This window comes from Oncorhynchus clarkii, unplaced genomic scaffold, assembly GCF_045791955.1.
Source record: "Oncorhynchus clarkii lewisi isolate Uvic-CL-2024 unplaced genomic scaffold, UVic_Ocla_1.0 unplaced_contig_3708_pilon_pilon, whole genome shotgun sequence".
Lineage (NCBI taxonomy): Eukaryota > Metazoa > Chordata > Actinopteri > Salmoniformes > Salmonidae > Oncorhynchus > Oncorhynchus clarkii.
This window is the reverse complement of record NW_027261032.1, coordinates 61,623-132,646: the sequence shown is the minus strand read 5'-3', so window position 1 is coordinate 132,646 and position 71,024 is coordinate 61,623. Positions and strand designations below refer to the sequence as shown.

The 71,024-nt window shown below is 41.4% G+C and overlaps 3 protein-coding genes and 1 long non-coding RNA gene across 5 annotated transcripts in view; 2 read left to right on the top strand and 2 right to left on the bottom strand.

Moving 5' to 3' along the window:
• The window catches only part of LOC139403872 (fibrillin-1-like), a 128,668-nt gene extending 114,431 nt beyond the window's left edge, over nt 1-14,237 (top strand). Inside the window, exons 60-66 of the mRNA XM_071147050.1 lie at nt 2,705-2,827; nt 3,961-4,077; nt 8,422-8,550; nt 8,798-8,917; nt 10,356-10,584; nt 11,223-11,490; nt 12,076-14,237. Of these exons, the coding sequence (XP_071003151.1) occupies nt 2,705-2,827; nt 3,961-4,077; nt 8,422-8,550; nt 8,798-8,917; nt 10,356-10,584; nt 11,223-11,490; nt 12,076-12,456 (1,367 nt within the window). The 3' untranslated portion in view covers nt 12,457-14,237. The remainder of the gene's footprint in view (nt 1-2,704; nt 2,828-3,960; nt 4,078-8,421; nt 8,551-8,797; nt 8,918-10,355; nt 10,585-11,222; nt 11,491-12,075) is intronic.
• A 1,138-nt stretch (nt 14,238-15,375) lies between these two features.
• LOC139403869 (deoxyuridine 5'-triphosphate nucleotidohydrolase-like) lies at nt 15,376-19,789 on the bottom strand. Of its 2 annotated transcripts, none has more exons than XM_071147049.1 (7): nt 19,530-19,789; nt 17,869-18,025; nt 17,363-17,454; nt 16,637-16,681; nt 16,344-16,418; nt 15,942-16,012; nt 15,376-15,530 (listed from the first exon to the last, which is right to left on the bottom strand). In XM_071147049.1, exons 1-7 carry the CDS (start codon nt 19,588-19,590, stop codon nt 15,474-15,476), a joined length of 558 nt encoding a protein of 185 aa, XP_071003150.1. In that variant the 5' UTR covers nt 19,591-19,789; the 3' UTR covers nt 15,376-15,473. The 2 variants fall into 2 exon arrangements, with proteins under 2 accessions (XP_071003150.1, XP_071003149.1); XM_071147048.1 differs by lacking the exon at nt 19,530-19,789 and adding an exon at nt 18,508-18,706.
• LOC139403871 (uncharacterized) lies at nt 17,929-23,094 on the top strand. Its single transcript, XR_011633799.1, has 3 exons — nt 17,929-18,054; nt 20,926-21,098; nt 22,956-23,094. It is a non-coding gene; the product is annotated as an uncharacterized lncRNA (long non-coding RNA).
• An 8,050-nt stretch (nt 23,095-31,144) lies between these two features.
• On the bottom strand, nt 31,145-67,807 carry LOC139403863 (solute carrier family 12 member 1-like). The gene is made up of 26 exons (XM_071147029.1): nt 67,538-67,807; nt 63,157-63,294; nt 60,659-60,734; nt 58,931-59,026; nt 57,714-57,853; nt 57,440-57,550; nt 49,186-49,297; nt 48,801-48,928; nt 47,864-47,948; nt 47,613-47,776; nt 47,368-47,475; nt 46,949-47,072; nt 46,673-46,774; nt 46,158-46,313; nt 45,827-45,926; nt 45,510-45,621; nt 45,261-45,401; nt 42,779-42,885; nt 38,113-38,195; nt 35,660-35,785; nt 35,255-35,383; nt 34,027-34,138; nt 33,670-33,756; nt 33,019-33,154; nt 32,503-32,570; nt 31,145-32,138 (listed from the first exon to the last, which is right to left on the bottom strand). Exons 1-26 carry the CDS (start codon nt 67,796-67,798, stop codon nt 32,003-32,005), a joined length of 3,138 nt encoding a protein of 1,045 aa, XP_071003130.1. The 5' UTR covers nt 67,799-67,807; the 3' UTR covers nt 31,145-32,002.
• Nucleotides 67,808-71,024: the final 3,217 nt, after the last annotated feature.

Below are 71,024 nucleotides of genomic sequence, written 5' to 3'. Positions count from 1 at the left end.
TGCTTTTACGCCAAACATAACATTTTGCATTGTTGCCAAAAAGTTCAATTTTGGTTTCATCTGACCAGAGCACCTTCTTCCACATGTTTGGTGTGTCTCCCAGGTGGCTTGTGGCAATCTTTAAACGACACTTTTTATGGATATCTTTAAGAAATGGCTTTCTTCTTGCCACTCTTCCATAAAGGCCAGATTTGTGCAATATACGACTGATTGTTGTCCTATGGACAGAGTCTCCCACCTCAGCTGTAGATCTCTGCAGTTCATCCAGAGTGATCATGGGCCTCTTGGCTGCATCTCTGATCAGTCTTCTCCTTGTATGAGCTGAAAGTTTAGAGGGACGGCCAGGTCTTGGTAGATTTGCAGTGGTCTGATACTCCTCCCATTTCAATATTATCGCTTGCACAGTGCTCCTTGGGATGTTTAAAGCTTGGGAAATCTTTTTGTATCCAAATCCAGCTTTAACCTTCTTCACAACAGTATCTCGGACCTGCCTGGTGTGTTCCTTGTTCTTCATGATGCTCTCTGCGCTTTTAACGGACCTCTGAGACTATCACAGTGCAGGTGCATTTATACGGAGACTTGATTACACACAGGTGGATTGTATTTATCATCATTAGTCATTTAGGGCAACATTGGATCATTCAGAGATCCTCACTGAACTTCTGGAGAGAGTTTGCTGCACTGAAAGTAAAGGGGCTGAATAATTTTGCACGCCCAATTTTTCAGTTTTTGATTTGTTAAAAAAGTTTGAAATATCCAATAAATGTCGTTCCACTTCATGATTGTGTCCCACTTGTTGTTGATTCTTCACAAAAAAATACATCTTTATTTTTGAAGCCTGAAATGTGGCAAAAGGTCGCAAAGTTCAAGGGGGCCGAATACTTTCGCAAGGCACTGTAACTTCTCTCTCCTGTGTAGATATGGATGAGTGTAACTTCTCTCTCTCCTGTGTAGATATGAATGAGTGTAACTTCTCTCTCTCCTCTCTAGATATGGATGAGTGTAACTTTTCTCTCCTCTCTAGATATGGATGAGTGTAACTTCTCTCTCTCCTGTGTAGATATGAATGAGTGTAACTTCTCTCTCTCCTCTCTAGATATGGATGAGTGTAACTTGTCTCTCTCCTCTGTAGATATGGATGAGTGTAACCTCTCTCTCTCCTCTCTAGATATGGATGAGTGTAACTTGTCTCTCTCCTGTGTAGATATGGATGAGTGTAACTTGTCTTTCTCCTGTGTAGATATGATTGAGTGTAACTTGTCTCTCTCCTGTGTAGATATGGATGAGTGTAACTTGTCTCTCCTGTGTAGATATGGATGAGTGTAACTTGTCTCTCTCCTCTCTAGATATGGATGAGTGTAACTTCTCTCTCTCCTGTGTAGATATGGATGAGTGTAACTTCTCTCTCTCCTCTCTAGATATGGATGAGTGTAAATTGTCTCTCTCCTGTGTAGATATGGATGAGTGTAACTTGTCTTTCTCCTGTGTAGATATGATTGAGTGTAACTTGTCTCTCTCCTGTGTAGATATGGATGAGTGTAACTGGTCTCTCATGTGTAGATATGGATGAGTGTAACTTGTCTCTCCTGTGTAGATATGGATGAGTGTAACTTGTCTCTCTCCTGTGTAGATATGGATGAGCGTAACTTCTCTCTCCTCTAGATGTGGATAAGTGTAGCTTCTATCTCTCCTCTCTAGATATGGATGAGTGTAACTTCTCTCTCCTCTGTAGATATGGATGAGTGTAACTTCTCTCTCTCCTGTGTAGATGTGGATGAGTGTAACTTCTCTCTCGCTTGTGTAGATGTGGATGAATGTGACTTCTCTCTCTCCTGTGTAGATATGGATGAGTGTAACTTGCCTCTCTCCTGTGTAGATGTGGATGAGTGTAACTTCTCTCTCCTCTAGATGTGGATGAGTGTAACTTCTCTCTCTCCTGTCTAGATATGGATGAGTGTAACTTCTCTCTCCTGTGTAGATATGGATGAGTGTAGCTTCTCTCTCCTCTCTAGATGTGGATGAGTGTAAAGTCTCTCTCCTCTAGATGTGGATGAGTGTAACTTCTCTCTCGCTTGTGTAGATGTGGATGAATGTGACTTCTCTCTCTCCTGTGTAGATGTGGATGAATGTGACTTTTCTCTCTCCTGTGTAGATGTGGATGAATGTGACTTCTCTCTCTCCTGTGTAGATATGGATGAGTGTAACTTGCCTCTCTCCTGTGTAGATGTGGATGAGTGTAACTTCTCTCTCCTCTAGATGTGGATGAGTGTGACTTGTCTCTCGCTTGTGTAGATATGGATGAATGTGACTTCTCTCTCTCCTGTCTAGATATGGATGAGTGTAACTTCTCTCTCCTGTGTAGATATGGATGAGTGTAGCTTCTCTCTCTCCTCTCTAGATGTGGATGAGTGTAACTTGTCTCTCTCCTGTGTAGATGTGGATGAGTGTAACTTCTCTCTCTCCTGTGTAGATATGGATGAGTGTAACTTGTCTCTCCTGTGTAGATATGGATGAGGGTAACTTGTCTCTCCTGTGTAGATATGGATGAGTAACGTGTCTCTCCTGTGTAGATATGGATGAGTGTAACTTGTCTCTCCTGTGTAGATATGGATGAGTGTAACTTGTCTCTCCTGTGTAGATATGGATGAGTAACGTGTCTCTCCTGTGTAGATATGGATGAGTGTAACTTGTCTCTCCTGTGTAGATATGGATGAGTGTGTGCAGGCTCCTAAGCCGTGTAACTTCCTCTGTAAGAACACAGAGGGAAGCTACCTCTGCTCCTGTCCCAGAGGATACATCCTGCAGGAGGACGGCAAGAGCTGCCGAGGTGAGACATGCACAGACACACACACAACAACACACACACACACACAGTCACAGTGCCAGCCTCACACACACAGTGTGTTCATTTCCGTGTATGTGGTGAGCAGAGATTGTGATCTGTTGCGTCTGGTAGGTCATGTGTTTATCAGTGTGTATGGTCAGTTTGGGGAGTTTATACAAACATAATTGGTCCATATTGCTCATTACCACTCTTGGCGACAGCTATGTTTACCCTAGGGCAGTATCTACACATGCTCACGCACACAGACATGCACAGACACACACACACTCACACACTCAGACACACATACACACTCACTCACTCACTCACACAGACACATACACACAAACACACTCAGACACACACATTCAGACACACGCACAAACTTTCCGCCTGGTTTCCACCATGTTTCCGGGGTCTGGTTCTGTGGCAGTTCATCAACAGGTCACTGACAGGAGAAGGACTGGAAACTAACTCTATACAGTTGTGGAGCTGGAATCTATCCTTTACTCTCTCTCTCTATCCCCCTCTCTCTCTATCCCCCTCTCTCTATCCCCCTCTCTCTCTATCCCTCTCTCTCTATCCCCCTCTCTCTATCCCCCTCTCTCTATCCCCCTCTCTCTCTATCCCCTCTCTCTCTCTATCCCCTCTCTCTCTATCCCCCTCTCTCTCTATCCCTCTCTCTCTCTATCCCCCTCTCTCTCTATCCCCTCTCTCTCTCTATCCCCCTCTCTCTCTATCCCCCTCTCTCTCTATCCCTCTCTCTCTCTATCCCCCTCTCTCTCTATCCCCATCTCTCTCTATCCCCATCTCTCTCTATCCCCTCTCTCTCTACCCCCCCCCCTCTCTCTATCCCTCTCTCTCTCTATCCCCCTCTCTCTCTATCCCCCTCTCTCTCTATCCCCCTCTCTCTATCCCCCTCTTTCTCTATCCCCCTCTCTCTCTATCCCCCGCTCTCTTTATCCCCCTCTCTCTCTCTCTATCCCCCTCTCTCTCTCTCTACCCCCCCTCTCTCTATCTCCCTCTCTCTCTATCCCCTCTCTCCCTGTCCCCCTCTCTCTATCCCCTCTCTCCCTGTCCCCCTCTCTCTATCCCCCTCTCTCTCCCTCTCTCTCTCTCTCTCCCCCTCCTCTCAGATCTGGATGAGTGTCAGAGCAAACAGCACAACTGTCAGTTCCTGTGTGTGAACACCATTGGAGGATTCACCTGCAAATGTCCTCCAGGCTTCACCCAGCACCATACTGCCTGCATAGGTAACACACACACACACACACACACAAACTCCTCCCTCCTCCACTCGACTAGGCTTTACAAACATAACCAAATGTAGCCACTTATCTTCCATCTCTCCCCATAAAAAGTCTCTTTAATGTTCTCCGTCTGCTATCACACATCAGATTGGGCTCAACTGAACTGTCGCCATGACAACTTAACAATGACTTGTTGTGGAATTTTGCAGTCTGTTGCCATGGTTACAACAGGGGTTTTCCATTCCGCACTTCAGCTCCCATGACTTTGTGGCTAGACAGCCTCCCTCCGTTCATTGGTCAATCAGCCAGTCAGTCTGTGGTGAATTATTTTTACCTAGCCCGAGTAACAAGGTTGGTGAAGGTTGCATATTTGAGACCATTCCATTGGTCCTGCACTGGCCAAGGTCAAACAGATGCACCCAGTCAGTCAGTCAGTCAGTCAGTAAATCAGTCGGTAAGTCACTCAGACAGTCTGTTGTTGACCAATGGTCTTTCTCTCTCTACCTCTCGCTCACCCCCCACTCTCCCCTCTCTCCTCCTCTCTTCTCCCGCTCTCCTTCCAGATAGTAATGTCTCTCTCTCTCTGTAGATAGTAATGAATGTCTCTCTCTCTGTAGATAGTAATGAGTGTCTCTCTCTCTGTAGATAGTAATGAATGTCTCTCTCTCTGTAGATAGGAATGAATGTCTCTCTCTCTCTGTAGATAGTAATGTCTCTCTCTCTCCGTAGATAGTAATGTCTCTCTCTCTCCGTAGATAGTAATGTCTCTCTCTCTCTCTGTAGATAGTAATGTCTCTCTCTCTCTGTAGATAGTAATGTCTCTCTCTCTCCGTAGATAGTAATGTCTCTCTCTCTCCGTAGATAGTAATGTCTCTCTCTCTCTCTGTAGATAGTAATGTCTCTCTCTCTCTGTAGATAGGAATGAATGTCTCTCTCTGTAGATAGTAATGTCTCTCTCTCTCTCTGTAGATAGTAATGAGTCTCTCTCTGTAGATAGTAATGAATGTCTCTCTCTCTGTAGATAGTAATGTCTCTCTCTCTGTAGATAGTAATGAGTGTCTCTCTCTCTCTGTAGATAGTAATGAGTGTCTCTCTCTCTCTGTAGATAGTAATGAATGTCTCTCTCTCTGTAGATAGTAGTGACTGTCTCTCTCTCTGTAGATATAAATTAGTGTATCTCTCTCTGTAGATAGTAATGAGTCTCTTTCTCTCTCTGTAGATAGTAATGAGTGTCTCTCTCTGTGTAGATAGTAATGTCTCTCTCTCTGTAAATAGTAATGAGTGTCTCTCTCTGTAGATAGTAACGAGTCTCTCTCTGTAGATAGTAATGTCTCTCTCTCTGTAGATAGTAATGAGTGTCTCTCTCTGTAGATAGTAATGAGTCTCTCTCTGTAGATAGTAATGAGTCTCTCTCTGTAGATAGTAATGAGTGTCTCTCTTTGTAGATAGTAATGAGTGTCTCTCTCTCTGTAGATAGTAATGAGTGTCTCTCTCTCTCTGTAGATAGTAATGAGTGTCTCTCTCTCTGTATATAGTAATGAGTGTCTCTCTCTCTCTGTAGATAGTAAAGAGTGTCTCTCTCTCTGTAGATAGTAATGAGTATCTCTCTCTGTAGATAATAATGTATCTCTCTCTGTGTAGATAGTAATGAATGTCTCTCTCTCTCTGTAGATCAGGGGTGTCAAAGTCAAATGGACGGAGGGCCAAATAAAAAAATCAGCTACAAGACGAGGGCCGGACTGTTCGAATGTTCATTGAAACATTTTTAAATTACGCATATAGTCTAGTGAACCTAATTGAACCTACTGAAAACCTAACAAATATATTACAATATGATCAGATAAATAAAGCAATATTTTCTTATGGCTCTGTCAGTAATCTTTAATTTTCAACAGACACAAAAGACAAATTTCCTTTATATAAATATCCCCATAACATGAACATTAAATGAAAGAAACCGGTATTCAAGGCACCATCAGTAGACTATATTTTCTATTTTAGCAAAAGTGGGCTAAATTTACTTCAAAGAAAAAACAATAATAGCAATTTTCTATCATCCACTCAACTGAAATATTTTTAAAATATAATTGGATTGAAATACAAAAAAATAAAGTGCAAAAATCTATTAATCAAAAACAACACTTTGTTTAAGGAGAAGTAACATGCAGTGAAAACAAATATTAAATTTTAACTTTTAAACTTGAACTGAGTAAAAACTCTAAATATGTGATTGCACAGTAATGTTCACTTGTTTGAGGTTGAGGGTGATACTTGGTGGTGTCCCATCTTTTCCACAAGTTCATCAATGTTCGGGGTAAGGCTCTGAGCTGAAGAAATCCTCAGAATTGAGTGGAGGTGTTCAGCAGTAAGTCGACTTCTGTGTGATGTTTTGTTCAGGTTCATCAAAGAAAACAGTTGTTCACACAGGTATGTGCTGCCAAACATAGACAACGTTTGAGCAGCCTGGATGCGCAGCTGGGGCATTGTGCCGGGGAGGAAACGGGCGAACTCCGCAGCACCCACTGCCGCATATTTTGCCCTCAGTGCATCATTGCATTGGAGGTCAATCAACTCCATTTGGAGGTTTGGTGGTGAGCTTTCCACGTCAACAGCAAATGGGTTACCGAGCAGTTCCAACCTGCTTTTTTGTGCTTCAAAGTCAGCAAATCGGCGTCGAAAGTCAGCGGCAAGCATACCTATTTTATCAGCCAACTGTGTGCTCGGGAACGCACTGGTAGAGAGCTTCTCTTTCATGGTCTGGCAGCTGGGAAAGTGGCTCAAATTTTCTTTCCGCATCTGCGTCTCCCACAGAGTCAGTTTGGTTTTAAATGCCTTCACTGTACTGTACATATCAGAGATGACACGATCCCGACCCTGCAGCTGCAAGTTTATTGCATTCAGATGACTCGTAATGTCACACAGAAAAGCCATTTCACACAGAAACATTTCGTCTCGGAGTTGTGTTGTGTCTTTCCCTTTGCTGTCCAAGAACAGACAAATCTCCTCACGAAGCTCGAAACATCTTTGAAGCACCTTTCCCTGGCTTAGCCATCGCACCTCTGTGTGATAAGGCAAATCACCATGCTCCGTTTCTAACTCCGTCAGAAATGCCTTGAACTGGCGGTGATTCAAACCTTTGGCTCTGATAAAGTTAACTGTGCGCGTGATGATGCTCATTACATGCTCCATTTTCAAGGCTTTACCGCACAACGCTTCCTGGTGTATGATACAATGATAAGCTGTCAGCTCACCTGTCGCGTTTTCCTCTTGCATCTTTTCCCGTATCTTCGCCACCAGTCCGCTCCTGTGTCCACACATCGCAGGTGCTCCGTCGGTTGTCAAACCCACGAGTTTTTCCCAAGGCAGCTCCATCTCATTTACACATCTTGACACCTCTTCATACAAATCATGCCCCGTAGTTGTGCCATGCATAGGACGTAAAGCCAAAAACTCCTCTGTCACGCTTAGGTTGGAGTCCACTCCGCGGATGAAAATTGACAACTGGGCAATGTCAGAAATGTCGGTGCTCTCATCCACAGCCAAGGAATATGCAATAAAATCTTTTCCCTTTTTCACAAGCTGCTCTTTTAGATTGATGGACAACTGGTCTACTCTCTCGGCAATGGTGTTTCTGCTCAGACTCACATTTAAAAAGAGTTGCCTTTTTTCTGGGCAAACTTCGTCACAAACTTTAATCATGCAGTTTTTGATGAAATCCCCCTCCGTAAATGGCCGGGCTGATTTAGCGATCTCTTCTGCCAAAATAAAACTGGCCTTGACAGTTGCGTCCGCGTGTGTGTCCGCGTGTTTCGTTTCATAATGTCGTCTCAGATTATACTCTTTCAGTACCGCCACACTTTCTCCACACAGAAGACACACAGGTTTTCCAGCTACCTTCGTGAACATATACTCCGACTCCCACCTTGTTTGAAACCCCCGGTTCTCAGTATCCACCTTCCGTTTTGCCATTTTTGATGGGTATCTGAAAGTTAATTTTACTGTGATGCTGACGACTGCTGTGCCAATAAATATTGAAATGAAGCAGCCTACTGCTCGGTGCGTCACCTTTGCATTGTGGGAAATGTAGTATTGGTGCGTGTAAAAGATCTGCGGGCTGCCGGCTTGCTGCGGGCCGGTTCTAATAATAAATCAAGATCATCCCAGGGGCCGTAAAAAACCTTCTTGCGGGCCGGATGTGGCCCGCGGGCCTTGACTCTGACATATGTGCTGTAGATAGTAATGAGTGTCTCTCTCTCTGTAGATAGTAATGAGTCTCTCTCGCTGTAGATAGTAATGAGTGTCTCTCTCTCTGTAGATAGTAATGAATGTCTCTCTCTCTCTCTGTAGATAATAATGAATGTGGGTCGGACCCTGCTCTGTGTGGCTCTAATGGTGTGTGTCAGAACAGCCCAGGCAGCTTCAACTGCGAGTGTACTAGAGGATTCTCAATGGACCCCAATGGACAGAGCTGTGAAGGTCAGCCAATCACTGCCTCTCTCGGGATCAGCTGACTCCATACCCCTAGGCACTTTATATGGATCTGAAATGATCACATAGGTATAGGCAATATGGCAATAACTCCACTATAAACAGGGATTTGGTAGAAACTTCACCGTTTTGCTTGTACCTATCCAGTACAGTTAGATAACTGGATGGCCACATAACTATTGTAATGCTGTGTGTGTGGGTGTTTGTTTGTGTGTGTATGTGGTTTCCCTGACAGATATGGATGAGTGTGATGGTAACCACCGTTGTCAACATGGCTGTCAGAACCTGGTGGGAGGGTACCGGTGTAGCTGTCCTCAGGGATACCTACAACATTATCAATGGAACCAGTGTGTCGGTGAGTGGTACAGACTCTCTCTCTCTTTCTCTCAATCCTTCTCCCCCCCTGTCTGTCTGTCTGTCTTCTGTCTTTCTCTCCCCCTGTCTGTCTGTCTCCTGTCTTTCTCTCCCCCCCTGTCTGTCTGTCTTCTGTCTCCCCCCCCTGTCTGTCTGTCTTCTGTCTTTCTGCCCCTCTGTATGTCTGTCTTCTGTCTTTCTCTCCCCATGCCTGTCTGTCTGTCTTCTGTCTTTCTCTCCCTTGTCTGTCTGTCTTCTGTCTTTCTCTCCCCTGTCTGTCTGTCTTCTGTCTTTCTCTCCCCCCCTGTCTGTCTGTCTTCTGTCTTCCCCCCCCCTGTCTGTCTTCTGTCTTTCTCCCCCTCTGTATGTCTGTCTTCTGTCTTTCTCCCCCCCCCTGTCTGTCTGTCTTCTGTCTTTCTCTCCCCCTGTCTGTCTGTCTTCTGTCTTTCTGCCCCTCTGTATGTCTGTCTTCTGTCTTTCTCTCCCCATGCCTGTCTGTCTGTCTTCTGTCTTTCTCTCCCCTGTCTGTCTGTCTTCTGTCTTTCTCTCCCCCCCTGTCTGTCTGTCTTCTGTCTTTCTCTCCCCGCCCTGTCTGTCTGTCTTCTGTCTTTCTCTCCCCCTGTCTGTCTGTCTTCTGTCTTTCTCTCCCCCTGTCTGTCTGTCTTTCTCTCCCCCCCTGTCTGTCTGTCTTCTGTCTTTCTCTCCCCCTGTCTGTCTGTCTTTCTCTCCCCCCCTGTCTGTCTGTCTTCTGTCTTTCTCTCCCCCCTTGTCTGTCTGTCTTCTGTCTTTCTCCCCCCCTGTCTGTCTGTCTTCTGTCTTTCTCTCTCCCCTTGTCTGTCTGTCTTCTGTCTTTCTCTCCCCATGTCTGTCTGTCTTCTGTCTTTCTCTCCCCCCTTGTCTGTCTGTCTTCTGTCTTTCTCCCCCCCTGTCTGTCTGTCTTCTGTCTTTCTCCCCCCCTGTCTGTCTGTCTGTCTTCTGTCTTTCTCTCCCCCCTTGTCTGTCTGTCTTCTGTCTTTCTCTCCCCATGTCTGTCTGTCTTCTGTCTTTCTCTCCCCCCTTGTCTGTCTGTCTTCTGTCTTTCTCTCTCCCTCAACATCAAATCTACATCCCTTTCCTGGAAGTTGAACTTGTTCCTCTCTAGATTACTGGAAGCGCTCCCTCCCTGAGTCACTGTCCTACATGAACACTGTTGTTATAACTGAGTCGCTGGCACTTTAACTTGACTCTACTGATGGGAATTACAGCATTGATATTCAGTGGCCTTTCCCAAAAAGAACACGGCCAATGTTTATCAGCTGAACCGGTACTACAGATGGTTTCCTCATTCCCTTCAAGAGTTTCTCAGTATTGTTTGTGTTCTCTGGCCGAGGTTTGACCCATATTTGACATCTGTTTGTTTTGTTGACTTCCTGTCTGTGTTGTTTGTTTCCTGTGGTCAGATGAGAACGAGTGCCAGAACACTCAGATCTGTGGGGGAGCGTCGTGCCATAACACCCTGGGGAGCTTCCGTTGCCTCTGTCCCACTGGGTTCAACTATGGAGACCAGGGGGGGTGCAGTGACATCAACGAGTGCTCCTCCTCCTCTAATCCATGTAACTACGGCTGTTCCAACACAGACGGAGGGTATCTCTGTGGCTGTCCACCTGGATACTACCGTGCTGGACAGGGGTGAGTGATTGAGACTGTGTGTGTGTGTGCGTGTGTGTGTGTGTGTGTGTGTGTGTGTGTGTGTGTGTGTGTGTGTGTGTGTGTGTGTGTGTGTGTGTGTGTGTGTGTGTGTGTGTGTGTGTGTGTGTGTGTGTGTGTGTGTGTGTGTGTGTGTGTGTGTTTGGAGCAATATCATTATCAATTTTGATGGATAGACAGGTTTGTTGTTTAGCAACAAAACCAACACGTGCGTAGCTATGGGACAAAACAGACAGGGTTGGCTTAGATTGTTGACAACATGTAAACTACATTTTGTCTCCGATATTTATTGAAAACATATATAAATGTGCACAATGTCTCTCAAATACATCGTTACAGTTGTTGGTTAGCTAGCTAGCGAATTTTAGCCATATTAGCATTGTAATAAAATCAGTCAAAACCCCTAAAAAAGACATGGTATCAAGAACAAGATGAAACTAGCTGAAACGAGTCACTTTATTGTCATTGTTGGTAGCTATCTGGCCATCCACAATCACAACATTGAAGTGTGCACATTGTTTTGGTGATGTTGTCAGCTAGCCCATGTATAGGCAAGATGGTGTTTGGGTATGATTTTATGCCCTGTGTGTGTGTGATTGACTCCTTTCTGTGTGTTCCAGGCACTGTGTGTCAGGCGTGGGCTTTGGTAGTGGTGTGAGTCTGGGCCAGGGAGGAGGAGGAGGAGGAGGAGGAGGAGGAGGAGGAGGAGGAGGAGGAGGAGGAGGAGGAGGAGGAGGAGGAGGAGGAGGAGGAGGGGCAGCAGAGGTGGGTGACAACGATCTGTCTCCTGAGGCCTGCTACGAGTGTAAGATCAACGGTTACCCCAAGAAGGGGCGCAAACGCCGCGACACCAACTCAACGCTGGAGCAACCTCTGGACAATGCACAGGTAATGTCTGTCTTGGTCTGGTGGCCCCTAGAATGGTCATGCTATCATGTCTTGCCTGCTCTTCACTGAATCCGTAGTACATATTAACTGTGTGGTCCTGTGTTGTGTCATCAGGATCCGGAGTGTTGAGTGTTGTCAGTGTTTACATAATCCACCTACTACATGGTCCTGTGTCCTCAGCATCAGGAGACAGTGAACCTGGACAGTGTTACACATCATATATCTGTATAATACTGTATGTAACCTGTCCTGTGTCCTCAGCATCAGGAGACAGTGAACCTGGACAGTGTTACACATCATATATCTGTATAATACTGTATGTAACCTGTCCTGTGTCCTCAGCATCAGGAGACAGTGAGTCTGGACAGTGTTACACATCATATATCTGTATAATACTGTATGTAACCTGTCCTGTGTCCTCAGCATCAGGAGACAGTGAGCCTGGACAGTGTTACACATCATATATCTGTATAATACTGTATGTAACCTGTCCTGTGTCCTCAGCATCAGGAGACAGTGAGCCTGGACAGTGTTACACATCATATATCTGTATAATACTGTATGTAACCTGTCTTGTGTCCTCAGCATCAGGAGACAGTGAGTCTGGAGAGTGTGGACATTGAGGACACCCTGCTGTTCAACCTGAACATGTCTGGCCTGTCCAGCCGAGACCACATCCTGGAGTTCACCCCGGCCCTGTCCACGCTCAACAACCACGTGCGCTACTCCATCGACTACGGCAACGAACTGGGCTACTTCAAGATCAGCCAGAGGGAGGGGCTTAGCTACCTGCACCTGTCCAAGAGGAAGTCCCTCCCCCCTGGAGCCTACTTCCTGCAGATCAGTAGCGTGGCCGTGTACAGGAAGAAGGAGCTGGCAGCGCTGGAGGACAGCAACGATAAAGACTACCTCACAGGCCAGCTGGGAGACACACTCACCATGAGGGTGCAGATAGTCCTGCATTAACCTACACTACAGGACTGACTGGGGTGGCTGGTCTGGGCTGGGTGGGGAGTGTATGCCTGTAAACACTGGTCTAGGAACAGATTCATTTACCCTTGATCCATATCTCAACCATTAGGATGGGGAGAGAAGATCTGACCCTGGGTCAGTGGTTATGGGCAACTTCTACCTACTCTGAGAGAGAGCTTGGGACAATCTCAACGCCAAAGAGACTAATGGGTGGGTGGGGGGAGGGGGGATTGCGATGTTTGATTCCCAAAGATGATTCTACATATCATAGATACAACCTTTAGTGCTACAGTGTAGGCCTAACCCACTGGCTACAGTATGGCTGGCTGTCTGAAGAAAGGCTTAGAGAATGAGAATGACATGGAGGGAAGACATGACAATGACACAACAATAACCACTCTAAACTGCTCTGTGCAGGAAGCTCTGGTTGGAATGTTTTTTTTTATGAAAAAGGTTTATATGAAATAGGTTTTGTATGATGATATGTGGAATCTGCCACCCTTTTGTGGGACATGTAAGGCAAATGCCATATCCACCCATAGCCCCTACCCCCAAGACCATGAGGGTAGCTAGGGAGTATGGGGTAGGAGGTAGGGGCTAGCGGTGGATTTGGACTGAGTAGCAGAGTGCAGAAGCCACTGATGCTGAGTGTTCACAGCTTGGCAGAGGTGGAAGTGAAAGGCAGCGTTCAGATTCTCCACCCTTCTCCCTGAAGTGTGCACTTGCTCACTCCCCCTTCATGGTTCACAAAGCATTGGCTGCTAAGGAGAGTTTCCACCATATTAGGTAAACCAGTCCATGCCTTTCAAATCCCTGAGGGGAGAAGGGTAGGGAATCGAAGCGTAGCTAAAGTCTTTAGCTAGAAGGACCCCTCTTCCTCATCATAACTATGCTTCTTCATCTTCCCCACTGACTAGACTTCAGCATTACACATATTTACTGGTGCTAGTAACAAATCCACATAGACTTATGAATGCACTGTAATACTCAACACACAGTAGCTGTCTGTCTACTGTCCTTTTAATAAGATGTCAGACGTCTTCTCTTCAACCAAAACCAAAGTAACAGCCTGTCTGCTCTCTATACCACATGTAAATGAAGTGTGTTTATACTGTAATCAATGCCATGTTTAGAATGTTAATCTATGAAGCCTTTTGTAAACTAGAGAACGCCCCTGAGAGGAGGGGGTGTAATGGTGCTTATAATGACCTACTACTTCCTTTGATAAACTGTATACACACACACATTAAAAACACACACACTCGCACACACAACACAAATACACACACACGCCCTCAAACACACTCAAAACATACACCGTTCTGATGATGCCAAACCTGTGCCTTCATGATTATGCACTGAGGTCGACGCGGCCACACACTTTTTGCTCGTACAATCAGTGCTCCGTAGCGAAGTCAATCAGACCAGCCGCAGACTCATCCGTCTGTCGCTCTGTCACATCAGTGCTCGGTAGCGAAGTCAATCAGACCAGCCGCAGACTCATCCGTCTGTCGCTCTGTCACATCAGTGCTCAGTAGCGAAGTCAATCAGACCAGCCGCAGACTCATCCGTCTGTCGCTCTGTCACATCAGTGCTCCGTAGCGAAGTCAATCAGACCAGCCGCAGACTCATCCGTCTGTCGCTCTGTCACATCAGTGCTCCGTAGCGAAGTCAATCAGACCAGCCGCAGACTCATCCGTCTGTCGCTCTGTCACATCAGTGAGGGTTTAGTTGTAAAGTCACAATAAAAACTTGTTTTTTTGTTTAAAAGGTTTCATTGTTGTCCCTGTCTCCCTACTTCACTTCCTCTCTTTGCAGATTATGCTATTTATGGGATGTATTTTAACCACTTTAAGGGCCAAAATCCCAGACACAGATTAAGCCTAATCCTGGACTAAAAAGCACTTTTAATGCACATTCATTGACCAATATTTTTAGTGTATGCTTAAATTACATTTCTCATTTAGCAGATGCAATCACCTTGCTCTAGGATACAGACATGGTTGAATTTATTTTTTCACCTAGTCCACTCAGAGATTTGAACCATTGATTAACCTTTCGTTTACTGGCCCAATGCTCTTAACCGCTAGGCTACCTGCTGCCCTAAGAGTCTACCTTTCCTTGGTTCCTTTCATTACTGACAGCTGAAAGGACTGGTGAATTCTCCTCTCCACAATGCTTCCTGCTTCTAGCTAGCATCATCTCTGCCTAATGAAAGGATGAGGGAAGGAAGCTATTGTAATTCCAGAGACGATATAAAACGAAGACTACTGAACCACAGCCACCATATCCAGTTCAACACAACCCAATGACTGCATCTAGAAGGCAAGGGTCCCGTTCCCCTTCTCAGACATTGCATGCATCAACCAATGGTTGCGTGCCACGTCACCGACAGTGCTATAACGTGGTTAGCTGAGACATAAAATACCTATCCAGGCATTGTAAGATCTGGCATGCATCTGCAAGTTAGTCAGCCTGGAACTCTACCCATTTCTCAGTGAAACTCCTCCCTGGTGTGGTTCACATTAGCCTTCTGATTCTACAGTTAACAGATCTAACATGTAACAAACAGTACAGTGGAATGTTTTGGTTGCCGACATGCTGCCCAAATATGAGCCTATGTGAAGGGTTTGGTCCCTAAGACAGGGAAACTCCCTCGAACTATGAAAATAAATGGTTTAACAGCATCACTTAGTGGTCATTCAGGGTACAGACTTACATAGAATTCTATCCAAAGCCGATATACATAAGTGGGCATAGCCGACATTTTCATATAGGTTTCCCCAATTGGAATTGAACCTGCAACACTGGCATCTCTAGAACCATGCTCTTGCAAACCGAGCCACACAGACAAGAAAATCAGTGATGTTTCATTGCCATAAATGGCCAAATAAGCAGGCATAGACAGTGAAGCAAAGGGATAATAACAATCTTTAATGTAATTATTGTACAACCTCATAACATGTAACAGAACTAAACTAATAAGCTGGTTTATTTACAACGTTGATGTATCAGTTGCTGCCTGTGGAGCCAAATCCTCCAGCCCCACGCTCGGTCTCATCCAGAGTCTGAAACACAGAGGGAAGACACGGTTAATACTACAACACTGGAGCGAAGGGTATTTTAGTGACTTTCTATGCGAATGAGCCCAGTTTTCCCAAACACAGATTTAGCCTAGTCCAGGACAAAAAGTATGTTCAATGGAAATTGTTAAAGTGAAGAGGTTAAGTCCAGGACGATCAGAGTCGAGAAAAACAGCCCTAAGGGCTGAAGGCTCATTCTCACAGAAATAAGATGCACTTAAAATCAACATTTCAGTCTCAAGTTTAAATGAAATGAGACTGCTTGACAAGGTGTGTCCATTTAAGGTTTGTGTGAAATGGATCGTAAAGCTGTGATCAGCAATTCACTACTAGGTCTGCGCTTGTATGGTAATACTATAAATGGTCATATTCAGTCTATAGAGAAGCGTGAAGTACCTTTAGCTCCTGTAGGTCTGGGTAGCAGATCCTCTCGCACACCAGCTGAGCCACACGGTCCCCTTTTTTCACTGGGACACAGAAAGAAACACCATCACTCCACAGGTCACCCAGTTTCCCAACACTACAATGTTTCACTGGAAAACAGATCTCAATGTGAAATGCATTTGGATTGAGCAATCAGTAAAACAAGTTATTTCAGTTTCTGATGAGGCATTTAAGTTATTTTTTTCAAAGAGCAAAGGGTATATAATTAACGTAAAAGTAAAAAAAATAATAATAATGGATGTACCAATTGCAGATGGTCCCTTTAAACATGGATACAAAGTGCTTTCAATGCTTTGAGTTTGGAAAGGTGGTATGTGAATATGTGAATGATTAATTATTATTTTTAAAGCTCACCGTCAAAGGTTTCCTTGCTGAAGTTGAACAGCACCACCCCCACATTACCTCTATAGTCCTCATCCACTACTCCAGCTGGGGGGAGACAGGCACTCCAGTTAGCCTAGCTGTCATGAATGTACCCTGTCAGTTCTATGTTCTAGACTCTGGTTAGAACAGCCAAAGAGTGACTTGGGTTCATGAAATCTCCATCAGAATTATGGTTACCACTTTCCTGCCATTTTTATAACCCTATAACCCATCTCTTAGGAAAAATGTTACATTCATATCTGAAGGTCAAAAAGTAAACTCACCCCCAACATCGATGAAGTGTTTTGCAGCCAGGCCAGACCGTGGTGCTGTGAAAAAAGAGAAATACATCAAATATGACTAAACTCCTTAACTTTTTATGCTGGAGAAAAGTGAAGGGGAGATGAGAAAGAGGGGTTGAACGAGATGAGTCTGAAAGCAGTCTCCATTGACCGTGTTGGAGCATCACATATGTGATGCATTGTGGGTAAATTGTGACTGACTGATCTACCAATAACAATGAGAAGTTATTTATGTTGCAAGGTGATTTGTCAGTAGACAGTCAGTCGCCTGCACTTTCAGTTGCAATGAGGGGGTTTGATTAATCTTGCCCGGATGCCTGTGTAGGCATGTATTGCACCAGCTGAAAGTTGATTGCATTAGATTTGGAACTGGGCTGCCTCCCAGGCGTCCCGCTCTGGCTGACTGCAATGTTTGCTCAAAACAAAAGTGACATAATTAAGCATGTAGTAATTAGTAGGATTCTGTGTTGCCATGCAAAAGTGATCGCTTTCTGCCTTCCCAATGAAAAGTAGTTTGAATTTTTTAACATATATTTTATGTAAAAGAGATGTAAGTTTCTGGTTCAACCCAGGTCAAAGTAAAATAACTCCCTCACTGTCAAGTCAAACAATACCCAGAGAGACCTACCCCCACATACCCGTAGGCCAGGGTGCAATTAAATGTTTTCTTTAAAAACATTTAAGTTTGTGTCCTGGTACCCTACTCACCCACTCTGCCATAGCAGCCTGAAGGAACTGCTATCTGGATGTCAGTCTTCACGATAGCCTTGTCCATAGGACCAATACTGTAGTCATAGGCACTGTTAGAAAAAACATCAACAGGTGGCTTACAGTCACTAACTTACAAAGGCAGTGACCTACATCTAACTCCCCTTCCATCCAATCGTTAGTAGGAGGAGCAGGCTAGCACTACCGTTAGCCAACTTTTCTCCTGTTAAAGTTGGTCGTATAAACATGAAGCAAGACTAGGCTACCTAGTTAGGTAGCTTGATATGAAGACAACATTATGCATGGTCGTTTGCTAACTACAGTTTTACTTTTGATTGATAGCAGAAAAATAAAAGCCACATGCAGGGTACACTCACTGCAACGTTTTGAATTCAAGTAACGTTATCTTGCTTATGTGAATATCAAGCTAGCTAAGTAAATACAAGCCAGTAAAATGTACAGCGTTCAAATCACTTCCAGTGACCATGTCCCGGACTCTGACCCACCTGAACAGGTCGTAGCCTGCAGCTTTAGCAGAGCCCCGGGTAGGAGCAGTGGCATGTTCAGACAACTTGGAGAACTTCAGCACCGATATCACATTCTCTGCCACTGCATGTGGCTTTGTCCTCTTCAGTGGAGAAACTTCTGCGGCGTCTATCACTTCTGAGCAAGGCATGTTTACAAAGTTTGTGGTAAGAAAGTTGAGTTAATTCCAAAATAATAAGATGGCTATGGTTAGTTTAACGTTAGCTAACTAGTTAAAATATGGCTTGAGTTGTTGCTACTTCTCTGAATCGTATTAGGAAGCACACATTCCCGCCAATTTCAATTGAATCTGCCTCGCCGTCGTTGAAAAAAATTTGAAAATCTCGCGAGAGTTCTGACAATTTGACGAGCTGTGAGCTGAATGACAGGAAAGCTTTAGTTTACTAATCCTTGAATGATGCATCTTGATTTCGGTAAAATACTCGACTACAAATCTGACAACAGTACAATTACCGGTACCTACAAATGTATTGACTACACATCATGTTAATACTAAAGTTGATAATACAACAACCAGTTAGCATAGCAAAGTAGCTAGCTGCTAGTGCTAGCAAACATGAGCTATTACTGAAAAGCAATGTAGCTAGCCAACGAGCTACCTGCATTCTCGCATCCTTTTCTCCTGGCCAGAGTGGGAGAATGCAGATAAAATGTTCTGTGTGAGAGTACTGAAGACTGGGCAGCGATAATCGAAGAACAACACCGCCAGTAGAGCCTCTGCTTTGCAACGAAGTGCTCCATCTTGTTAAAGATACAGTCCTCCCCGGCTGCGGCATCAGCTACAGCGCCTTCAGAAAGTATTCATACCCCTTGACTTATTCCACATGTTGTGTTACAGACCGAATTAGAAATTGATTTTAAAAAAAATCTCACCCATCTATACACTATCCCATAACTACAAAGTGAAAATGTTTTTATACATTTTTGCTAATGTATTGACAATTAAATACAGGCCGAGTGAGTATTGGTTGCTGTTAACATACAATACATATATTTGATTATAAACTGGATTAAACACACAGTCCTAATGAGAGGTGTGTGGGTGTTTGAAGTTTTCAACAAGCATGTCTATTCTGGGTTACATTTTTGACAGTGCAACCCTGAGGTCATGCTCAGCATTGAGTCTGTATCTGTACTTGTTTTTTAAGTATGCCAGGGTTGAGAACCCTGACTCGCATAGGTATGTGGTGCCAAACTAGCTTAGAACATCTACTGCTTTCAGTCTAGACAGGAGACTGCTTCCTGCTGTAGATGAGCAACCCAGAACTGAATGTTTGCCTCAAAAAGCATCTTGCTTCAATTAGTTTATTCCAGAATACAAATTTTGTATTTTACTAGCAACAGTTCCAACCTAAACTCAATTAACAATATTTCTAGAGTAATATGTACAGTATAGTAGGCCTGATAATGTTTAATCTTCACCTGTACTGTTTCTTAGGGTTGCACTATCAGTAGCTAGCTAGCTTGCTTTGGCTAATGTTAGCTAGCTATTAGCTGAAAACAAGGGGATTGTTTGAAAGAGAAACTCACATCTACTACTATGAGAGATAGCACTCCCTTATTTCTGCTTATCATCATCACCTGTTATAAAATGACAACAATGCCGTGCTAATTGACTTACTTTTCCACTGTCGAAGCACTGTTTCCTGACGCATTCTGCCCTGTTCTGGGTTTACCGTCATGCTGTGGGTGTTTGGTCAAGACCTGTCGTTTTAATTAGTTCGTTTTGAACATTACTAAGCACTTCCCTGCACAAAACACATTTTGGGCGCTCCTCGTTATTTATCAAAGTTTGTATTAAACCAAGCTAGAGAAACGCATCGCTGTATTTTCGTTTCATGACGATTGAGTTCGTCAGAATTTGTGGCTAGTTTGAGTCCATTTGATGATGGCGAGTGGGAATGACATGTTGACAGGCTGTCAGGTTAGAAAGGCTACGAGTTTCAAAACACTTGCAAGTGAAAATTTCAAGTGTCAAATGTCATTTTTTGTACACATGATTTTTTCACATGTCCAGTGTGTGGTTTGATTTGATCGCCTGTTATGGGCATTTTTACACGCGTTCTTCACATCTGTCCAGAGGGCATTTACAGGTGATTAGAACGTTTGAATATTGTAATTTCAGACGCGTGAAATTGTGCCACGGCTTTGGAACGAACGAAGCCAGGCCAAGAGAACGCTAGGCGGAAATGGAGTCCCTAGAGAAAGAACGAGATGGGTGTCAGGAGTGGGGCAGCAGTATTATCATAAGGAGACGTATACTTGGAAACGGGAGGATGAATGGAGGGAAGAAGGGTGTAAGCTTGAGTCGGATAAAAATGGTGGAAAAAAGGGAGATGGTTTGTTAAAGTAGAATGGTAGAAAGTGTAAGCAGATGGAGCTGGAGAAATTGAAGTGAATGAGGGTGAAGTTATCCAGAGACCGAGGTATGCTCCCAGAATCAGGAAAAACACACGTCTGTGAGACAGTGTTGCCAACTCCTCAGTAAGGAAAGTAGCTATTGGCTGTCCTAAAGTAGCTAGAAGTCGCTAAATGACGTCATCACCAAATTTGCATAATTGGTCATGTAATTGTGAAGGAGAGAGGAATAATGTGTGGGAGAGACAAAAAGTGAGTAAAAAAACTAAATATGTTTAGAACTACAAATTAACTTTCTTCTGTCGATTCTTGTTTTTTGTAATGTCCCAATTCCAACCCTCCTCCTTTATCTGGGCTTGGGACCGGCAAAAGCGACCTAAAAGATACACTCTGGCAGAGTTACTTAGTTTTTTATTTTTCTTAATTTGGTTTGGTTTTTAACCGTATGGTCCACTTAGGAGCCTACAACAAGTCACAGTAAAACATGAACATCTTTAACCATTCCATAAAAATTTAAAAAAGTTTTGTATACAATCAACATTAACAATCTAAATGGACCAAAAAGAGACAATAGAAAAAACTGTTAATGGCAATGTGAGAAAATGATGGTAACTAGTCTGGCCCTAATTCAGGTTTTTAATTTTTTTAATGTAACCCAGTGCGGGATCAGTCAGCGGCAGCTTCCAGCATGCGCGATTCATTTGCAGTCTGGATGCAGAGGGGTGAACAGCTCCTGCTCTGACTGCATCTGGGAGGAACCGCTGCGCGAGGACTGTGGGTGCTTTGGGACGGGGGTGGGGCCCACGGCAGCACCCGCTCCTCGTTGAGAAGAGTAAGAACGATAAGTGGCTTTCATGTCAGAGTCTCAAATAACACCAGAAAAAGTCGCTAGATTTGTTGCTAGTCGCTTTTTTGAAAAATGTGACGCTAGAGGGGTCTGAATACTCGCTAAATATAGCTACAAAGTCGCTAAGTTGGCAACACTGCTGTGACAGTAGGAGTGAAGTTTATTGAAAAAGTGGACTCTTGCCCTTTGGCTGATCCATTTGTGGTTGCGCGGTGTGAAAAAAAGAGTTGGGTCATGTGGAATCAGTGAGGGTAACCAGAAGTGGTCTAGTGATAAGTGTGTTTCTGTTGGGTAGAGGGAGAATGCGCTCGGACTAAAACGAATGGTGGCAAGAAAAGTTCATTTTTTGTTCTCAAGAAAAGGGCACCAATGTGATAAACTGGGGTAGCATTAAATATAACAGTTGACCAGCTGGGGGATAAGATTTCCAGTGTATCTGATGTTAGTCGTTTGATGCGGAAAGAGTGGGGAAACAGAAGATACATTGTGTCTGTTCTTTTGAGTTTTGATGTTGAATCTTTGCCCGACAAAGTGAAGTTAGGATTTGTTATCCTGTATGTGCCGAAAACATTACGATGTTACGGGTGTCAAGCTTATGGGCATGTGGCAGCAGTGTGTAGGAGGGAGGGTTCAAGGTGTGAGAAATGTTCAGAAGGGCATGAGACAAAGGAATGCGTACTATTGGGGAATGTGTTAATTGTAGGGGTACCCATGGAGCTGGGGATCAGAAATGTCCCGAGCGAGAGAGGCAGGTTGAGGTTTCCAGGTTCAAGTAGAGCCATACCAGTACAGAGTAAGATTGGATTTTTAGCATTTATAAAAATGGTTACCAATTGTACTGCAGGGATGGATCGGAAGTCACGTTTGTGGTGGCAGCTGCAGAGAGGTATTTGGGTGTGCGACACTTGACATCAGAAGAGTTACAAGATGTGTTAGGTGGCGATGTCCCATTCTTTCAGGATAATGGCATGAGGTAGGAATAAATACATTTAATTAGTGGAGTAGGGTAGTGTTCATTTTTATTTTATATAATTTTGAAATTAGTGAGTAGTGTTAGATGGTAGGGTATTTATTTAGTACATTTTTCAAGCAAAGAATAAGGGTGTTGTACTACAGTCTAGTGGGTGGCGGTAATGCAACAAATTGGATGCAAACCGCCGTTAAACCTCAGAAGAAGAAGAAATTGTGCCTTTGCACACGTTCTGAACGTCTGTGTAGTAACAGGTACATTTCATGTGTCTGAAAGTAGCACATTGAGTTTGACTTCCGGCATGTTGCGATGAATCGCTTTCCCAGGTAGGGAGGAGATGTTTCTAAATATGGATCAAATTGTTACAATTAGTAATTTACAGAATGCAAGGCGTTGGTGAGAAACATTTAGGGAGAAATTAAAACTACTTTTTCCACATAGCATTACAACTACAAAGCTGACGCTGGCTAGCTAGCTTATTTTCATTGAAATAGCATGGCTAGTTAGCTAGCTAGCAATAGTATTTTGTCTAGCCTGGAATATGGACAATATACCACGGATAAGGGCTGTTATGCTCAATGCGGAGTGCCTGGATACAGCCCTTAGCCGTGGTATATTGGCCATATACCACAAACCCCCAAGGTGCCTTATTGCTATATAACTGGTTACCAACGTAATTACAACAGTAAACAAGTAATATTGACTCACCCGTAGTATACGGTCTGATATACCATGGCTTGCTATCTGTCTCATGTTGTACCGATCATCAACATGAACAAGATTGAATTCTGTTGAATTGGCAACTGACTAAATTCTTGTTAAGAAGATGTTGCTGTTCAGAATGACATGTTTATGACTGTTGATGTTCACAGGAATCTCCAAATACTATGTTGAATGAGCACCGCGGATGAAAGAGGGGGAGGAAAATATACAACTTCCTTCTACCACACCTTCACCAAGTCATACAATGTTTGCTTCATGAACAATTGTTACATCAGAAATAAATACAAAATTATTTTAGTTTATTCTGTTTCTGTTTTTTATGCTGGATGTGAGTAATTTAGCAAGTCCATAGTATAATGTATTGTTTTGAAACTTTTATTTAAATATATATTCAGTCAAAACTCACTTTTTGCTAAAGTAATGTGTTTTCTACTGTTACTTTTTACATACTGATACAGTCTCATTAGTTTTGAGCTAGACTATGATTGGGTAATGTCTACTGTAAATGTCTACTACCCTTTTTTTAAATGTTTATGATTGAAATTAGCACAGTTTTTTAATAGTTTGTTTCTACTGTCTGGTGAGGAAGTGGGCAATATGGATACATTGGAGGAGGAAGGGAGAGTTAATGACAAATCAGAACTTGGACAATGTCAGGGAATAAATAGGTAAATGTCCAGCCTATCAATGACAAAATAAACAGGTTCAGAGGTAGCTGTCATGTCTTTGGCATCATTAAAGTTAACTGTTATTTTATCAAATCAATTTTCTGTAATTATTATTACGTGATTAAACCAATCATGTAAATGTAATTAACTAGGAAGTCGGGACACCAAGGAAAATCTTCAGATTACAAAGTTATAATTTTCCTAATTTAACTCTTCAGATATTATTAAATCTGATCAATTAGTCTTCTAATGAATTATTCTTTGCCTCACGTTAGTCTCATTCCAAACGTCGTAAATTGTTGGTTATCTGCACAAACCCAGATTTTACTATGAATCATCCATACACCAATTGTCTTAATAATTTATTTACTAACTAACTAAATAATCACAGAAATACATAAACAAACAAGTAGATATGGTTACAAGGAAATGATAGGGGAGGTTCCCTTGTGGGCTAAGCCGATATGATAGCTTGGTGGACAAAGGGAAGTGGGTGTGGACTGAGAAGGGGGCGAAAGACAAAAGAGACACTACGCAGTTGATAATTGAAATGCTAATCCTTTGCACATGAACGCTCACTCATTCGGGAATAATTGGGATCAATTATATATTTACGCCTAGTGTGTTGTCGTGATCTCTGTTGGAATCGTCAGTCCTTCTGTTGGAATGTTCATCAGAGGATCTCCGCTTCCCTGAAGTATTTTGCGGTTAGAATGGATACTTCAGAGTACCATTCAGAAATGTTCTTATAGAATAGCTGTTTCGGCGGTTGTCGGTCTCCGCATCTCAGGTTGACATAATTTCTAGCTGCAGACTAATAATTTGTATCTAAGATTTGCTGTTATTCTGTCGTGATCGATAGACTCAGAGTTTAACCATTTCCTGTCGTGTAGCCAATGCTCTACGTGGTATGGTTAGGAATTCAACAACCATTACAACCTTAGCTTAGACTGAGGTTTCTGTGGTCTCTACTCAAACCTTTGCCCCCTCAACTGACCGAGGTATGCATGGTCTGAAGAGGATTTCTTCAGGTGTTTTTTTTATTCATAACAGTAGAAAAGGGCTGTTCCATGATGCCAGATCATGTCTGTGCTCATGGGGGCGGGCCAATGACTTGGTTAAACTTTAAAGGGAATACAATTCTCTTTCATTAAAAGGTTTAACATCACCTTACATAATTTCAGATATAGTTTCATCTTTACTCATTCATTTTATACAATAATTAGATGCAAACCTCATAATGGAGGCTCCTGTATAAACAGAGTTATGTAATGTGGCTGTATTGTCTTTCATGAGGTCACAACCTGAAACAAAACGGACCGGGTCGTAGCTGGCTTCTCCACCGACCGTTTACACATTCTCCAAAACATGGATATTGTTCAGTTCTCAAGTTCTGTGATGTAGAAGAAGTTCCTTTGTTCTACTGTGAAACTCTCTCTCTCTATACTGCATGGCCAGGAGGAGAGAGTCTCCTCCAGGAATTTACGACCTGAGATCACAGAACCTGGGTGTAGGAGAGGGGGATGCCACGATCTATACCCAGAAAGGGCCACGCCATGACATAGCCTTAACATGCAAATATCTAATGTTATCTTATGTACTGGACAGAGGCTAGCCAGCTATTCTCAAAACATTGGATTACCAACTTGAGCAGTGACATATCAGTTTGCAGCACATTTTCACATGGACATATATACACGGAAAAAAAATATAAATGCATCATGTAAAGTGATTGGTTTCATGAGCTGAAATAAACGATGCCAGACAGTTTCCATATGCACAAAAAGCTTATTTCTCTCAAATGTTGCACCCTGGTCCTTCCTCCACTGCCTCCATAACAGTTCATCAATTCCTTTTTAGAAAACATTTTAATTCGGTCTTTGTGGTTTGGAAAGCATAGTGACTATTATTGCTTTCATTTATTTATCAAACAAATGGAGTTTTGGAAAAGTAGGTACTTTTCACCAGACAATCCCATCTGGTGGATGGAAAGTGTTGTATAAAGTGTTGTATATAGTGTTGTATATATTTTTTTCACATGGACTTAGAGCTTGATACCTCAGATGATGAAAAATGATGGATAGCTAATTCAAATAAATACCTTTATGAATTATGAAGCCTTTATGTGCTTTTTTCAATACATCAATGCTTTAAAAAATCACAAAATGTGACGTTATCTACCAAATAAGTTGTTTTCTGAAATTATTAAAAAGCTACTACTATTAAAAAGCTAACTACAAAAACACAATTCCTTACCCAATAGGCTAAACAGGTGTAATGAACACGTGTAAATATGTGCCCATAACAAGCGTTCTAATCACCTGTAAATGCACACTGGACAGGTGTAAGGCACAATGACAGTAAAACAGTCATTGAAATTGTTGAGGGGTGATGTCTTTCTGGTTTCATTCTACAAAATGTTCTTTAGGGTCGAGTCTGAAGCTGCTGTACAAACCCAAAAGTAGAAGATGCAAAAACAAAACTTAAGAACGGGAAGCATAGAAATAGCATACATAGAATGGATCTACCACTTCTTAGACTTGCTTTCAAGTCGAAGGATAGAAAAGTGAGTTAAAGATCTATGTTAATTTGGTCAGGTTGCCCAAAAAGTTACATAATGCCACTTTAATGTTCCACAAAAGTATCATAAAAATATTGAAATTATGCATATACTCTCTAATTTATCCTTCTTTACAATAAAGTAGTAAGTGTTCCACTTTGCCAATCAAGGTGTCCCAATTTGCCAGTATCGACTGAAAAAATGTGGTCTCAGGACAATGTGTTTGAAAAAGTCATCCATCCTGTATTTAATATTGATTTATTTTGTATAAGTTAATAATGGAGTTCTTAAGCTATTTAGAATGGTATCATGTTGGGGGTTAAGACATTGGGATGATTCTGTAAAGTGTTCGGAAAAGCAAATTACAGAAAGTGTCCCACTTTACCAATACTCACCCTATATTATTTACAGTTGAAGTCGGAAGTTTACATACACTTAGGTTGGAGTCATTAAAACTCGTTTTTCAACTACTCCACAAATTTCTTGTTAACAAACTATAGTTTTGGCAAGTTGGTTAGAACATCTAATTTGTGGTTGACACAAGTCATTTTTCCAACAAATGTTTACAGACAGATTATTTCACTTATAATTCACTGTATCACAATTCCAGTGGGTCAGAAATGTACATACACTATGTTGACTGTGCCTTTAAACAGCTTGGAAAATTCCAGAAAATTATGTCATGGTTTTAGAAGCTTCTGATAGGCCAATTGACATTATTTGAGTGTGACCTGTGGATATATTTCAAGGCCTACCTTCAAACTCAGTGCCACTTTGCTTGACATCATGGGAAAATCAAAAGAAATCAGCCAAGACCTCAGAAAAAAAATTGGTTGGTTCAAAATTGGTTGGTCTGGATCATCCTTGGGAGCAATTTCCAAATGCCTGAAGGTACCACGTTCATCTGTACAAACAATAGTACGCAAGTATAAATACCATGGGAACACGCAGCCGTCATACCACTCAGGAAGGACACATTCTATCTTCTAGAGATGAACGTACTTTGGTGCGAAAAGTGCAAATCAATCCCAGAACAACAGCAAAGGACCTTGTTGCTGGAGGAAATGGGTACAAAGAATATCTCTATCCACAGTAAAACGAGTCCTATATCTACATAACCTGAAAGGCCGCTCAGCAAGAAAGAAGCCACTGCTCCAAAACCGCCATAAAAAGCCAGACTACGGTTTGCAACTGCACATGAGGACAAAGACCATACTTTATGGAAAAATGTCCTCTGGTCTGATGAAACAAAAGTAGAACTGTTTGGCCATAATGACCATCGTTTTGTTTCGAGGAAAAAGGGGGAGGCTTGCAAGCATAATAACACCATCCCAACTGTGAAGCATGGGAGTGGCAGCATCATGTTGTGGGGGTACTTTGCTGCAGGAGGGACTGGTGCACTTCACAAAATAGATGGCATCATGAGGGTGGAAAATTATGTGGATATATTGAAGCAACATCTCAAGACATCACTCAGGATGTTAAAGCTTGGTCACAAATGGGTCTTCCAAATGGACAATGACCCCAAGCTTACTTCCAAAGTTGTGGCAAAATGGCTTAAGGACAACAAAGTCAAGGTATTGGAGTGGCCATCACAAAGCACTGACCTCAATCCTATAGAAAATTTGTGGGCAAAACTGAAAAAGCGTGTGCGAGCAGGAAGGCCTACAAACCTGACTCAGTTACACCAGTTCTGTCAGGAGGATTGGGCCAAAATTCACCCAACTTATTGTGGGAAACTTGTGGAAGGCTACTCAAAATGTTTGACCCAAGTTAAGCAATTTAAAGGCAATGCTACCAAATACTAATTGAGTATGTAAACTTCTGATCCACTGGGAATGTGATGAAAGAAATAAAAGCTGAAATAAATCATTCTCTCTACCATTAATTTCAGACATTTCACATTCTTTAAATAAAGTGTTGATCCTAACTGACCTAAGACAGGGAATTTTTACTAGGATTAAATGTCAGGAATTGTGAAAAACGGAGTTTAAATGTATTTGGCTAAGGTGTAAACGTGTAAACTTCAGACTTCAACTGCACAATTAAATGTGGAGAGTGGAGGCTGTTATAGCAGCAAAGGGGGGACCAACTCCATATTCATTCCCATGATTTTGGTAGTGTATTTCATTTAAGACATTTTCAAAAAATTCTAAAAACATGTTTTCACTTTGTAATTATGGGGTATTGTGATGGGTGAGAATTAGTTTTATTTAATCTATTTTGAATTCAGGCTGTAACACAACAAAATGGAATAAGTCACGGGTATGATTACTTTCTGAAGGCACAGGATAACCCACTAACAGACCTTATAACCAGAGAGGAAGAGGCGATAGATCATCTTTTTTGCCAAATAGCTAGATGCTACTTTATCACGTCATGCATGGTTTGTTTGTGGCCCTGGTAACAATAACTAATGGTAGCTAGCTGGAGTGATGTGTGCATCATTCTCCTCCTAAAATGCATTGCATGGTCAATCTGATGTCTGCATTGGCCTGTAGCATTTACGGTGATATGATCTCTGCCATATGCGCTTCATGGAGCAGCGCAGAGCTGTTGTGAAGGAAGTTGTCAAGGAAGTGAGTGTGTGTTTATACAGGACCTCCCGCCCTCACCTACCGTCAACCAATCATGTCAATGCAGAGCTATACAGAGCCCTCTGCATTGTTACATCATTTGGGAGGCACAATGCAATGCAGAGCTCAATTTGGCCTCTGCATGCCTCTGGAGGCTCCGCAATTGCATCACACCCTACATATGGAGCCTCTGACCACATTTTCGGATGAAGCATAAATTGTCTTTTACCCCCCATGTGTGTCCGTCCCAGGCCAGGTAGCTCCCTCATGCTCCTCTGTTGTGTAATGGAAGACTTGTAGCTTGGGGCTAATAACCAATGATATATATAAACTCTGGATTGCTGATGCTATGAATTGGCCATTAAGAGGCTTTGAAGCCACTGGTCGGCCATATTGTCATTACCCAGTAGGCGCAGTCCTCCCTCCATAGCAGTGTTTCTCAACTCTGGTCCTCGTGCACCGCCAACAGCACACATTTCTGTTGTAGCCCTGGACAAAAGCATCTGATTCAGTGTGTCAAGGTCTTGATGATTAGTTGAGTGGTAGAATCAGGTGTACTTGTCCAGGTGGCCATAACAAAAATATGTACTGTTGGGGGGTACTGGAGGACTGAAACACTGCTCCATAGGAATTCATGGATTTCTGCAGTATTTCAATTGAATGTTTCAAGGACAAAATGACATGTATTTAAGTATGATTTTTTGTAATGGGGACACTATCGTTAGTAATCTCAAACATATACTATAAGGAAAATATTTGTATATATTTTTTTATGTTTGGCTCACATAATGTAATTTAAAAGTATGCATTAAGGTGTCTATAATATTCTAAATGTGGCAAAAATAAATGTAGACATTAATAAATCCCAAATATTTTTTACCACCGTGTTGGTGTGCCAAGATGGAGGTTCAGTGGCTTCAACACAGCGCCCCCTATCTGTCATCAAGTGTATATATAAATAATTGCCAATAACCAAGGACTGAACACAAGAAAGGTTGGCGTACCCAACTATTGTATTATTCTGCATTATGTTCTACATTTCTACATTTGAGAATAATGTAACTAACCTATTGACTTCTAATGTAATGTGTCTGACCGTCTTGATGGACACAAATTATGAGGAAAAATAAGAGTAACTCAACATTTTATTCCTTCTTCATAATACATTAATTAAAATATGACAGTTAAATATGATAAGGACTGAGTCTTATAAAAGACAATGGTTAAAACACAGAAATAAATCAAGCATTTCTATATTGAAAATATACAGCACATAAGTTGATTTACATTTTCCTGTTCTGTTTGATAGATTTTCATCACTGTGTGTGTGTGTGTGTGTGTGTGTGTGTGTGTGTGTGTGTGTGTGTGTGTGTGTGTGTGTGTGTGTGTGTGTGTGTGTGTGTGTGTGTGTGTGTGTGTGTGTGCGTGCGTGTGCATTAAGGTAGTAAGTGATCCCTTCATTATTTCTCGAGACACTCAACTAGTAGCTACTTGTGTGGAATATACACATCTATACAAAGTAATATACAGTATTTTTCAATGGATATCAAACTAATCTTATTTTTTTTAAATCAAGTTATCAACGCCACTAGTAGCATTTGAATATAATTTTTTTATTTATATATTGATCACTTTTTGCATAGGTCATTTGTTTGCTATAATGTTCATTTCCTAGAACACCATCATATTTGTGCATACTAGCCTACATACACAGTGTACAAAACATTAAGGACACCTTGAGTTGCTCGCAGAACAGCCTCAATTAGCATTCCACAGGAATGCTGGCCCATGTTGACTCCAATGTTTTCCACAGTTGTGTCAAGTTGGCTGGATGTCCTTTGGGTGGTGGACCTTTCTTGATACACATGGGAAACTGTTGAGTGTGAAAAACCCAACAGCATTACAGTTCTTGACACAAACTGGTGCACCTGACACCTACTACCATACCCCGTTCAAAGGCACTTAAATATTTTGTCTTGGCCATTCACCCTCTCTGAATGGCACTCATACACAATACATGTCTCAATTGTCACAAGGCTTAAAAATCCTTCTTTAACCTGTCTCCTCCCGTTCATCTATACTGATTGAAGTGGATTTAACAAGTGACATCAATAAGGGATCATAGCTTTCACCTGGTCAGTCTATGTCATGGAAAGAGCAGGTGTTCTTAATGTTTTGTGTACAGTGTGTATCATCTGTTGTTCCCCCAAAAGAAGAATTATACATATAGGCTAGCTGCAAGCAGCAATGACCTGGGCCCAAGCCTTTTGACACTTCCTCAAATATTTTGCCCTTATTTAAGTCATCAAATGTAGCCACAACACCAACTCAGTGTTTAGGGATGTCTATCTGAAAGCAGCAGTGGTGGGATTTGAACCTGGGCCGTCATGGGTTGGCATGTACATACCTAGGTACAAGACGAAGGGACTAGCCCATGCCGGCCTCAGGGTTGAGAACTATGGAGGAGTCTGTATGTATGAACTACAGGTTCTGGTCTTGACTCAATCTTTTGCTCTTAGACTAATCTCATAATATAATTTATGCCATTTATCAGACACTTATATCTAAAGAAACTTACTGTCATGCGTGCCAAAAATGTTTTACATATGAATGGTCCCAGATATCGAACCCACTATCCTGGCATTGCAAGCACCATGCTCTACCAACTGTGCTACAGAGGACCACTATGTGGGTAGTGGACAAGTGTACATTTAAGGAAAAAGTATACCGTATTGAGATGCATAGCCAGCAGGGGGCTCCAACTAGCCTGGGACCAGTCTGTTATCTAACATCCCAGTCCCACTCTGTGTCAAATACCAAAGATTTACCAGATGTATTGGGTCACCAATTTACACCATCCCTCCAAGTTTGGTCTCTGTAGGTCGAACTATTTAAGCACTATAGCTCTCTTAAAATTGGAATAATAATAATAATATGTCAGAATAATAATATCCTTAACAAGAACACTAACTGTAAGTTGCTCTGGATAAGAGCATCTGTTACATGACTAATATATATAATAATACGAGTTTTCCGGCCCGATTCAGGGTTTGGACCCCTAATTATGCACCACATGTACAATTCCAACGGGGGGCAGCATAGGCACTGGCAGTGTAATTGACCCATCCCAGGCAGTGTAATTGACCCATCCCAGGCAGTGTCCGGTCCTTGTGCCCATATATCCCTGAGTCCATATGTCTGTGTTGTGTCATCACTATTTGGTCATGCTAGACAAGACGGAAGAGCCTCACTTTCTAACCTTTAACCTTTCCCATAACCTTATCTCTAACCATCACCTTTTCATTTAAACTGATAGCAACTAACTCCTGGATATTGATGAAAGTGCCTTGGTTGTCCCTTGTGGCTATCTAGTGACTGCTGAGAGGGTCGGTCTATGAGTAGAAGGTGAGGACGCTCTTGTGGTTGCCTCTGATCAACATGGTGGGAGGGAGGTTCTTGGTGAGGATGTCCAACCAGGCCATGTAGAGGTGGTCAGAGACTGAGCCTAGACGGGCGATGGGCATACTCCTGCAAAGAGGGAAGTACAGTATTAAACCTAAGTTATCTAAACAGTTGGCTATTAGCAGCAGGGTCACCACTATATGGCCGTGGGTGTCTCAGGGGGATTTCACACATGCGTCTAATACATAGTTGAAACAGGACAGATATAAGCACCAACCAAATGATTATTATTGTTGTTATTATTGTTATATACCTCAGTTAGCTTCATAGTTTTGTGACGCATTGGACTATCATATTTACGTCTTTTTTACAGAGAGATTGATAGATGATGATATGGCTCTTGTTGGTGTCTCTTATAATTAGGGCCTAGAGTCTTTCCTGAACACATGGTGACCTGATCAGGAAAAACTCTACAGTATATTGTACTTACACTATGATGAGGTTGGCAGCTCGGGAGTTCTCCTGCAGTAGTTCATTCAGCCTGACCTGTAGGTTGGTCTGGAGGAGAGAGGACACAAAGTGGTGGTGGGCCACATGGTTGGTATGACAACCATATAAGGCTTCAGTGAAAACACAGCTGTCTACTTCTGTTGCTACTGCATCATGGGACTGTTGGATTCTATTGTCCAGATTAATACATTACATTCTACTACAAGAAGATAGAGTTTATATTTAGGTGCAGGAGTTCCACAATACTTTGGAGCTAATATTCTATAAGAGGAAAAGGAGCTCAAGCAATGGAACATTTGAGGTGCTGGTACTCAGCCCCGGTGAGCTGCCCAACTCAAGCACTGGTTGAGCATGTTCATTCATGTTGTACTGCAATGAGCACAGTATGTGGTTGTTAATCAGTAGAGGTTATTGGTCTCTGTGGTGAGCACTGTGCAGTGCTCTGGCTCTACAAGTCTCTATGGTGAGCAGTCACTGGTCTGTCTCTAGACTCCACCTTTTCCTCGAAGGTGTCCAGCTCAGCGTCAGAGATCTTCCAGGGGTTGTCTTTCCTCAGAGCCTCGGCCAGAGTGGTGCTCTTTGACCCCTCGTGAAGACGGAACGGCTCAATCATGTCCTCAAACATCTTCCAGCTGGGGGACGAACACAGACAGCAGTTAGCTGGGTTAATCAGGTATTAATCACTGATCCTATGACTTTATATTTTACCTGTGCATGTTATCATTCATCTTGGCACAGAATGAAATCGACTACTCTGACACCAGAGATGGAGCAGTTTGAAGCTGAGTTGTCTTTTCTTGTGTAAATACTGAATGAGACAAAGTTCTGCGTCTGTTTTATATAGTCATTAACTATCTCACTATAATAGAGCCTTTATCCATTTCCTGACTGGTGTTGCTTTCGGCTGACTGCTGATCACATCCCTGACGTGTGGTTGGTCAGCTGAGAGTGACCTCACGGCTACAGTACAGAATGTCTGGAATCTCTCCCACCACAGCATGTGAGCGACAGTGTGTGTGTGTGAGCAGTCACATCTCCCCAAGGTTGTGTGTGTGTGTGTGTGTGTGTGTGTGTGTGTGTGTGTGTGTGTGTGTGTGTGTGTGTGTGTGTGTGTGTGTGTGTGTGTGTGTGTGTGTGTTTATATTACCTGTTAGAGTTGGGGTTTTGGGTGATGTCGTCGATGACGTGGATGTCTGCATATTTGATCCTGAACTTCTCCAGCAGAGACTTCATCCTATAAACACAGACACACACAGAGGCACACACTGATCACCACTGCTATGAGCTGCGATATAACAGGTCTTATTTCCAAAGATGTGCTTGTTTAGCCAGTCTGTTTCTGCTCTCTTGCCAACTCCTTATGGAATTGTAATGTGTGGAATGACCATGGCAGAAATGGATTAGTGACAAGTACAAACAGATCTGGGACCAGGCTAGTGGTTGTTGATGATTAGACTGTATTATCTTCCTCTATTCATAAATGATTGAAATTGATTATACGTACTCATGCCTGTCCTGCTCGACACGTCCCGGCTGGCCAGCGATGAAGATCCTCATCTTACAGTCCTTGAACTTCTTACGGGTTGTCAGGATGTAGGGCAGCAGTAGGGTTAGACCTGACACACAGACAGAGAGAGAGAGACAGTGAGAGAGAGAGACCATGAGTGAGAGAGACAGAGTGTGTGTGTGTGAGAGAGAGAGACAGTGAGAGAGCTAGAGACAGACAGACAAAGTGCGAGAGAGATACACAGACAGAGAGAGAGAGACAGTGAGAGAGAGAGACAATGAGCGAGAGAGAGACAGTGAGTGTGTGTGTGAGAGAGAGAGAGAGTGAGAGAGACAGTGAGAGAGCTAGAGACAGACAGACAAAGTGAGAGAGAGATACACAGATACACAGACAGAGATACAGGCAGAGAAAGAGAGAGCGTGAGAGAGGAAGGTAGGTAGCTATTTCAATCTATAAGCCTATTATGTGAAGATGTTGTGGTCTATAATGAAGAGAGTGATATAGACATGCTGTGGTCTACAATGAAGAGAGTGATATAGACATGCTGTGGTCTATAATGAAGAGGGTGATATTGACATGCTGTGGTCTATAATGTTGGAGAGTGATATAGATATGCTGTGGTCTATAATGAAGAGAGTGATATAGACATGCTGTGGTCTATAATGAAGAGAGACTTATAGACATGCTGTGGTCTATAATGAAGAGAGGGATATAGCCATGCTGTGGTCTATAGTGAAGAGTATGATATAGACATGCTGTGGTCTATAATGAAGAGATACTTATAGACATGCTGTGGTCTATAATGAAGAGAGTGATATAGACATGCTGTGGTCTATAATGAAGAGAGTGATATAGACATGCTGTGGTCTATAATGAAGAGAGTGACATAGACATGCTGTGGTCTATAATGAAGAGAGTGATATAGACATGCTGTGGTCTATAGTGAAGAGAGTGACATAGACATGCTGTGGTCTATAATGAATAGTGATATAGACATGCTGTGGTCTATAATGAAGAGTGATATAGACATGCTGTGGTCTATAATGAATAGAGTGATATAGACATGCTGTGGCCTATAATGTTGGAGAGTGATATAGACATGCTGTGGTCTATAATGAAGAGAGTGATATAGACATGCTGTGGTCTATAATGAAGAGAGTGATATAGACATGCTGGTGTCTATAATGTGTCACCGTTGTGTGATGTGTAAAGAGAGGTCGCCTACCTCCGTCATCAAACATCCACCAGACATCGATGGTTCCTTTGCCCTGTTTCCTCTGGAACTGAGTGCTGTTGGACACCAGCCTTTCATTCACTACCACTACCTGGGGAGACTGGGGGGTCGTCACTGATGCTGGGGGAGAGAAAAGAAAAGAGAACACATTAGTAATGTGTTTAATAATACAGTAATAGGCATTTACGACCAAGTATGCTCAGTTCCTATGATCATTCATCTCTCTCTGTGCCTCTCTCTATCTCTCTCTGTCTGTTTCTCTCTCTCCCTATCTCTGATCTCTTCCCCTCTCTTTTTCCCCAAGGTTGGTTGGTTGGGGGGGGGGGGGGGTTGTGTGTGTGTGTGTGAGTGAGTGAGTGAGTGAGTGAGTGAGTGAGTGAGTGAGTGATCTGGTACCTCTGGAAGTGAGGCCTTGTGTAGATAAGTTCCGTGACTTCCTGAAGATGGATTTCCCCTTATTCTCCTCAGCCAGCTCTTCTTTCTCCAGATCCTTCTGCTCCTGGGCTTCTCTCTCCATCTCCTCTGGGGGGGCGGTAGAGAGACACGTTACAACAGGGTTCTACTCATCATTACATCATTAGTGTACATCGTAGCCATAGCAAAACGTTTTGCGATGGAAAACCAAAATGAAGTTTAGCTCGTCCCTCCCTGTTTCAGTCCATTTCCCCTGGGTTGTCCCTAGTGAATACAACCCATCACATTAGACCACTGTGTCTCAAACCTCTCCTGGGTTGTCCCTAGTGAATACAACCCATCACATTAGACCACTGTGTCTCAAACCTCTCCTGGGTTGTCGCTAGTGAATACGACCAATCACATTAGACCACTGTGTCTCAAACCTCTCCTGGGTTGTCCCTAGTGAATATGACCAATCACATTAGACCACTGTGTCTCAAACCTCTCCTGGGTTGTCCCTAGTGAATACGACCCATCACATTAGACCACTGTGTCTCAAACCTCTCCTGGGATGTCCCTAGTGAATACGACCCATCACATTAGAGCACTGTTTCTCAAACCTCTCCTGGGTTGTCGCTAGTGAATACGACCCATCACGTTAGACCACTGTGTCTCAAACCTCTCCTGGGTTGTCCCTAGTGAATACGACCCATCACATTAGACCACTGTGTCTCAAACCTCTCCTGGGTTGTCGCTAGTGAATACGACCCATCACATTAGACCACTGTGTCTCAAACCTCTCCTGGGATGTCCCTAGTGAATACAACCCATCACATTAGACCACTGTGTCTCAAACCTCTCCTGGGTTGTCCCTAGTGAATACGACCAATCACATTAGACCACTGTGTCTCAAACCTCTCCTGGGATGTCCCTAGTGAATACGACCCATCACATTAGACCACTGTGTCTCAAACCTCTCCTGGGTTGTCGCTAGTGAATACGACCCATCACATTAGACCACTGTGTCTCAAACCTCTCCTGGGTTGTCCCTAGTGAATACGACCAATCACATTAGACCACTGTGTCTCAAACCTCTCCTGGGTTGTCCCTAGTGAATACGACCAATCACATTAGACCACTGTGTCTCAAACCTCTCCTGGGTTGTCCCTAGTGAATATGACCCATCACATTAGACCACTGTGTCTCAAACCTCTCCTGGGTTGTCGCTAGTGAATACGACCCATCACATTAGACCACTGTGTCTCAAACCTCTCCTGGGTTGTCCCTAGTGAATATGACCCATCACATTAGACCACTGTGTCTCAAACCTCTCCTGGGTTGTCGCTAGTGAATACGACCCATCACATTAGACCACTGTGTCTCAAACCTCTCCTGGGATGTCCCTAGTGAATACGACCCATCACATTAGAGCACTGTGTCTCAAACCTCTCCTGGGTTGTCGCTAGTGAATACAACCCATCACATTAGACCACTGTGTCTCAAACCTCTCCTGGGGGACCACCACAGAGTTTCAAAAATATATATCATATAATTAGAATTAATTTAACCTTTATTTAACTAGGCAAGTCAGTTAAGAACAAATTCTTATTTATAATGATGGCCTACACCGGCAAAACCCGGATAATGCTGGGCCAATTGTGCGCCGCACTAATGGAATCCCAATCACGGCCGGTTGTGATACAGCCTGGATTTGATCCCGGGTGTCTGTAATGACGCCTCAAGCACTGAGATGCAGTGCCTTAGACCGCTGCGCCACTTGGTAGCCCACATGTTTGTTCTAACCCTGCACTAACACATCCATCAACTAATCTACTAATTCTCGAGCCCTGGAGTGGTTGAATAAGGTGTGTTAGTGCTGGGCTGGAACTAAAGCCAGCAAACCCTGTATCTCTCCAGGACAGGAGTAACTACTAGATTAGTGCATCTATGACTCCTGGGGAGTGTCTCAAATTGCACTCTATTGCCTATATAGTGCACTACTTCTGACTAGGGCCCATAGCCCTGCAGTGGCTCTGTTGGTAACAGTTTATTCAGTAGATGTTATTGCTAGGAGCTGATTAGATGTGACCTTCATCTACTGCCTCTGATCTATGGACCAAAGAGCTCTCCTTATCAACTCGATCAATGTTGTCAATGTTATCAATAGTCATTGTATGATTGGGGTTGTTATATGGAAACAGCCACACAACAAACCATGAGGAGATGACTTGTTTTTCTGACAAAGTGGGTGTACTTTAACCAGTACTATATCTATACAACAGCTCTATTTACATCACAGGCCCCGAGGCTGGAGTATTCTGACTGCTTCTGTTTTATACATTTGTGTGTGTGTGTGTGTGTGTGTGTGTGTGTGTGTGTGTGTGTGTGTGTGTGTGTGTGTGTGTGTGTGTGTGTGTGTGTGTGTGTGCATGCATGCGTGTGTGTGTACTCACCCTGAGCCTTTATGATGTGTGAGATGTCCAGTCCCTGGTTCATCCTTAGTACCACGGTTCCGTACTCAAAGTCAAATGCATCGCTAAAAACACACACCCGGCACAGAACATACACTTTAATAACACACAGTTAGCACTTATCTTGCTTATTTTGTGTGTGTGTACAATGAGTATACCAAACATTAGGAACACCTTCCTAAGATTGAGTTGCACCCCCCTCCCCACTTTGCCCTCAGAACAGCCTCAATTCATCGGGGCATGGACTCTGCAAGGTGTCGAAAGCGTTCCACATGGATACTGGCCCATGTCGACTCCAATGCTTCCCACAGTTGTGTCAAGTTGGCTGGATGTCCTTAGGGTGGTGGACCATTCTTGATACACATGGGAAACTGTTGAGTGTTACAGTTTTTTTCGATTGCTAAACGACAGTGGACACAACTGGAGTCACATGTGCAAAACTCTAACTACAGTCGGCACAGCAGCAGTTCATGTGGACCAAACACTAGTTCGTTTTTCATTGCTTGAACACAGTTTTCAAAACTCTACACACTTATCCCATGACTTTAACCACAACCTGCACAACACTGTGGATTTACAGCACTTTGTTCAAATGCTAACACACTGCTGTCAAAACTGTGAACCACACATTCAAAACGGAATAGATTTCAGCCTTGTGCCTTTCAAACACTGCTGATTGCAATTTCAGCTGAAAGGCTAAGCAGGTGTCTTGTTTTAGACTTGTTAGTGAACACACACACATATTACAGTATATATAGGTAGAGCTCAGAAAGACTCATTTTGGAAATGAAACAAGGAAAATGGGTTTGTGGAGGGAGAAGGGTTGCAGGGAGAGGGCGGATGCGTGGAGGAAGACAAAGAAGACAAAGAGCTGTTATTTCAGATGAAATAAGGGCTACACTTATAGACCATGTCGTGAACCATGGTCTCTCATTGAGAGAGGCAGGGTTGAGGGTGCAACCCAATCTGCAAAGATCCACAGTGGCATCTGTAATGCGAATGTTCCATCATGCAAACAGGTGAGAGTTACAGTGCCTTGCGAAAGTATTCGGCCCCCTTGAACTTTGCGACCTTTTGCCACATTTCAGGCTTCAAACATAAAGATATAAAACTGTATTTTTTTGTGAAGAATCAACAATAAGTGGGACACAATCATGAAGTGGAACGACATTTATTGGATATTTCAAACTTTTTTAACAAATCAAAAACTGAAAAATTGGGCGTGCAAAATTATTCAGCCCCTTTACTTTCAGTGCAGCAAACTCTCTCCAGAAGTTCAGTGAGGATCTCTGAATGATCCAATGTTGACCTAAATGACTAATGATGATAAATACAATCCACCTGTGTGTAATCAAGTCTCCGTATAAATGCACCTGCACTGTGATAGTCTCAGAGGTCCGTTAAAAGCGCAGAGAGCATCATGAAGAACAAGGAACACACCAGGCAGGTCCGAGATACTGTTGTGAAGAAGTTTAAAGCCGGATTTGGATACAAAAAGATTTCCCAAGCTTTAAACATCCCAAGGAGCACTGTGCAAGCGATAATATTGAAATGGAAGGAGTATCAGACCACTGCAAATCTACCAAGACCTGGCCGTCCCTCTAAACTTTCAGCTCATACAAGGAGAAGACTGATCAGAGATGCAGCCAAGAGGCCCATGATCACTCTGGATGAACTGCAGAGATCTACAGCTGAGGTGGGAGACTCTGTCCATAGGACAACAATCAGTCGTATATTGCACAAATCTGGCCTTTATGGAAGAGTGGCAAGAAGAAAGCCATTTCTTAAAGATATCCATAAAAAGTGTTGTTTAAAGTTTGCCACAAGCCACCTGGGAGACACACCAAACATGTGGAAGAAGGTGCTCTGGTCAGATGTAACCAAAATTGAACTTTTTGGCAACAATGCAAAACGTCATGTTTGGCGTAAAAGCAACACAGCACATCACCCTGAACACACCATCCCCACTGTCAAACATGGTGGTGGCAGCATCATGGTTTGGGCCTGCTTTTCTTCAGCAGGGACAGGGAAGATGGTTAAAATTGATGGGAAGATGGATGGAGCCAAATACAGGACCATTCTGGAAGAAAACCTGATGGAGTCTGCAAAAGACCTGAGACTGGGATGGAGATTTGTCTTCCAACAAGACAATGATCCAAAACATAAAGCAAAATCTACAATGGAATGGTTCAAAAATAACATATCCAGGTGTTAGAATGGCCAAGTCAAAGTCCAGACCTGAATCCAATCGAGAATCTGTGGAAAGAACTGAAAACTGCTGTTCACAAATGCTCTCCATCCAACCTCACTGAGCTCGAGCTGTTTTGCAAGGAGGAATGGGAAAAAATGTCAGTCTCTCGATGTGCAAAACTGATAGAGACATACCCCAAGCGACTTACAGCTGTAATCGCAGCAAAAGGTGGCGCTACAAAGTATTAACTTAAGGGGGCTGAATAATTTTGCACGCCCAACTTTTCAGTTTTTGATTTGTTAAAAAAGTTTGAAATATCCAATAAATGTCGTTCCACTTCATGATTGTGTCCCACTTGTTGTTGATTCTTCACAAAAAAATACAGTTTTATATCTTTATGTTTGAAGCCTGAAATGTGGCAAAAGGTCGCAAAGTTCAAGGGGGCCGAATACTTTCGCAAGGCACTGTACATCCTTACAGTAAATGAAAACATTACAGGAATCTATTTTGTATTGCAATTATAGAATATGTACACAGATATATATTACAGTAAGTTTGACTGTAAAATATATTATTTTACAACAGGACCCATAGGCTGCCCCCAACAGGGGGAAGAGGAAAAATATTTTCAGATGCGCAGGAAAATGCTATTGTTGACATGGTTGTTGTCAACAATGCGATAAAACTGCGGGAGATTCAAGATAGAGTGCTGGCTGATAATGATATATTTGAAAATGTTAATTCTGTCAGCACAACAACTATTGCTCGAGTCCTAAAGAAACACCAAGTTACAATGAAACAGTTATACACTGTACCGTTCGAGAGAAACAGTGAACGGGTAAAAGAGCAAAGATACCAATATGTCCAGGTAAGACGTCTGAGGTTACGTACACAGCTATACAAAATATTTACAGTAAAAAAAAACACTAGCATTTCTACAGTAAAACTGTGCACTTACTGTTTTTCAGAGAGTAATGGAGGTGGAAGCACTGGAAAGACCACATTCATTTGTATTTATCGATGAAGCTGGATTTAACCTTGCCAAAACACGGCGCAGAGGAAGGAATGTTATAGGTCAAAGGGCCACTGTGGAGGTTCCAGGCCAAAGGGGGGGAAATATCACCATGTGTGCTGCAATGGCCAATGATGGTTTGCTTCTCAACACACCACTCATTGGCCCATACAACACAGAAAGGCTTATAGCTTTCCTAGAACAGCTCTATGCTCAGCTAGTGCCAGCAGAACAGGGGGAGCCAGTAAGAAACCCCCAAGTTTTTGTCATAGTTTGCGATAACGTTGCTTTTCACCACTCTGCAGCTGTCACAGATTGGTTTGCAGCACATCACAGATTTATGGTTTTGTACCTGCCTGCATATTCACCCTTCCTCAACCCAATAGAGGAGTTTTTCTCTGCCTGGAGGTGGAAAGTGTTTGGTCACCACCCACGTGACCAAATGTCTCTTTTGGAAGCCATGCGTGCCGGATGTGAGGACACGAGTCCAGAGGACTGCCAGGGATGGATAAGGCACTCCAGAAGGTTCTTCCCGAGGTGCATGGCAAGAGAAAACATTAGATGTGATGTTGAAGAAAACCTGTGGCCTGATGCTAGAGAGAGGCAGGATTAGCCCCTCAATTATTTGTTCGAATTACAGTATGTACTTTTAGTTTCTACCTTTTTTTTCTCATTACTGTAATTCCGTAAATTACTACAGACTATTGAAGCAAACTGCTAATTTTCATTTACCTTAAAGAATTGTTATGTTCTAAAAAATTTAATAAATCATGTGAAAGAATGTCACTCTTTTCTTTGAAGAAAATATTACTTTGTATGAAGTCACTGAAATTGTTCAAACTGTAAAGATGAAAAGTTTGTATTTTCTGTATTGGTGTTTGATGCTAGTGTTTTTACTCTCAGTGTGTTCTGAGTGACAGTGTGTGTTATCTCAGTGAGGGTTGTGCATAGTGTTTGGCTGCACTGAGCGTGTTTTGAGCCATGTGTTAAGAGTTGTGTTGCTTGGAATGAGTTTTGCAGGTGATGTGAACTGTTTAGCTCAGGTGACTGTTGGTAGTGCAGACTGTAGTTAGAGTTTTGCACATGTGACTCCAGTTGTTCCCACTGTCGTTTAGCAATCGAAAAAAACTGTAAAAACCCAGCAGCATTGCAGTTCTTGACACAAACCAGTGCAGCTGGCACCTACCACCATACTCTGTTTAAAGGCATGTAAAAGCACGTTCTCACCCATTCTCCCTCTGAATGCCACACATATACAATCCATGTCTCAATTGTCTCAATGCTTAAAAATCCTTCATTAACCCGTCTCCTCCTCTTCATCGTCACTGATTGAAGTGGATTTAAAAGGTGACATCAATAAGAGATCATAGCTTTCACCTGGAATCAGCTGGTCAGTCTGTCATGGAAAGAGCAGGTGTTCCACTCAGTGTATGAGTGTGACTTACTGCAGTACTCCTACATAGCTCTGTACGCCGGCTGTGTCTGCTGTCCTCCAGTCCTTCTTGAAGCCCATCATCAGAATGTTGGGTTTCAGACGACCCAGACCTGATGCCTAGGACAGAGAATGACAACAGGTTATAACACACAGGCTGATCTTGAAAGACTTACACTACCTGCATTCAAGCAGACCTGGGACAAAAACACGGAAAAGACTTCTAGTTTTCCTGCCTGGTACAATAAAACCAATGGAATCATCTCCAAAGTGCAAACTTCACCAACCCTGCATGCTGGTCAACTTAAATCAAGGTCGCGTTTGGAAGTATTTGACTCCAAGACCGCAAGACTTTCCAGCAAAAATAGTATTTTATTAATGAAAAGTACATTCCAAAACACAGAAGTTGAGAATAGCCTAGTAAACAATACTATAAAGTTCTTTCACAGCCTGATTAATTAACCTCCCTGATCTCTGAAGAGGTACACTGCCTTCGGAAATTATTCCGAACCCTCAACTTTTTCCACATTTTGTTACATTACAGCCTTATTCTAAAATGGATTAAATAAATAATGCTCCAGAGCCCTCAGGACCTCAGACTGTGGTGAAGGTTCACCTTCCAATAGGAAAAAGACCCTAAGCACACAGCCAAAACAATGCAGGAATGGCTTCGAGACAAGTCTCTGAATGTCCTTGAGTGGCCCAGCCAGAGCCCGGACTTGAACCCAATTGAACATCTCTGGAGAGATGTGAAAATAGCTGTGCAGCAACGCTCCCCATCCAACCTGACAGAGTTTGAGAGGATCTGCATAGAAGAATGGGAGAAACTCCCCTAATACAGATGTGCCAAGCTTGTAGCGTCATACCCAAGAAGACTCGATGCTGTAATCGCTGCCAAAGGTGCTTCAACAAAGTACTGAGTAAATATTACATTTACTTATCCAAATGTAATATTTCAGTTTATTTTAAATAAATTAGCAAACATTTCTAAAAACCTGTTTTGCTTTGTCATTATGGGGTATTGTGTCTAGATTGACGAGGGGGAAAAATAATTTAATCCATTTTAGAATAAGGCTGTAACTTAACAAAATATAGAAATAGTCAAGGGGTCTGAATATTTTCTGAAGGCACTGTATTTGTCTGCAGGATCTCATTCACCATTGTGTTAATCACTGATAGACTATAGTTCTGTTTAATCTGGCTTCTCTTTAAAGCTAGCACTCCTCTTGACCACCCACACCACGCTACACAGTCTTATCTCCATTCCAATGTGATAAAGACAACCATAAATGGACCATAACTCTATCTTCTCCTCTTCCTACCTCATTAACTTAGACACCAGTTCTGTCTGGGCTGAGCTAGGCTGGACTGAAGGGAGGTAGAAATGCTGTGTAAAACTAGTCAAGACTGGACTACGCTGCTACGCTGCTGCCCTGCTACGCTGCTGCTGCTACGCTGCTGCTGCTGCTGCTACGCTGCTCAGCTCTGCTACGCTGCTGCTACCATGCTACGCTGCTCTTGTTTCTTATGCTTTAGCACTCATCTCAGCTAGCATAGCCTGTTGAGGCTTACATGTGAAAATGAAGTAACTTTCATCCCAAAATGTTAGAAAACCAACCTAACCCGTCCTCTAGTCTAGTTAACTTTGAACCATGACATGTTGTTGTCATGGTAACAGTTGAATAGTCATATTATATAGAAAACAGTTTTAACCTCAAAGTAGAAGTTAAACATGATCAGGTAAAATATTGAATTTGGCGTTTACTACTATAGCCCATAAAAACGCATTGAATAACACATTTATAAATGGCAAAATAAATAAATAATAATAATCATAAGGAATAAGGTTTTGAATTGTCTGTCCTATATCTAGGAGATATTAGAAATATTCTAATTTTTTGGACACATATTTAACTCCATGCTTCTATCCATTTGTATGGGTTACCTTCAGACGAGTCCCGTAACACATGTGGGAGTCATAGAGCAAAACTGAGAACACCATCGTGTTTGTGAGAGTCTCCCTTTTTCATAGTTTGTAGGCTCTTCGGACCCTACAGACTTTTTCATGAGAAGACCGATTTTGGGGATGTCTCATGGTCTGACAAACACCGCTGTAGCTCGGCCACCTTCCACCACAGATGTGGAAGGGTGACAGGCCTGCGGTGGATTGAGATACAGCCCATGCAGAAACTCATCTCTAGCTTAAACTGACGGATTTTGATAGGGATTTCTTAATAATGTTGCTTAGATTGATATACATGTGTCAATAGACTATTAAGGATGAACCATTAGGCTTGATATCTCCATGAATTGATTCATTGTACTCATGTAAGAGGCAATAATAAAAGTAGTATAGAAAGCCTTCCTATCAAAGTGTGTGTGTGTGTGTATCTATTATAAATGATGAATCCATGTGTAGGTTCCTGCAGCAGTCAATAACTACCACAGAGTATGTGTATCTATTAGAGGTCCAGGTAGTAGACGTGGAGGTGTACCTGCATGAGGTTCTCAGTTCCCTGTCTGAAGGAGTCACAGGCCACTGCAGCATAGAAGGCTTTTATCTTCTTCTTATTCAGCCACATCTGGTTCTTCTCCATTCCAGCGTTCACATCTGTCAATGTCTCTGTTCTGGGGCCCTGGGGAGAGATAGGAGGGGATATTATATTATCTCATAGCGCTGTGTGTGAAGGAGGAATTGAAGGATGAAGAACTTGGTGACTTTAATCAAATGTCTGTCCTCTTACCACAAAGACTTCACATGTGAGACAGAGTCCGTAGTTCTTAGTGAAACAATGAGCCAGGTCCAGGAGTGCCGGTCTGTTCTTAGGTGCTCCTGTCAGCACCATACACTGAGGTCTGAGGAGGGGGGATAACAGTCAGTTATCTAAATCACATTAGTCTTCTTAACATTCTACACTTTCAGGTTAGAATGCAGAGCAGTATTGTACCAGTCCCCTTCTTTTAATTTCACCTCTAACCATGAACAGAGTAGGTTTTCTTCCACTCGCCATCCAACAGCATAGTAAGAGGTGTAATACCAGTGGCTTCTGTTGGCTCTTACCTGAAGTTCTTAACATGGTCCTCTACTCCGGTCAGTGACAGAGCGTTGTTGACCGCGCTGACAAACGTCACGGCCTGAGTGGACGAGCCCCAGTTCACATCTGAGGACAACAGAACACACTGATGTTAACACTGAACTTAGAGATGCTACGTATGTCATATGTAGTAGCTATGTACATCTTATGTCATCCCTATGTACTCATTCCTTTATCATAGTATTACTTTTGGCCAGCCCAGGCTTCCCATGTGGTAATGTACACTGGTTCTTTGTGTGTGACTGGTTCATATGTATTCTAATGTCAGCTTGATGCAAATCAATGTCTGTGTCTCACTTGGCTTCTTGACAGTGACGTAGACATATAGGAAGATCTCGATTGCGTAGGTGAGGAGAGCAGCCCACCAGTTGATGACAAACATCACACCACAGCAGAGCACCGCTCCAAACAGAGACAACCACATGTTGTAGTACCTGTACGCTGGCCTCCAGCCTACACAGGGGGGAGAGATCACAGGAGACAACAGTTAGAAAGTTAGAGAGAGAGAGAGAGAGAGAGTTAAAGAGAGAGAGAGCTAAAAAGAGAGAGAGAGAGTTAAAGAGAGAGAGAGGGAGAGAGTTAGAGAGAGAGAGAGAGAGAGAGTTAGAGAGAGAGAGATAGAGTTAGAGAGAGAGAGAGAGAGTTAGAGAGAGAGAGAGAGAGAGCGAGAGAGAGAGAGAGTTAGAGAGAGAGAGAGAGTTAGAGAGAGAGAGAGTTAGAGTTAGAGAGAGCTAAAGAGAGAGAGAGAGGGAGAGAGAGAGAGAGAGTTAGAGAGAGAGAGAGTTAGAGAGAGAGAGAGTTAGAGAGAGTACCTGGTGACTTAGCGTATGAAGCGTGGAAGCAGGAGAAGTTGATGAGGGCGTACGATGCCAGGAAGAAGTTGGAGATGATGGGCGCAATGACGTTCAGATCGGCTACACACACACACACACACACACACACACACACACACACACACACACACACACACACAAACACAGAGAGAGACACACACAACAGAGATTCATTTGAGTTGTTTGTGACATTACCAATATTAAACTAATTGGCGACTGTGGTTTATCTTAAATGTGTGTAGTGACCTCACTCACCGATGATTATGAAGGCGACAGCGATGATGAAAGTCAGAACGTAGCCTCTGATTGGCTCGTTGTTCTTGCCGTGTCCCTTGGCGAAGAACTTCAGTGCAGTGTAGATGTTGTCTTTACACAGAGCCTGAGAGGAGGAGGAAGAGGAGGAAGAAGAGGAAGAGGGGGGCGAGAAGGTGAGGAGGAGCAGGAAGAGAAGGGTGGATGAAGAGGTGGGGGAGGAGGAAGAGAGAGAGGTAGAGGAGGGAGGAGTGGGAGTTAGCTGATTGTAACATAGTTTGACAATTGTTGTCATCTGGCTAGAAGGAACATGAAAAAGAGAGGGGCTCTGTTTCACTCATCATAGACCTTGTAGTAGTACCTGGAACCCTCAGAGCTGATGAATGAGGAGACAGGTGATAGACATTAGTAGTGTGACTGACCTGGAAGACTTTGGGTGCGCTGACGAGGGAGGCGAGGGCAGAGGAGAGGGTGGCAGAGAAGGTTCCTGCTGTGATGAGAGGACCAAACCCTGACACCATGGTCATCACCTGGGGAGGAGGAGACACAGGGACTGTTTAGTGTCACTGGACTGTGTGTGTGTGTCTGGTTATTTTGTTGTGTTGTTGTACTGAATGTGTAACTGTGTTGTTTGATTGTTGTTACATTGTTGTTGTTGTTCTTGTACCTGGAAGTTGTTCATGGAGCCAAACTTGCAGCTGCTGACATCACAGGAGGAGAAGTTCCATCCCTGCTCACAGGCAGCAGTGTTGGTACCGTTACAGAACATGTCCATCCCTGTGGCAATGGTGTCGTTGATGTTTCCTGTTGCATCACGCACCACCGTGGCAGCTGATCAATCAGAAAACAGAACAGACACAACATTTAGGGAGGGTTTTGTGTGTGCGTTCGTGTGTGTGTGCGCGCGTGCATCCTTACAGACACAGAGGGCAACTCCCAGGTATGTGACTCCAGTGATGAGGATGGCCAGCAGGGTTCCTTTAGGGAGAGCATCCTGTGGATCCTGCAGTAGAACCAGAGATAAACAGCAGAAGTGATAGCTGGAGGAAACAGTGGTTTGGGTCTATGGGATCATCATTCTCTGCTGTTTAAAGTGAAGGTGCCTGTTCACAGACACAATAAAGAGTGGAACCACTACTTCAAGGTCTAAGAGCAAGTGACGTCACCGATTGAAAGGCTATTAGCGCCCACCACCGATAACTAGCTAGCCATTTCACATCCGTTACACACTCATCACTGGCTGTTAGTGACATGGGACAATAAACACTGAGTGGATATGTCCTATCTTCTATTGGATGTTTCGTGGTCCAGGTATTGTGCTTCTACCTCTCTTTTCACTGTTCATCTCTCACTATCTCTCTGTCTCTCTCACTATCTCTCTGTCTCTCTCTCTCTCTCTCTCTGTCTCTGTCTCTGTCTCTGTCTCTGTCTCTCTCTCTCTGTCTCTCCCTCTATCTCTCCCTCTCTCTCTCTCTCTCTCTCTCTAAGCTACCAATGACTTCACACAGGAAGAGGTTGTGCTACAGTAAAGCTACCCTAAAGAGAAATATACAGTAGTTTATTACGCTACCCTAAAGAGAAATATACAGTAGTTTATTAAGCTACCCTAAAGAGAAATATACAGTAGTTTATAAAGCTACCCTAAAGAGAAATATACAGTAGTTTATAAAGCTACTTATAAAGCTACAAACTACTTCGTGAAAATAATCATATCTAAATCTGAAATGTCATAATATAATTTTAAGAAACATGACTACAAGAACACATCTCTCTGGAGTCGTATGTTAACAGTGAACTGAGATCTGCTGTGTGGTCAGGCAGAGGAACATAGTGGGTCATTTTTTGCCCTTCATACCTTCAGGTCTCCAGAGATGTTAGCTCCAGCCAGGATACCCGTGGCAGCAGGGAAGAAGATGGCGAACACAGAGAAGAACGTCTCTCCATCTCGGAAGTCCGGCGGTAAGTTCTCCATAAATATTTTGGCTGTGGGGGAGAAAGAGAAGAGAATAGATGTGGATGAGAAAAGTGTCTCTGTGTCATACTGGTGATGCTGTCTCTGTGTGTCATTTGACAGAGTATAGAAAAAGACATGTTCTCCTCCTGACCATGTGACCTGAGCAGGACAAACTCAGGGCTCTCATCATGAAACTAATATAGCTTGATTATAAATGTGAGCATTATAAAGGTTATGTATTTGATGAATTCCTCTATCTATGCGAAGGAAACCTCTGTTGCCTTACCGTCATAGTTAAAGAATCCTTTAGACTTCTTGTCGGTGGAGGCTGGGATGCCAGTTCCTACGAAGACGTTGGCGATGGCTACCAGGAGGATGATCAGCAAACCGATCTGGGCCTGAAGAGACAGGATCAACAGGTTAGTCTGGGTTACAAAGTTTTCATATGAAACTAGAGGACAGTTACAAGGTCACACCATTCCTCTCCAACAGCTGAGAAACCGACTGTGATAAGGAACTGAACACATACTGATAGAGAGAGTAGTATAATGTAGTGTAGTGTAGAGTAGTATAATGTAATGTAGTGTAGAGTAGTATAATGTAATGTAGTGTAGAGTAGTGTAGAGTAGTATAATGTAGTGTAGAGTAGTGTAGAGTAGTATAATGTAATGTAGAGTAGAGTAGAGTAGTATAATGTAATGTAGTGTAGTGTAGAGTAGTATAATGTAATGTAGTGTAGTGTAGAGTAGAGTAGTATAATGTAGTGTAGTGTAGAGTAGTATAATGTAATGTAGTGTAGAGTAGTGTAGAGTAGTATAATGTAGTGTAGTGTAGTGTAGAGTAGTATAATGTAATGTAGTGTAGTGTAGAGTAGTATAATGTAATGTAGTGTAGAGTAGTGTAATGTAATGTAGTGTAGAGTAGTATAATGTAGTGTAGAGTAGAGTAGAGTAGTATAATGTAATGTAGTGTAGAGTAGAGTAGTATAATGTAATGTAGTGTAGAGTAGTATAATGTAGTGTAGAGTAGAGTAGAGTAGTATAATGTAATGTAGAGTAGAGTAGTATAATGTAATGTAGAGTAGAGTAGTATAATGTAATGTAGTGTAGAGTAGTGTAGAGTAGTATAATGTAATGTAGTGTAGAGTAGAGTAGTATAATGTAGTGTAGTGTAGAGTAGAGTAGTATAATGTAATGTAATGTAGAGTAGTATAATGTAATGTAGTGTAGAGTAGTATAATGTAATGTAGTGTAGAGTAGTGTAGAGTAGTATAATGTAGTGTAGTGTAGAGTAGTATAATGTAGTGTAGTGTAGAGTAGTATAATGTAATGTAGTGTAGAGTAGTGTAGAGTAGTATAATGTAATGTAGTGTAGTGTAGAGTAGTACAATGTAATGTAGTGTAGTGTAGAGTAGTATAATGTAGTGTAGAGTAGAGTAGTATAATGTAATGTAGTGTAGAGTAGTATAATGTAATGTAGTGTAGAGTAGTATAATGTAGTGTAGTGTAGTGTAGAGTAGTATAATGTAATGTAGTGTAGAGTAGTATAATGTAATGTAGTGTAGTGTAGTGTAGAGTAGTATAATGTAATGTAGAGTAGAGTAGTATAATGTAATGTAGTGTAGTGTAGAGTAGTATAATGTAATGTAGTGTAGAGTAGTGTAGAGTAGTATAATGTAATGTAGTGTAGAGTAGAGTAGTGTAATGTAGTGTAGAGTAGTGTAGAGTAGTATAATGTAATGTAGTGTAGAGTAGTATAATGTAATGTAGTGTAGAGTAGTATAATGTAATGTAGTGTAGTGTAGTGTAGAGTAGTATAATGTAATGTAGTGTAGAGTAGTATAATGTAATGTAGTGTAGAGTAGTATAATGTAATGTAGTGTAGAGTAGTGTAGAGTAGTATAATGTAATGTAGTGTAGTGTAGAGTAGTACAATGTAATGTAGTGTAGTGTAGAGTAGTATAATGTAATGTAGTGTAGTGTAGAGTAGTATAATGTAGTGTAGAGTAGAGTAGTATAATGTAATGTAGTGTAGAGTAGTATAATGTAATGTAGTGTAGAGTAGTGTAGAGTAGTATAATGTAATGTAGTGTAGTGTAGAGTAGTACAATGTAATGTAGTGTAGTGTAGAGTAGTATAATGTAATGTAGTGTAGTGTAGAGTAGTACAATGTAATGTAGTGTAGTGTAGAGTAGTATAATGTAGTGTAGAGTAGAGTAGTATAATGTAATGTAGTGTAGAGTAGTATAATGTAATGTAGTGTAGAGTAGTATAATGTAATGTAGTGTAGAGTAGTATAATGTAATGTAGTGTAGAGTAGTGTAGAGTAGTATAATGTAATGTAGTGTAGTGTAGAGTAGTACAATGTAATGTAGTGTAGTGTAGAGTAGTATAATGTAGTGTAGAGTAGAGTAGTGTAGAGTAGTATAATGTAATGTAGTGTAGAGTAGTATAATGTAATGTAGTGTAGAGTAGTATAATGTAGTGTAGTGTAGTGTAGAGTAGTATAATGTAATGTAGTGTAGAGTAGTATAATGTAATGTAGTGTAGTGTAGTGTAGAGTAGTATAATGTAATGTAGAGTAGAGTAGTATAATGTAATGTAGTGTAGTGTAGAGTAGTATAATGTAATGTAGTGTAGAGTAGTGTAGAGTAGTATAATGTAATGTAGTGTAGAGTAGAGTAGTGTAATGTAGTGTAGAGTAGTGTAGAGTAGTATAATGTAATGTAGTGTAGAGTAGTATAATGTAATGTAGTGTAGAGTAGTATAATGTAATGTAGTGTAGTGTAGTGTAGAGTAGTATAATGTAATGTAGTGTAGAGTAGAGTAGTGTAATGTAATGTAGTGTAGAGTAGAGTAGAGTAGTATAATGTAATGTAGCGTAGAGTAGTATAATGTAATGTAGTGTAGAGTAGTATAATGTAGTGTAGAGTAGTATAATGTAATGTAGCGTAGAGTAGTATAATGTAATGTAGTGTAGTGTAGTATAATGTAGTGTAGAGTAGTTTAATGTAATGTAGTGTAGAGTAGTATAATGTAATGTAGAATAGTATAATGTAATGTAGCGTAGTGTAGAGTAGTATAATGTAATGTAATGTAGTGTAGAGTAGTATAATGTAGTGTAGTGTAGAGTAGTATAATGTAATGTAGTGTAGAGTAGTATAATGTAGTGTAGAGTAGTATAATGTAATGTAGTGTAGAGTAGAGTAGAGTAGTATAATGTAATGTAGTGTAGAGTAGTGTAGAGTAGTATAATGTAATGTAGCGTAGAGTAGTATAATGTAGTGTAGAGTAGAGTAGTATAATGTAATATAGTGTAGAGTAGTATAATGTAATGTACCGTAGTGTAGAGTAGTATAATGTAATGTAATGTAGTGTAGAGTAGTGTAGAGTAGTATAATGTAATGTAGCGTAGAGTAGTATAATGTAGTGTAGAGTAGAGTAGAGTAGTATAATGTAATGTAGTGTAGAGTAGTGTAGAGTAGTATAATGTAATGTAGTGTAGAGTAGTGTAGAGTAGTATAATGTAATGTAGTGTAGAGTAGTATAATGTAGTGTAGAGTAGTATAATGTAATGTAGTGTAGAGTAGTGTAGAGTAGTATAATGTAATGTAGTGTAGAGTAGTGTAGAGTAGTATAATGTAATGTAGTGTAGAGTAGTATAATGTAGTGTAGAGTAGAGTAGAGTAGTATAATGTAATGTACCGTAGTTAGAGTAGTATAATGTAGTGTAGTGTAGAGTAGTATAATGTAATGTAGAGTAGTATAATGTAATGTAGTGTAGAGTAGTATAATGTAATGTAGAGTAGTATAATGTAATGTAGTGTAGAGTAGTATAATGTAATGTAGTGTAGAGTAGTGTAGAGTAGTATAATGTAATGTAGTGTAGAGTAGTGTAGAGTAGTATAATGTAATGTAGTGTAGTGTAGAGTAGTATAATGTAATGTAGTGTAGAGTAGTATAATGTAATGTAGTGTAGAGTAGTATAATGTAATGTAGTGTAGAGTCGTATAATGTAATGTAGTGTAGAGTAGTATAATGTAATGTAGTGTAGTGTAGAGTAGTATAATGTAATGTAGTGTAGAGTAGTATAATGTAATGTAGTGTAGAGTCGTATAATGTAATGTAGTGTAGAGTAGTATAATGTAATGTAGTGTAGTGTAGAGTAGTATAATGTAATGTAGTGTTAGGTAGTGTAGAGTAGTATAATGTAATGGAATGTAGTGTAGAGTAGTATAATGTAATGTAGTGTAGAGTAGTGTAGAGTAGTATAATGTAGTGTAGTGTAGAGTAGTATAATGTAATGTAGTGTAGAGTAGTATAATGTAATGTAGTGTAGAGTAGTATAATGTAATGTAGTGTAGTGTAGAGTAGTATAATGTAATGTAGTGTAGAGTAGTGTAGAGTAGTATAATGTAATGTAGTGTAGTGTAGAGTAGTATAATGTAATGTAGTGTAGAGTAGTGTAGAGTAGTATAATGTAGTGTAGTGTAGAGTAGTATAATGTAATGTAGCGTAGAGTAGTGTAGAGTAGTATAATGTAGTGTAGTGTAGAGTAGTATAATGTAATGTAGTGTAGAGTAGTGTAGAGTAGTATAATGTAGTGTAGTGTAGAGTAGTATAATGTAATGTAGCGTAGCGTAGAGTAGCGTAGAGTAGTATAATGTAATGTAGCGTAGTATAATGTAATGTAGATAATGTATCGTAGAGTAACGTAGAGTAGAGTATAATGTTATGTAGAGTAGTATAATGAAATGTAGAGTAGAGTAGTGTAATGTAGCGTAGAGTAGTATACTGTAATGTAGCGTAGAGTAGAGTAGTGTAATGTAGCGTAGAGTAGTATAATGTCATGTAGCGTAGAGTAGAGTAGTATAATGTAATGTAGTGTAGAGTAGAGTAGTATAATGAAATGTAGAGTAGAGTAGTGTAATGTAGCGTAGAGTAGTATACTGTAATGTAGCGTAGAGTAGAGTAGTATACTATAATGTAGAGTAGAGTAGTATAATGTAATGTAGTGTAGTGTAGAGTAGTATAATGTAATGTAGTGTAGAGTAGTATAATGTAGTGTAGTGTAGAGTAGTATAATGTAGTGTAGTGTAGAGTAGTATAATGTAATGTAGTGTAGAGTAGTATAATGTAGTGTAGTGTAGAGTAGTATAATGTAATGTAGTGTAGAGTAGTATAATGTAGTGTAGTGTAGAGTAGTGTAGAGTAGTATAATGTAATGTAGCGTAGAGTAGTATAATGTAGTGTAGAGTAGAGTAGAGTAGTATAATGTAATATAGTGTAGAGTAGTATAATGTAATGTACCGTAGTGTAGAGTAGTATAATGTAATGTAGTGTAGTGTAGAGTAGTATAATGTAATGTAGTGTAGAGTAGTGTAGAGTAGTATAATGTAATGTAGCGTAGAGTAGTATAATGTAGTGTAGAGTAGAGTAGAGTAGTATAATGTAATATAGTGTAGAGTAGTATAATGTAATGTAGTGTAGAGTAGTATAATGTAATGTAGTGTAGAGTAGTGTAGAGTAGTATAATGTAATGTAGCGTAGAGTAGTATAATGTAGTGTAGAGTAGTGTAGAGTAGTATAATGTAATGTAGTGTAGAGTAGTGTAGAGTAGTATAATGTAATGTAGTGTAGAGTAGTATAATGTAGTGTAGAGTAGTATAATGTAATGTAGTGTAGAGTAGTATAATGTAATGTAGTGTAGAGTAGTGTAGAGTAGTATAATGTAATGTAGTGTAGAGTAGTATAATGTAATGTAGTGTAGAGTAGTATAATGTAATGTAGTGTAGAGTAGTGTAGAGTAGTATAATGTAATGTAGTGTAGAGTAGTGTAGAGTAGTATAATGTAATGTAGTGTAGTGTAGAGTAGTATAATGTAATGTAGTGTAGAGTAGTATAATGTAATGTAGTGTAGTGTAGAGTAGTATAATGTAATGTAATGTAGTGTAGAGTAGTATAATGTAATGTAGAGTAGTATAATGTAATGTAGTGTAGAGTAGTATAATGTAATGTAGTGTAGAGTAGTATAATGTAATGTAGTGTAGTGTAGAGTAGTATAATGTAATGTAGTGTTAGGTAGTGTAGAGTAGTATAATGTAATGTAGCGTAGAGTAGTGTAGAGTAGTATAATGTAATGGAATGTAGTGTAGAGTAGTATAATGTAATGTAGTGTAGAGTAGTGTAGAGTAGTATAATGTAGTGTAGTGTAGAGTAGTATAATGTAATGTAGTGTAGAGTAGTATAATGTAATGTAGTGTAGAGTAGTATAATGTAATGTAGTGTAGTGTAGAGTAGTATAATGTAATGTAGTGTAGAGTAGTGTAGAGTAGTATAATGTAATGTAGTGTAGAGTAGAGTAGTATAATGTAATGTAGTGTAGAGTAGTATAATGTAATGTAGAGTAGTATAATGTAATGTAGTGTAGAGTAGTATAATGTAATGTAGTGTAGAGTAGTATAATGTAATGTAGTGTAGAGTAGTATAATGTAGTGTAGAGTAGTGTAGAGTAGTATAATGTAATGTAATGTAGTGTAGTGTAGAGTAGTATAATGTAATGTAGAGTAGTATAATGTAATGTAGTGTAGAGTAGTATAATGTAATGTAGTGTAGAGTAGTATAATGTAATGTAGTGTAGTGTAGAGTAGTATAATGTAATGTAGTGTAGAGTAGTGTAGAGTAGTATAATGTAATGTAGTGTAGTGTAGAGTAGTATAATGTAATGTAGTGTAGTGTAGAGTAGTATAATGTAATGTAATGTAGTGTAGAGTAGTATAATGTAATGTAGAGTAGTATAATGTAATGTAGTGTAGAGTAGTATAATGTAATGTAGTGTAGTGTAGAGTAGTATAATGTAATGTAGTGTTAGGTAGTGTAGAGTAGTATAATGTAATGTAGCGTAGAGTAGTGTAGAGTAGTATAATGTAATGGAATGTAGTGTAGAGTAGTATAATGTAATGTAGTGTAGAGTAGTGTAGAGTAGTATAATGTAGTGTAGTGTAGAGTAGTATAATGTAATGTAGTGTAGAGTAGTATAATGTAATGTAATGTAGAGTAGTATAATGTAATGTAGTGTAGAGTAGTATAATGTAATGTAGTGTAGAGTAGTGTAGAGTAGTATAATGTAGTGTAGTGTAGAGTAGTATAATGTACTGTAGCGTAGAGTAGTGTAGAGTAGTATAATGTAGTGTAGTGTAGAGTAGTATAATGTAATGTAGTGTAGAGTAGTGTAGAGTAGTATAATGTAGTGTAGTGTAGAGTAGTATAATGTAATGTAGTGTAGAGTAGTGTAGAGTAGTATAATGTAGTGTAGTGTAGAGTAGTATAATGTAATGTAGCGTAGCGTAGAGTAGCGTAGAGTAGTATAATGTAATGTAGCGTAGTATAATGTAATGTAGATAATGTATCGTAGAGTAACGTAGAGTAGAGTATAATGTTATGTAGAGTAGTATAATGAAATGTAGAGTAGAGTAGTGCAATGTAGCGTAGAGTAGTATACTGTAATGTAGCGTAGAGTAGAGTAGTGTAATGTAGCGTAGAGTAGTATAATGTCATGTAGCGTAGAGTAGTATAATGAAATGTAGAGTAGAGTAGTGTAATGTAGCGTAGAGTAGTATACTGTAATGTAGCGTAGAGTAGAGTAGTGTAATGTAGCGTAGAGTAGAGTAGTATACTATAATGTAGAGTAGAGTAGTATAATGTAATGTAGTGTAGTGTAGAGTAGTATAATGTAATGTAGTGTAGAGTAGTGTAAAGTAGTATAATGTAATGTAGTGTAGAGTAGTATAATGTAATGTAGTGTAGAGTAGTATAATGTAGTGTAGTGTAGAGTAGTATAATGTAGTGTAGTGTAGAGTAGTATAATGTAATGTAGTGTAGAGTAGTATAATGTAGTGTAGTGTAGAGTAGTATAATGTAATGTAGTGTAGAGTAGTATAATGTAGTGTAGAGTAGTGTAGAGTAGTATAATGTAATGTAGTGTAGAGTAGTATAATGTAATGTAGTGTAGTGTAGAGTAGTATAATGTAATGTAGTGTAGAGTAGTATAATGTAATGTAGTGTAGTGTAGAGTAGTATAATGTAATGTAGTGTAGAGTAGTATAATGTAGTGTAGTGTAGAGTAGTATAATGTAATGTAGTGTAGAGTAGTATAATGTAATGTAGTGTAGAGTAGTATAATGTAGTGTAGTGTAGAGTAGTATAATGTAGTGTAGTGTAGAGTAGTATAATGTAATGTAGTGTAGAGTAGTATAATGTAGTGTAGTGTAGAGTAGTATAATGTAATGTAGCGTAGAGTAGCGTAGTGTTGTATAATGTAGTGTAGTATAATGTAGTATAATGTAGAGTAGTGTTGTTTATTGTAGTGTAGTATAATGTAGAGTAGTGTTGTTTATTGTAGTGTAGTGTAGTATAATGTAATGTAGCATAGTCTAGTATAATGTAGTATAATGTAGCGTAGTGTTGTATAATGTAGTGTACTGTAGTTTAATGTAGTATAATGTGTAGTATAATGTAATGTAGCGTAGTGTAGTATCTCACCTTGGCCTCCCACTCCATCCCGGCCACTGAGATCCCCAGCAGCAGTACCACCGAGATACAGCCGATGATCCTGATGTCATTCAGCTCATCTATCATAATGGCATTGTTTTCCTGTAGAGGAGAGGGAAGGAGGGGGAGACAGAGGTGGAGAGAGAGATGCACATGGAGAGGTAGAGAGAGAGAGGGGGGAGAGGGAGAGAGGGACCACAGTCAGTGATCTGACACACACACACACACACACACACACACACACACACACACAGTTGCTACGTACCTTGAGTAGGTCAACCACAGTCTCTGCGAAGCCCACCACATACATCGCCACGGCAACAGCGTTAGCGAAGGCGAAGATGAGACCAATGGAACCGCCAAACTCTGGTCCCAGACTACGTGATATCAGGTAGTACGCCCCTCCTGGAAACCAATCAGTAATAACATTCCTCTACTTGTACATACAGTGGACACAGAGCAGGTAGGGAGCAGGGATAATAACATTCCTCTACTTGTACATACAGTGGACACAGAGCAGGTAGGGAGCAGGGATAATAACATTCCTCTACTTGTACATACAGTGGACACAGAGCAGGTAGGGAGCAGGGATAATAACATTCCTCTACTTGTACATACAGTGGACACAGAGCAGGTAGGGAGCAGGGATAATAACATTCCTCTACTTGTACATACAGTGGACACAGAGCAGGTAGGGAGCAGGGATAATAACATTCCTCTACTTGTACATACAGTGGACACAGAGCAGGTAGGGAGCAGGGATAATAACATTCCTCTACTTGTACATACAGTGGACACAGAGCAGGTAGGGAGCAAGGATAATAACATTCCTCTACTTGTACATACAGTGGACACAGAGCAGGTAGGGAGCAGGGATAATAACATTCCTCTACTTGTACATACAGTGGACACAGAGCAGGTAGGGAGCAGGGATAATAACATTCCTCTACTTGTACATACAGTGGACACAGAGCAGGTAGGGAGCAAGGATAATAACATTCCTCTACTTGTACATACAGTGGACACAGAGCAGGTAGGGAGCAGGGATAATAACATTCCTCTACTTGTACATACAGTGGACACAGAGCAGGTAGGGAGCAAGGATAATAACATTCCTCTACTTGTACATACAGTGGACACAGAGCAGGTAGGGAGCAAGGATAATAACATTCCTCTACTTGTACATACAGTGGACAGTCATTGAAAACAACCTTTGAGCTCTCCTTGTTTTTTCAACATTGTCTCATGTTTATAATGTGTTGAGTGCCTGTATAAAGCCTCGCTACTGTTATTTTACTGCTGCTCTTTAATTATTTGTTATTTTTCTATTTTTTCTTATGTTTTTTTTTACTTAGCACTTATTTTTCTCAAAACATTGTTAGTTAAGGACTTGTAAGTAAGCATTTCACTGTAAGGTCTACCGACACCTGTTGTATTCGGCTCATGTGACAAATAACATTTGATTTGATTTGGTTGACTCACCTCCTCGTACCACTCCATTGGTGCAGATAGCAGACATGGAGAGACCTGTGACGGTGGTCACCACACAGCTCAGAGCAATGACCACAATGCCCAGACCTAAAACACAAAATACCTGTTAATCCAACTCACCCCTGCTCAGGCCATTTACAGTCTGTCTACATGTGAAGGCATACAATGTTTTGCAAAGTTTGAATTCCACACTGAAATGTCTTTCTTTTCTTCTTAAAGATGGTCCTCCAGCAATTTTATGTTTTGAGCAAAATCGTTTAAAAAAAAAACACAACTGCAAACTTCAAGGAGTTGGTCTGATGGGAAGTTGTGATGTCATCCGCCTCCTCCCTTGCTTGAGGAACAATAGAGGAGCATTAGAGAACAGAAGAGGAAAGGCCAACCCCCACTTGTGCCATATCATAAGGAAACCTGGACCACCTATTGAGATGTGCCTTTTGTTAAGTAAATCAGCTGATAAATGAGCTAAATCAGAAACTGGAGTACGACTTTAAGAACCCGTGTATAAAGGAGTGTAGAGTGCTGTTTTTGTCACACTGTGCTGGTTCTGAAATAATCTACCACCTCCTCTTTCTAACACCTGACCACACCTTCTGTGCCCTCCAGTCACCTCTAACACCTTGAGAAACACAGTGAAGCCTTCTGTCCCCTCCAGTCACCTCTAACACCTTGAGAAACACAGTGAAGCCTTCTGTCCCCTCCAGTCACCTCTAACACCTTGAGAAACACAGTGAAGCCTTCTGTGCGTCTGAAATGGTCCATTCTCAGGACTAATGGTGCTGTAGGCCTGCAGGCTGTTAGTTCCAGCAGGCGGTTTACTCTGATATCTGTCATGGTCTCTATCTGCACTGCAGCCAGCGCTCTGAAATACATTAGTTATGCTCCATAAAGAGGTCCTCACCCCTGAGAAACACACACATGCACACAAACACACACACACACATACACACACCTGGTACATTCAAGCTACTTCCTTTGCTTTGACCTCAGAGTGAAGGACACTGGGAGCTGACTGGTTGTCTTTTTGTGGTGTACATATTTTTGCATGTCTACACTCTCAGAAACAAAGAGTGCAACAAAGAATGTCCCAGTAGGTCAGAGGTATTCAAACTTTTCCAGCGGGGAGCCAATTTTTTCCACCAGAATTTCTGGGGACCCCATTTTCCCCCCAATCATTTCTTGAGACCCCAACCCAAATCTAAAGACACAACCTTAAAATGTTCATTGCATATTCATTTCTTATCAACATGAAAAGAAACCAATAAATACATTTTCTCAATAAAATTGTAGCTTTCAAATTATCTTTCTCAAAATGTTTGTATATTGTATACAGTAATACAGTAATAATCTGTACTCCTCATTGTTTAAAATATGATTTTTAAAAACATTTTGGTGACCCCACTGCAGTTACCCCATCGCGACCCCACTGCAGTTACCCTATCGTGACCTCACTGCAGTTACCCCATCGCAACCCCAACTTTGAATAGCACTTCTGTAGGGGAGTATTGGGGAACCCTCTGAATTTAAGATGGGTAGAACTCTTTCTGGTTCCCAATACCAACCTTTATCTATTTGGAATCCAGATTATTTTTTTGTAACCTGGTTCTTTTTGGAAACCTAAAGGGTTCTATCTGACCTGAAAAGGAGCCTGCTACATAGCACTCCTTTTTTCTGATAGTGTGTGTGGTGTAATTATTTATTACTCTGTGTTGTACTTACCCCAGCCGGCCTGTCCAAACACCCAGGACAGACGGATGAACAGCATCACACCCCAGATGTTCAACATACATCTCACCTAGAGAGGAGGAAAGACAAGAGGAGCGAGAGGAGAGTGGAGGAGAGACAGGAGGAAAGAGAGGATGAGAGAGGAGGGAAGACAAGAGGAGGGAGAGGGGGAGAGAAAAGAGGAGAGAGGAGGAGAGACAGTAGGAGAGACAGGAGGAGAGAGAGGAGAGAGGAGGAGAGAGAGGAGAGAGGAGGAGAGACAGGAGGAGAGAGAGGAGGAGAGACAGGAGGAGAGCGAGGGGAGGAGAGACAGGAGGAGAGACAGGAGGAGAGCGAGAGGAGGAGAGAGACAGGAGGAGACAGAGGAGGAGAGAGAGGAGGAGAGACAGGAGGAGAGCGAGGGGAGGAGAGAGAGGAGGAGAGGGACAGGAGGAGACAGAGGCGGCGAGAGAGGACGAGAGAGAGGAGGAGAGAGACAGAGAGTAGGAGAGAGGCTAGGTTAGGTAGAGACTGGGGTTAGCCCTGAGTTACACATAAGGCAGGATCACTTTGACCTTGTCTCTTCGCTTCCAGTCAGATCGTAGTTAGGTTAGATAGAGACCGGGTTATGACAGAATAACTATCTGAATCTCTTTATCGCTGTGTCGGTGTCTGTGTCTGAGGCTTCCAGACAGATCATGTGACCTGTCAGGGTATCACTGAGGTATGCAGGTTAACTCATTGATGCTGGGTTGTGATATACAGCTCAGGAGTGGCCAGGGTGACCCCCAGTGACCCCCAGTAGAAGAAGTTCCCATAACCTGACCACACAGACCAGGACTCCCCATTCACCCTGCTCGATATCCAGCCACACTCTCTAAGACTCCATTCCTACTCACCACGATCCCATTAGGACAGGCCAGTCCCCATAACCAACTGCCTTCACCAGGATCCAATTAGGCCAGTCCCCATAACCAACTGCCCTCACCAGGATCCCATTAGGCCAGTCCCCATAAAACTGCCCTCACCAGGATCCCATTAGGACAGTCCCCATAACAAACTGCCCTCACCAGGATCCCATTAGGCCAGTCCCCATAACCAACTGCCCTCACCAGGATCCCATTAGGACAAGCCAGTCCCCATAACCAACTGCCCTCACCAGGATCCCATTAGGCCAGTCCCCATAACCAACTGCCCTCACCAGGATCCCATTAGACCAGTCCCTATAACAAACTTCCCTCACCAGGTTCCCATTAGGACAGGCCAGTTCCCATAACCAGCTGCCCTCGCCAGGACCCCATTAAGAACCATCCTAATCCTGCCCCAATACAACCCATCTCCACTCCCCAGGACCCTCCTAACCCTGCCCCAATATAACCCATCTCCACTCCCCAGGACCCTCCTAACCCTGTCCAATATAACCCATCTCCACTCCCCAGGACCCTCCTAACCCTGCCCCAATATAACCCATCTCCACTCCCCAGGACCCTCCTAACCCTGTCCAATGTAACCCATCTCTACTAACCAGGACCCTCCTAACCCTGTCCAATGTAACCCATCTCTACTAACCCGGACCCTCCTAACCCTGCCCAATGTAACCCATCTCCACTCCTCAGGACCCTCCTAACCCTGTCCAATGTAACCCATCTCCACTCCCCAGGACCCTCCTAACCCTGTCCAATATAACCCATTTCCACTCCCCAGGACCCTCCTAACCCTGCCCCAATATAACCCATCTCCACTCCTCAGGACCCTCCTAACCCTGTCCAATATAACCCATCTCCACTCCCCAGAACCCTCCTAACTCTGCCCCAATATAACCCATCTCCACTCCCCAGGACCCTCCTAACCCTGCCCCAATATAACCCATCTCCACTCCCCAGGACCCTCCTAACCCTGTCTAATATAACCCATCTCCACTCCCCAGGACCCTCCTAACCCTGTCCAATGCAACTGTTATGGGATTTATTATGAATAATGACTAAATGATGTATACATTTAACGTAGAATTATAACTAACAGAATTCTACCCTATCTTTCTAGTAGTGTTAAATAATGTTTGTTGATTAGGAAGGGGTTATGTAGCATAGACCTAGGAAGAAAGGAATGTATGTGTGTGTCGAAAGAGAACGAAGAGGGGCATTAACCTATGTTTGAACCGACCTGGCTGTAACTCTGGGGAGATAAGGTAGGACAGGGAGGGCCCCTCCAGAGCTCTTGTATCTGGGGGAGACTGGAACTGTCAGCTGAGTGGTAATAAACTGTGGTGAGACTCATGAGGAAACCCCTATGTTGGTGTGTATGTATGTGTGTAGGGTAAGAGAAAGTTATAAAAGGAATGTCTTTGTATATGTACAGCAGCGCTCTCGTATATAAACCTTACTGACTATTGTAAACTGGCCTCTGTATATTTCATTTCAATAAGAACCTTACAAATCCTTAGTAATAGACAGAATAATTTAAGTGAAGTTCAGTTTACAAAGTTCTCATAACAGTAACCCATCTCTACTAACCAGGACTCCCTTTATCCAGCCGAACCTCACGGTTCCATCTTTGTTGTCCAGGGGAATGACAGACTCCACATCGTCTGACGGCGTCCCGTCGCTCCCCTCTCTGTCCTCCACCGTGTTCGTCACTGAGATCCTTCCATTCTAGAGAGAGAAAATAGGAGAGGAAAAGACTTGTCAGGGGTACATATCACTCCAGTCTACCTGGAGGAAGATAAAGAATACGGCTGGTAGAGGAAGAAGGAATTTGTTGAAACTTTAGAGGAAGTTTAGATTAGTTTTGTCTTTAGGAAATCAGAGAGAGTTAGCAGTGCAGTAACTTGATGTTAGAATTCTGGGCCTCCTGTTAGATAGGTAAGTCTCTATGAGGTCAGAACCCTGTTGAAATGTTCTCTTTCTAAATCAATCAAACAAGAGACGCAGTGTTCTTGTTCCTGAGTGTGTGTGTGTGTGTGTGAGAGAGAGTTGTGCAGTTTGATTCTGATGAAGATGAATACATGTTTGGAGAAGCATTATTATACTGTGTGCTTGTCCTTGAAGACTGCACTCTGTGTGTGAGAGAGAGAGAGAGAGAGAGAGAGAGAGAGAGAGAGAAGGAGAGAGTGAGGGAATAGAACAGAGAGAGTGAGGGAATAGAACAGAGAGAGAGAGAGAGAGAGAGAGTGAGGGAATTGAACAGAGAGAGAAGGAGAGAGGGAGAGAGAAGGAGAGAGAGAGAGAGAAGGAGAGAGAGAGAGAGATAGGAGAGAGAGAGAGAAAGAGAGAGAAGGAGAGAGAGAGAGAGAAGGAGAGAGTGAGGGAATAGAACAGAGAGAGTGAGAGAGAGAGAGAGAGAAGGAGAGAGTGAGGGAATAGAACAGAGAAGGAGAGAGTGAGGGAATAGAACTGAGAGAGAGAGAGAGAGAAGGAGAGAGAGAGAGAGAGAGAAGGAGAGAGAGAGGGAATAGAACAGAAAGAGAACAGGGTGGACCCAGTTTAAACTTTTTGTAAGACGAATATGAAGTGTTTAAAGGACACATGAGTACCAAGCTCTTTAATGAGATGCTCAGATCTCTGTCTGGTGTAGGGCGTGGCGTGGCTGTCAGACAGAGATAACAGACTGGCTGTCACCCAAAGGTGTTAAAAATCTATAAAACACTTTAGCCTGTCAGTATGTCAACCATTGTGTAGATCTATTCTTATCTCTGTCTTTGACGACTGTTCAGTCCCAGTGTTGGCAGAAGGTTTATAGGGTGTGAAAGATGGTTGAACTGCGGTTAATGAAAGTGGCAGGAATGTTTCCAGTGAAATGAATGATTAAAGGACTATAAAGTCCATTTATCTCTCTCTCTTATCTTCCTCTCTGAGACTGTAAAACATATGTTCTTTCCTCCAGAGAGTTCATGTTGTTCTCTTTCAGGACACAGTAGGTCTATAAATGCTTTAAGAGGAATGAGTTGACCAATCCAAGGCCAACCCACTGCACACTCCACCTCATTTCAACGTGGATAATTGGGAAATATTTGGTTGAGACCTTGATCAATGAGATTACAACCTATATTCACCCACTCAAAAAGAGAGCCGAAAGTTAGTTGAATTTCCAATGTGTTATCACTATGCTTTCAACCATCTAAAAGCACAACCAAATTCAAATGAAAAAACAATGTCAGATATCTGGTTTAGTTATCACCCAAATGTATATCACTGTGCTTTTAACCATTAAAGACACAGCAAAAGTTCAAATGGGAAAACAATGTCAGATATTTGGTTGATTTATTTATGTGTTACTTATTACTGTCCTTTATCTAATAGCAGAACCAAATGACCTGGATTACAGTTGAGATTACATTCAAAGTACATGGTGCAAGTGATCAACGCTGTTTGAGATTCTGGGCAGATTATTACAGCAATTGTGAATATCTCCACAGACCTGTGAATACCTCTGCATGCTATCTTCAACATGCATGCTTTATATGATGATGGAAGAAGACATTTATAGTTACAGTAACCTCAAACTGTGACCATGGATGTGTTGCTCATTTTAAGGGTGAATGTTTCATTAGTTTGTAAGATAGCCTATTTACTGTATTACAATTGAATTGTGTTTGGTTGACAAGGCAACCAAATATGAACATTTAAATGAGATGTATCTACTGCTTGGATAGTTCCATCTGTCAACTGGCTTAATCCCATTCTTTAACTTTTATTTTTGGCTGAGTTGGAGATGTGGATCCACCATATAATTTGTTAACAAGTTAATAGGCTGTTTATTGTATTTCAAAAGTGATATTGAATTGTGTTTGGTTGTAAACAACCAAATATCAACATGTGAAGGAGATTTATCTTCTGCTTGCACTGAATTAAAGGCAAATGAAACTTTAAATGCACTTGAAATAACGTTGAATTTGATTTAGTCCTGTTGTTTAAATGCACTTTAAATAACGTTGAATTTGATTTAGTCCTGTTGTTTAAATACACTTTAAATAAAGTTGAATTTGATTTAGTCCTGTTGTTTAAATACACTTTAAATAAAGTTGAATTTGATTTAGTCCTGTTGTTTAAATGCACTTTAAATAAAGTTGAATTTGATTTAGTCCTGTTGTTTAAATGCACTTTAAATAAAGTTTAATTTGATTTAGTCCTGTTGTTTAAATACACTTTAAATAAAGTTGAATTTGATTTAGTCCTGTTGTTTAACTTAGATTTTGGATTGAGATGGAGACAATCCAACATTTATTTATCCAACAATGATTCATTTGAAAACGAAGTGGAATTAAAGCCAGACTAAGTCAGTGGTACAGATGGAACTATCCAAGCAGAATATACATCTCCTTCAAATGTTGATATTTGGTTGCGTTGACAACCAAACACAATTCAATATCACTATCACTGGAAATCCTATTGTCTATTTTTAGTTCAATCCTGGGTTGAATTGAAACAATAGCTGTTGATGACTTTGAAAATGCTACATAGGGCTAAAAATAGCTTAATTGATGATACATGATTGATACATTATGGTCACATGTAATTTGCTCTGTTAAACCTACCCTTTAGAATGGGTTCGATAGCAACAGCAAATCACACTGGTAAAAGTCAGTGACAAATGTCCTTATTTTATAAAACATTTTTATTTAACCTTCATTTAACCAGGCAAGTCAGTTAAGAACAAATTCTTATTTTACAATTACGGCCTACCCCGGCCAAACCCTTCCCTAAACCGGACGACGCTGCACCAGTTGTGTGCCGCCCTATGGGACTCCCGATCACGGTGATACAGTCCGGGATCGAACCAGGGTCTGTAGTGACGCCTCTAGCACTGAGATGCAGTGCCTTAGACCGCTGCGCCACTCGGGAGCATCATAGCTCAGCAGGACTTGTTTAAACCCTGGATGTGAGGCCAGAGGGTAGCTGTAGATAAATCAGTTCTCCAGTAGGAGGTGCTGCCTAGCCTATTGTCTTTTCTTGTTCTACTGATAGTGGATATAATGTTGAAGATCTGACGTTGTTATAAAGGTACAAATCCAACATATTTTATACAAGGTTTGTCTATGTGGACATTTGGTTACCATGATGACACAATCTTGTGGTTGAAATGTTACCCTCAAAACAGCTGTTGATTACTTTTTTCAAATCCAATGTATTTCCCACATAGATTCCACATCACAATATGTTGAGAAATTAAGCTGAAACAACATTGATTCAACCAATTTGTGCCCAGTGGGAAGTGACTTTCCCTTCTTTAGAACAGACATGACCCAATCACATGATAGTAATCTGTCACACAGTCAGAGAGAGAAAGAGAAAGAGAGAGTGAGATAAACAAATGAACAGAGAGAAACCAATACAAACAGAGAGAGAGATTTGTGACAAGTTGCCATGAAAACAACATTGTAAATACAACCAATATTTATCTGTTTCCTTTCTTCCCCTACCAGTCGTAGTACAACTATATGTACATTGTTAAAACACATAGCTGATAATATAACATTTGACACGTCTTTATCCTTTTCAAGCCTTTATCAGTGAAATGTTTACTGAACATAGTTTTTTGTTGTTGATGTTTTCTTTTTTCTTCTTACTTTAGTTAATTATTTATTTAACTTGCTTTGACAATGTAAACATATGTTTCCCTTAACAATAAAGCCCCTTTGAATTGATTTCATTGAATTGAGAGACAAACAGGCCAATGTTGTTGTCAAAACATGTTCCACATAAAAATGTTTTTCATTTACTGAATCTGAATTTCAATGATCTTTCTGAATTGTCTGGATTAAAGGAGAGTTGATTCCAGTTAGAAGTCTGCTGACTTGGTGGAGACAGTTGTGTGTGTCGGTAAGGAAAAGAGAGTGATATACAGATGTGTGTGGAGGGGGTTGTAGAGGTGAGGAGGACACACACACACACTGACCTTCTGGAATACATCGTGGAGCTCCTGCAGGGACGGCCGGACCGCACGGTTACCGCTCACACTCCCAGCATTCCGGTAGAAGTCGATGTTGGGCACGCGGTCCAGCGTGTCATGACCAAACGCACTGACCACGGACGGACGGACGGCCCGGTGCTCTCCATTACCGGTCCCATTACCGTTAGAGGTGGTACCACCGGAGAAAGACGTCTCCTCGTAATTAGGGGGTTCGTCCCCGATCCTGTCATAGGCATCATTCTCCATCAGACTGGCTGTAAATACAGGCTCCTCACACCTACTGGCTTCTACAGGTCAAACACTACAGAAAAGGAATACTGAGGTCCTTCAGTCCTCTGGTCAGGGCCTAGAGACTGTCTAAGTATCAGAAGCAATCGGCAGCTATGGGTTTGGAGCGCTGGTATGACAGACTAGTGTTGGTTCATCTTATTCTGTTTAGTTAAATCCTTGTGTAGGTCCAGAGCTGACCTATAGACCTGTCATATAGGCTGAGGTTGGCTCTGCCACCCCAGCTTTATATCCTCCTGGCCCCTATGCTGGGCTCTGCCTGGGACTCAGCCATTGGCTGAACCAGCGGTTCTACCAACCACTCTCAGAACCCTGTATGTCTCAGATGTCCTTGCTGCATCCTCAGGGCCACAAAGCCTCTGACTAAACATTAACCAAGTAATAAACACCTTGGAAGATAAAGACCTGGAGCTCGCAGTGTGAAATCAAAGCAAGCCTAAATATCTTATATTGAGTGATAATTCACTTAAAATTAGTATTTTTTATAGTTTTTTTGTAGCAAGCTGCATTATCTGACTACATTGGCAGACAATTTTGCTTATTTTAACCGCCGAAAAACCTAATACAAGTAATTTCTCTTATTTCAATATCATTTTATTGATATCTTACCTTAATACAACTATTAAGGTACAATATCTTGAACAGATTACTTATATTAAAGATGCACAATGTAGAAAACGCTACGCCATTTCCTGGTTGCTTTCAATGAGAATGACAGATCTATAACACACATTTCTATGTGAATTTGGTCCGGTCGCCCAAAAAGTTACATATTGCAGCTTTCTATAGTCTATAGTCTATAGATTAAAATACGCAAAATGATCTGCCAATGATAGGAATTATTTTAAAAAGTGAATTATCACTCAATATATTTAAAAACAATGTAGGCTTAAGGTCACAAGGAAAAAGTTTAAAGGTTAAAGACTCTAATGATATGCCACTAAACAATGAATAGGTTAGAGAGGAATGGCAATGTGACTCTAATGGTAGGGGCTTATGATTGACACATGGTGTGGAGAAATAACTTCTGCCTTATTCTCAAATTATGTAAATTGGCGTTGATACTCTGTCAGTGTATACATCTACAGTCTTAGTGTTTGTAAAGCCTATTGTCTGTCTCAATCCCAGTATCTATTTCTGTGCTTAATAATGAAGAAAAAAAATCAGCAACATGTTCTGTTGATAGAACAGAGATAGAAAGAGTGTTGTGGAGGTGGGAATTCTTAGGCTTAGTTATTCATGCACAGTCCTTGTTAGGCTTAGTTCTTCATGAACAGTCCATGTTAGACTTAGTTCTTCATGAACAGTCCTTGTTAGGCTTCGTTCTTCATGAACAGTCCCTGTTAGGCTTCGTTCTTCATGAACAGTCCTTGTTAGGCTTAGTTCTTCATGAACAGTCCTTGTTAGGCTTAGTTCCTCATGCACAGTCCTTGTTAGGCTTAGTTCTTCATGAACAGTCCATGTTAGACTTAGTTCTTCATGAACAGTCCTTGTTAGGCTTCGTTCTTCATGAACAGTCCTTGTTAGGCTTAGTTCTTCATGAACAGTCCTTGTTAGGCTTAGTTCCTCATGCACAGTCCTTGTTAGGCTTAGTTCTTCATGAACAGTCCTTGTTAGGCTTAGTTCTTCATGCACAGTCCTTGTTAGGATTAGTTCTTCATGAACAGTCCTTGTTAGGATTAGTTCTTCATGCACAGTCCTTGTTAGGCTTAGTTCTTCATGAACAGTCCTTGTTAGGCTTAGTTCTTCATGCACAGTCCTTGTTAGGCTTAGTTCTTCATGAACAGTCCTTGTTAGGCTTAGTTCCTCATGCACAGTCCTTGTTAGGCTTAGTTCTTCATGCACAGTCCTTGTTAGGATTAGTTCTTCATGAACAGTCCCTGTTAGCATTCTGCATGAACTCTGAATGCGTTAAGAAGTCAATATGTAGGTACCCTTTAAATAAAGTGTTGCCTATTATTTGTACCCATCTTTTGAAGTATTTTATGACATCACATGTTAAGTATGTTTCACATAATGTACTATGATGTCAGGTAAATAAACCTCAACCTGAAGCTGAACCCAGAGTGGCAGAACACTAGGAGGTGAACAGGTGGACAGGAAATGAAAGGTGTTAATATGGAAGTTAATATGAGACTTAAAGTGGAACTGACAGCGTTTTAGCAACATTAAATCTTATTCAAATCTATTTATTTACACCCCCAGGAAGAATATGATGCCTTTTCTTCTGACAAGCGAGCACATAGGTTCTTCACATTTTCATACTTTCATAGAATGTTTGGGAATGACGCAGAGTAAGGTATTGGTGAAAATTCCATAGCAATCCACAGTAAGAAAGTAAGAAGCTACAGTAGTCCTTAATGAAATTAGGCACACAGGCCTGCCTTCCATCATTCACTTTGAACTGGACACAGGCAGTAGTAACAGAACAACTTTACATCATTAGAAATCATTTGCAAAAGTCACGAAATGCAGTTTAATCGTTTTCTGCAAATGTGTAAATACCATGTGAGTCAAATCGGAACTTTACAGTCCTATTGATCAAACAACCATTACACGTTAATTATATTACATACACACACCTTAACACATACTTTTAAATTATGTTATGTGACCAAAACATTTATATATATATATATATTAAAACATTTTCCTTAAAGCATAATTATTTTGAAGTACTAATGGTACTGTCCCCACCACTAAAAATGACTTAAATACATGTAATTCTGTCATTGAAACATTGAAATGAATTACTGTAGAATTCCATTCATTCCTATGGAGGACTGCTTTTCCGAGGAGTGCCAATATGGCTTGTGACTAGATGGACTACAGCTACAGATGAGATTTACAATTGAACTGTGAAAGTTGGAGTCTGAGTTGACGATTGTTTATTTTCAATGAAAGTACTGATGATAGGTGTAGTCTTTCTTGTATGCATGTGCTTACTGTGACTGTCACCCTGATATTGGCATCAGTAGCCCAGCTACTTCCAACACAGTGGAGGCTGCTGAGGGGAGGACAGCTCATAATAATGGCTGGAACGGGCAAATGGAATGGTATCAAACACATGGAAACCATGTTATTGATGTATTTGATACCCTTCCACCACACATTTTCGGGACTACAGTGCTTGACAAATGGGAACAAATACATTGTGTCCTGGTGTTGTTGCCATTCATGCTTG

Coding starts and splice junctions, on each gene's coding strand:
- LOC139403869 (XM_071147048.1), bottom strand. CDS start 18,649: ATGGAGCACTTCGTTGCAAAGCAGAGGCTCTACTGGCGGTGTTGTTCT. Junction 18,026..18,507: donor AAAAGGATGCGAGAATGCAG/GTAGCTCGTTGG, acceptor TGCCTTGCTCAG/AAGTGATAGACGCCGCAGAA. Junction 16,419..16,636: donor ACACTTCATCGATGTTGGGG/GTGAGTTTACTT, acceptor GTCTCCCCCCAG/CTGGAGTAGTGGATGAGGAC.
- LOC139403863 (XM_071147029.1), bottom strand. CDS start 67,798: ATGGAGAATGATGCCTATGACAGGATCGGGGACGAACCCCCTAATTAC. Junction 42,886..45,260: donor GAACTGAGAACCTCATGCAG/GTACACCTCCAC, acceptor TCTCTGTCCTAG/GCATCAGGTCTGGGTCGTCT. Junction 34,139..35,254: donor GTGGATGTTTGATGACGGAG/GTAGGCGACCTC, acceptor TCTGTGTGTCAG/GTCTAACCCTACTGCTGCCC.